The following is a 54,660-nucleotide window of genomic DNA, read 5'->3' as shown; positions in this document are numbered from 1 at the left end:
GCTACCCCACCCTTCAAACCGAAACGCATTACTGCTTCACGGCAGAAATAGGCGGGGTGGTGGTACCTACCCGTGCGGACTCACAAGAGCTCCTACCACCAGTAAAACAGTGGAAGTGGAACAGCGCCCCTAGCGGCAAACGTAAGCAAACGCTCCAACTGCATACAAATGCATACAAATTTGAGTTAACTTTTACGCTATCGAGAACGTTAAAAAACTCGCACTAAGCACAGATATTACGTTTTTTGTCGCAGATGAATAGAGAACTCAAGCCCTGAGAAGTCAGCAGTGCCCGTGTGATAAGTGAAAGTCGACATATTTTATATCTTGAGACGTCAAGTCGAAGACGCATCACGGATCGTGACATACTATAAATGCAATTATACGCGTGTTTGTAATAAAATAAGAAGTTTAAATAGCACTATATTATCCTTTTAAATGTCATTATTTTTCCGCTATAGACAGGTAGTGTGGACCATTGCGAATTCTTAACACGCTATCAACTTTTTGATATGTTTTGGAATTTACAATCTTCACATATTATTTCAAAATATTCTATAGCAGTTCACCTTTTAATACTATAACTATTACTATTATGTTACCTCTAAACGATACGTGTGATTGTGAACGATATTACGAAATATAATATAAATATAAACATTTGTAATAAATACACAAGCCTATTTCATATAACATTATAACATACTAAATCAACACGTCTAAAAACATTTTTATATTATATATTTAGGAAAAATATATATGTATGCAATTAATAATAAAAAAATACGCGATTATGTGCACCATCTTAATGAGCGGAAACAATCAATATTTATAAAACACTGCTGCTGTAATAAGCCTGATTTTCAAATCCTCGTAATAAGCTACTACGCGTAATGTTTAGTATCATATTCTTTTCAATTAGTATAGATGACAGATGCAGAGAATTTTACAGCTCAGCGTAGAGCAGTTACTAGAGCCCATGAAAACTTTAACGCGTATGCCATCGCCCAATTTGAATCATGAGGTCGATTTCTCAATTTTTCTCGAAAAAATGCTACCCTACTTTAGCACGTTCATTGCATTGCCCCGTATCAAAATAGACAAGACCATGATACCAACGTGACTTGTAACAAGCCCATCACAAGTTCCTAGGATAGTACCTAGTTTAATAGACAGAGTAAGCAGCCGTAGTGAGTCAGGAAAAGCGTTTTAGTCACTCTGTTCTCTTGCAAAGTCTTTGGTGTGAGTTTAGATTTTACTCGATCATCTTGACAGTTTAACATTTCGTATTCTCGTTGTTTTTTTAAATAACCAATATTTAAATGCATGTAGGTTTTTAATTTTCTTTTAATTTCATTCTTAAATTAATAACATATTTACAGTTATCTTAAATTCTACAGTATTACGCTATAACAGCCCGGGTGGTAGCGTTGAGGACATCGTTGTCGGCATGACAGTTGTAGAAGAAAAATTGTTGTCAGGACTACTCATTAAATATTTCGTAGTCCAATAAGCTCCAAACGCTAAAATACCGGTGATAAGTAGACTGAAATGAAAAGAAGATGTTAATTGTAGTTTAGAAAAAATAATAATAAGCACTTTAATAACATGTCCGAACTAATCAGTTCTTCAGAAGGGTCTTCAGCTAAAATATTGTCAAATTATTTGATGTGTATGCGTGTGCAATTTTTCGAGTTAATCGAACTTCTTGGAATTTATTAAAATAAAACTGAAACGAAAACAACGCGGCTCATCCACCCTTAAAACTAAGTCGATTTTTGTAATTAACATGACCGCATCCTGTATTTAATTATTATTTAATTCACAACAGATTAGTATGCTGAAGTGGCAATCGGAGAGCTGGTTACCGTTGGGGTAAACGTGTTCTTGAGTGGAAACCGCGAATTGGCAAACGTAGTGCAAGTCGCCCTCAGGCTCGGTGGAGAGACGATCTATGCAGGGCAGTTAGTAAGAGCTGGATGATAGAAGCCGAGAATTATGCTTAGTGGCATGCAATTGGAGAGGTATATGTCCGACGGTGAACTACTATAGGCTAATGATGATGATGAAATAATCGGGAACAAATTGCACACAGTCATCTAACTCCAAACTAAGATTTTCTATACAGTAGGCACGTAATTGTCAATTTTAAACAGTAGAGTTATCAAGTACGTAGAAACCCGTTTACATATGTATAATTAATTAAACACGTGCCTGGGATTTAGAGCAAACAAACCTGTTCGTCAAACAAATATTTGACCGAAACGGGAATCAAACCAATGACACTCGGCTCAACGTACTCTGTGGCACTGCGCTTCTTGGTCATACATTGAATACTTAGTAACCATTTTCGGTAAATGAACATACTCAAATCGAGACCAAGGTCCTACTTTTTATGGTACGATGCAATAATGCCTCCTGTTCTAAATAATACAACGGCTATTATTCCAATAGAATTTAAGCCTAATATTTCACGCTATGAAGCCTATCGACTCCAATAACCACACAGCTATAATGGGTCGTGAGTTGATCTGCCCATCTAAAGCAACAAAAACACCTGTAAACTCAAACCAATCCCACTACTGCACCATGAGCGTGCCAGCCAATTCAAATTAGAGTTATTTATTTGAAAAAAAATATTTTATACTCACAATCCTAACGCCATTTTACTTCCATATGCTACGTGCGTCTTTCTTGTAGTAGCAGTAATCAAAAAGGCTTAACTTTAATGAAGATAACAATATTTATACTTGAGTGCATAAGTGTTTTAAATTTGCATAAGTCTCTGTTCCACTGCACTGAAAATGCTTTAAAATATTTCTTCACAAATACTAATATTCAGAGTTTGTTTCACAAATCACAGTGGATTTGTTCTAATGCTTGGACACCGAATCTGTTTTGGTAAGAGAGAGAAAGATCTGAGCTGATATGAGCTGGCACATCATACTTTTATCTCTCTCTAGAGCTCTTAAGCCAATATGATGTTTTCCAAACAGCCTTGTGGTATCCACAAATTTTACTTCAAGTTTTGAATTAAAAGGTCGCCGTACACTTCTTTTGGTTAATTGTGAACTAGCCTCCGAACTTAGGCTGTACCCGGAGCCTATTAACATCACAACGTGAATGCTGCCAACGACTTTAAGAAACGAGTTTGAATTGTAATGATAATGTAAATGATATAAATTGTATTGTTCAACGACCTACTCAGCCTTCAAGCCGGAACGCATGACTACCACGCGGCAGAAATAGACTGAATGATTAGGCGGACTTACAATATGTTCTGATATGAGTATATGAGCAAATAAATCTTCTTCATCATCATCAGCCTTTATCTGCTCACTGCTGGACATAGGCCTTCCTCAATGCCTTCCACATAATGCGGTCCTCCGCTTTCCGCATCCAACGACTTCCCGCCGTGCGCACTAAGTCGTCGGTCCACCTGGTCGGAGGATGCTCTTGGAACCCATCCGTGGCCTCCATTCGAGGACTTTCCTCCCCCACCTGGGTCGCTGGCCCGATAGATGTGACCGGCCCAATGTGAATCAATCTTCGGCTCTTTTGAATACACTGGTTAATTAAGTAATTGGTTTTTCATGTCTTTGGTCTAGTAAACCAGGGTGACTCTCGGTCAGTGCAATTTCTTTTTATCTTAACACATTTCGCGTTTTGAAATATTCATAAGTCGTATGCGTGTATGAGGTATACATAACACAGGAGAAATCCTGACTTGAGGCATTTAATTATGAAAGGTTCAACTTTTATATTAAAAAAATTAGTTACGCCTTCAGTGTGAAACTTCTTTACTTTATTATAATACATTATTTGGTATTGTATAAACTCCAATTGAAGTTGTAAAACAACGATGGACGAACATGATCAATGTTGAAAATTTGTGCAAAATCATATAAATACACATACATACCGTTTCATACACTTCATATGTTTTTTTTTATTGCTTAGATGGGTGGACGAGCTCACAGCCCAACTGGTGTTAAACAGTCACTGGAGCCCATAGACATCTACAACGTAAATGCGCCACCCACCATAAGATATAAGTTTAAGGTCTCAGTATAGTTACAACGGCTGCCCCACCCTTCAAATCGAAACACATGACTGCTTCACGGCAGAAATAGGCAGGGTGGTGGTACCTTCATGTGCGGACTCACAAGAGGCACCAGTGACAAATATTATCAAGTAGGTTTCCGAACTTTTATCCACTTTAAATATATTTTTATGAATACGTACAAATAGCAGTACAACTCAATGTTCAGGCACTCAGCGGCCACAGCCTAAGATTTTATTATAGGTCAGTAATGACCTTCAGTTATTTTAATAGCCCGATTTCTGATAGAAACACATTGATTTCGACCGGGAAACGACTCGACAGTACGTATTACGTCATCATTTTTGCCACGTACCCTCTAGCTTTAATATAAAGCCTTCACCATAAATAAGCCTTGACGGTGTTCCCGGAGCACTATGATATGTACTTCACCAAATTAGCCTTGAAAACAGTCTTCACCAAATGTAGTGAGTGGTCTTGGTCGTGTCCTTGACCTTGCTAAATTGCATGAGCGACGCTAACCATTTACAACCTGGTGGCCCATTTGCTGCCAATTATGGAAATAAGAAACAGGTCTAGACCCAGCGTTACAGCAGTTAAATCTACAAACAAATAAGCAGATCTCACATCTATACTAATATTATAAAGAGGAAAGATTTGTTTGTTTGTTTGTTTTCTAATAGGCTCCGAAACTACTGGACCGATTTGAAAAATTCTTTTTCCATTAGAAGCCGACATTGTCCCTGATGAACATAGGCTACTTTTTTTTTTTTTTTGGTTTCATGTGTGTTTTAATGTTTCCGAAGCGAAGCGAGGGCGGGTCGCTAGTAATGAGTAAAATTCATTGTGTACAGTTCAAGGATTTTGGATTAGCGACATATTTTAAAATCTTGTACTGGAGAAATACTTAAGGAATGAGTAATTACCAGTTGATAACAGTTGCAACAAAAATATTTGCAATAGAAAGCGTGATAATTGCGTCAATTTAAACAAGGGAAATAACTAGAAAACTGAGCTGGAAAACTGTTTTGTATTAGATTAGAATAAACGTAAATATATCAGTTTTCCTTAATAGAACCATTTATTTACATTTTCCAAACTTTATGACTGGAAAGTGAATTTTTAAATATCAATTTTATTAATGTCAATTACGAGTATACTTAGAGGTCCCGCAGTAGTCGAAATTCGACTATAATTAATTGGAATTGTAAGTTTTTACACTGTTATGATTGTATTTTATACTTCTATAATCACAAATTTCACCAAGGCTACACTATAAAAAAATATTGATAAAGACAAACAATATTTAATCTATTCTTAATTTGACCACAGACGTCAAGAACAAACATTATTTTAAAAAAATATTAGCATGTGCACTTCTTCTTTATATTCTGTATAAGTGTGGAAAATTTCATACTCCTCCGTCCACGCAATTTTCGTAAAAAGGGATACAATGTTTTTGCTTCACGTATTAATATATAGATATCATAAGAGCTTACTGTTAATTATAAGCACAAGTATTTTTGTTCTTCATTTCGTGGTGACTCTATAGTATGGTAAACTGAATTGAGGGATAAATGAATGAATGATCGTCCTTTAGTTCAGTTGCAGATGTTCAGATGGGACAAACAGGATGTCGTTCTGGAAATGATATTCAATGGGCCTGGAATGTATTGACCCTAGGGGACATTATTGCAGTATTTTTCGTTGAAAGTTTTGCATTTTGCCAAATTCCCAGTTTGAAGGGTAAGATAGACATAATGCAAATTAGACTTCGTACTCATGAACTCAAAGTGTACTCAAGGCATTCACGTCTACAGACTCTCCGGTACACAAAGTATTATGAGTGGTCGAATTTCGCATATGTGACAAATATATTTGGGTGTATTGTTGTTTTATATTAAAAATATTTATTTATTTTCATAAATAGATATTTTTTATTTTAAGATTAGATTGAACTCCAACAGGGAATCAAAGTTGGAACCGTGGTGTATATAGCAGTAAAGCAGTCAGAGATACCAATTACCAGACCAGCCACGCGATCAAAGATAGGCAGCAGGTATAAAATTGTTTGTGGTGGTATTTAAATTTGAAATATTTATAGCTTTTTTTTTATTGCTTAGATGGGTGGACGAGCTCAGAGCCCACCTGATGTTAAGTGGTTACTGGAGCCCATGGACATCTACGACGTAAATGAGCCACCCACCTTGGATATAAGTTCTAAGATCTCAGTATAGTTACAACGGCTGCCCCGCCCTTCAAACCTAAACGCATTACTGCTTCACGGCAGAAATAGGCAGGCGGTAAGTACCTACCCGCGCGGACTCACAAGAGGTCCTACCACCAGTAATTATGCAAATTATAATTTTGCGGGTTTCACTTCTATTACACGATGTTATTCTTTCACGTTGGAAGTCAATCGTGAACATGTGTTGAGAACGTAATTCATTAGAAAAATTGGTACCCGCCTGAGATTCGAACACAGGTGCATCGCTCAACGCGAATGCACCGGACGTCTTATCTCTTAGGCCACGACGATTTCAATTGCATTGCTTCCTAGCAGCCTTGAAAGTAAGACAAATAAATTTGTTCATCTTTAATCCATAAAAATCACAATTAAAAATTCGGAAAACGTAAATAACGCTGCTATCAACACAATAATGCTAATCACGATATTAACTTTGTCTTTCTCTTTAATAATCAATTTCGGAGGAACTGGTGGTTCTTGTTGGAGATCTCTTCTTTGTCGTCTTTGTATAATCTTGTACTCGCCAACAATCTTACAAAAACACAGAAAATGTATTACTTTCGAATTACGCCTCTGCATTTTCATAAAAAATACTATGTTCAATTTGCTTTGCTACAAACGTGAAAAATTTTCGAAAAAAAATTGAGGTTCTCAAACTAACATTATTTAAACTCTACGTAAACAAATACTTCTTAATAAAAAAGTCCGTGTAAACAACTATAGCCTAAATCTTAAATTTTATCTCAGCTCCAAACTAACCAGAACCGCGCCGGTCCCACCCAAAAGAATAGCTCCGGAAATCAAAAAGTAGCCGTGTACAAAATTATCCAAGTTATCTTCGACAACTTTAGAAATAATCAATCCCAGAGGTATTACTATTTGGCTCCATATCGTCCCACCTATCAAAACTTGTTGGTCTTTGTAAATCGGTCTTGGATCAACTCCTGAACAAGCCCAAAGCCCACCTGCAGCAATCACCAGGCCTAAGCTAAATGATTTCAGAATTATTGGCACGACATGTTTAGTCATTTGTTTTGACATCTGTCATCTATATATCGTACGCGTCATATCTTTCCGTTCAGAAGTATTATAAATATCAACTTACATAAATATAATAAACACATAAAACATGCTATCTTAAAAATAAATCTTAAGGCGGTAATTGCAAAATAAATTGGATCAATCGAGACTTTAGTCAAAGTGTGCAATAGCATTCGAATTGTAGTTTTTGAGGCCTTCAGAGCTCGCTTAAACACAGATGGACCGTAAGCTTCTGACTATTTTATTTATGTATTTTTTTTCAAATTTCTACAAAGGAGAAGACCTAAACAGTTTTTTTTCTGCCTATTCTGATAGCCTTGAGAGGCTATTTCAGCTTCGCCCTAACATTTGTAGGTGAGCTCGCGGGGCTCAACCGGAGAGTTGCTAACACTGACCCTAGCAAGAGCAGTGCTTCGCAGAATCTACCACCGGATCGGAAACCCGACCCACTGAGAAGATCCGGCGAGAAACTCAGTGGGCTGTGTCTATGGGTTAGTTCTCTCGTCGAGCCCTTCGTCGCAAGCGACGGGTTCGACAAGGACGGTGACCGGTGCTTGTGGTGCCTAAAAGCACCGTTAATGGATCAGGAGGATCCGTAATGACGTGCTTTGGGCGACGTCGACGGTTTACCATTCGGTCTACTGGGTCGGGTATGTAATTTCCAGCGGCTACGATGAGAGGGTTCTCATGTCGTGCCGCCTTCTCAAAATGGCGCAGCGATGCCGACTGTAGATACTTACTAAGAGAGTCGAGCTCCAGGTCATCGTGGAGATCCACATTCCTAAGGAACCATGGCGCTCCGACGGCTATCCTGCAGAATCGTGATTGAATAACCTGAAGGGATTTCAAGTGGGTGCGGGCTGCGTGAGCGAACACTACGCTTGCATACGTCATGACGGGGCGTATGCAAGTTTTGTAGAGAGTTACCTTATTGCGGAGGGACAGTTTGCTTCGACTACAAAGCATTGGATAGAGTCGTCCTAGTATAAACGCGGCGCGGGCGCGTACCGTTTTTATATGGGGACGGAATGTCATCCCTCTGTCGAGGGTGACGCCTAGATATTTGACCTTCGAGACCCACGGTATGGGCTGGCCAAAGAGAGTGATGGGACTAACGGCGGAGGTGTTTGCACGCCTACTACGGAGTGGGATGCTCGAAGTGATGTTCAGAGGGCGACCCCTTTTGAAGAGCACCGCTGCGCTTTTCGTGGGGTTGATGTCAATTCGCCACTTCCGGAACCACTGTCCCATGGTGGCTACTGCGATCTGGAGTCGCCGATGAAGCAGCGACATCTTCCTACACGAGTAGTAGATAGCCGTGTCATCGGCGAAGAGCGCTAGATGGGTCTCCGGAGACCGGGGTATATCATTGATATACAAACTAAATAATAACGGGGACCTAAACAGTTACAGCCTATCACGATTAAATAAATTTAACTTGCGCAAATAATTCACGTGTATGAAATGTTTTGACTAAATTATGGTAGCTTTTATTGTTATTAGACTGTATCAGAGCGATTACCATGATTGGTCTTTTAATAATAACAATCAAATTGTAAATTGTTCCAAAATAGGAGGATGGGGGAAATCAGCGATGGGTAAATTTGACTCAGTAAGGAGCATAGAGTTAATAAGTACAAATACTAACTATATAGTAAGGAGTCATCAGACAAGCACTGCAATTTAAACAAAATAAAACACTGTTTCCCGCTTTTCACCTATGTCAAAATCTGAATTGCAGCGTAAAGTGATTTATATCAGCTCGTTCTTAGAGAATATAATTCACCAGCATTAGGGACTACATAGAATATTAGCAGTAAAATTGAAAACAGCAATTTTTGTTATTTCTCCAAATCTCACTCATGTCATGTTGTAATGTATCAATACTTTTACATCGGGCCAAGCTACGTAAATAAGCGACAGCTGTTACCGTTAAAAAAGCGTAGTAAATTCCACTAACTACACCTTTTCCCCGTTCCCAGTCTGAGCATTAAAAGGGCACTTCAAGTTCTTATCCGATTTTTCGTCTACTAAGCAGCCACAGCTCCAATCCCAACATGTATACAATAAAACCTATACCCGAATCCGTTTGTTGAGCATTTTTTTGAAAAAAGTATTCCGATTTTCTTATATATAACTTCAAATGAAATAAAACCATTTGAATTATACTCTGTTCCGACTCTATCGTAACGTTACGATAAATGGCTGATAAATAATCATCATTGTTCTTCTAAAAAAATCCTTATCATAGTTTGCCTTAAATAAATCAATTCAACTATTGGTCGGCACATGCCCGCGTCTCCTCAGCGTTTTGTGATCTTTAATGTTGTTTTTCAATAATTTTGCATGTACAATTTATTTCATTTATACATTTTCGTCAAAATGTTAAAAGTGTATCTTGTATTAATTTCTCTTTCAATTTACATGATTCACGCGAAGGAAGGAAATAGCTACGTAAGCCTTTTTTTAATATTAGTAAATTTAATTAGACGAGCATCAGAAAGGCTAATTATTCAATTTTAAGAAATAGTAGGAAAAATATTACGAGACTGCACGGATCGATCACATCTTTGCCTATTTCCACCGCGGAGCAGTCTTTTGTACCAGCTTAAAATATATAGGCATGAAGTACTTCTCGTACGTACTTTCAATAGCATATCAGATATTCAAATCATCGAATTGAAAATCAATGTTTGTGACTATTTGTTAGTTATTTGAAAAGGTGAGATACATGCCATTTCATTACGTAATGAAAAATAATCTAATTTTTTTTAAAATAAACCATAATAAGTGAAAGAAGTAAAATATATAAAATAAAAATAAAAATAATAAATGAAATAATAACTTATGTACTTTATCCAATATGCTATTATTATTAATAAAGTACCTGCTGAGAAATTAATGGTCTTCGTATCTTTGTTTTCAGGGTTCATTTAAGATAGCTCTAAGAAATTTGGAAATTTGTAAGGGACCGAAGAACAAAGACTGCACTTTGATCTCAGTAAAAATTGATGACAACAGTATATATTACAACATCACTATTCTCGAAAATGTTTCCCCTACAAAAGTATGGAGTTTTAAGCAACAATAATTAGAGACTCTTACATTATTTATTTATTTTTTTGTCATTTTATTCCTTGAATTTATTCGTTAAAAATTATAAAAATGTGAATGTCACTCACTTGCGTATTACAATCTTCCGTGATTTCTATTGAAGGGGTCGCAGATTTAGTAGATGCTGCTGACTTGACTGTTTATAATTACGATCAGAATAGGACATCACGCAGCACATGCATTCATTAACCGATGTCTCCGACAAATAGTTAGGGATTTCTCATGAACTCAAATGGGTACTTTTGGTAGCTTTTTCATTAGATATGATACGTATCTTCATCGTCAACCTTGATATAAAAGGTTGAAGTCTTAATTGCTTCATCATCATCAGCCTATAACGGTCCACTGCTGGACATGAGCAATTATGCTTCGTAAATTAAGCGTAAGCGGTAGGCAGCGGCTTGGCTCTGCTCCTGGCGTTACTAAAGTCCATGGGCGACGGTAACCACTCACCATCAGGTGGATCGTATGCTCGTCTGCCTACAAGGGCAATAAAAAAAACCGTATATTGGAATTTGAAGAGATTCTTGAGTACACTTCTAAGCGAGTAAAAATGCATAGAGATCTTGTAAGCTTGATATCAGCTTCGACGAGTAGCCCAATATAGAAAACCATACAAAGCAAATTACTATATATTTTGGTTTTTCAGGGGAAAATAGTGGCCACCTCAAACGGCAAGGAAGTGATGAGGCTGCAAATGAACAAGCCATGTGATCATTTATTCATTAGGCCTATCCTGAAAACAAAACTGAATGCAACCTCACAATGCGTTATTTTGAAAGTAAATTAAATTGTTTTTGTTTTATTAAGCTATTGCATAGATTTTATCACGGGCCTTGAGCGCAGCTTGAAAGCGGAATCGTGAAATTCCGTAACGAAAAAAACCTTCCACCCCTCACTACGCCTACTATGTAGTTAGCTCGCGTTCAATACATTCACACGTTGCGCTTGTGTAGTGTTTAAAGTAAGAAGTCTAAACACCGATTTATGTGCTATCAAAATATGTGATATAATTTCGTGGGTAACACAACGATAGCGCGATTCAGCTTTTGCGTCAAGCGCCATCCATCGACGACAAACGGAATTGTAAAATAGAAAATTATATCACATTACAATGCGTTGGGCGTGCCATTTTCTATCGCTTAGTCGAAGAATTTTATTACTACTCCTACTACTCATTCAGTGATTGGAGTGGCATTAAAAATAAACTAGCTAAACCGTTGATTCTGGGCGAATGAGAGTTAGAACTAGCATCCAAAGGCGTGTCTCTATCCCATGTAGCACCCTCTAGTGAGTGCGCGGTCAAAATGGAATACTCACAATGTAGCAGATTCATTGAAAGTTAGACCACTGAGTTTCTCGCCGGATCTTATTTTATTGTTGTTTTAATATTAAATTATTATTGTCGATTTATAATTGCATAAGTTGATAAAAAATGCAATGCAATAGCTTTACCGCGGCAGTCTCCGAGTGCCACACGTCTTTTTTTTCTCATTGAAGTAATAACATGCAAATTTATGGAATTAAACTGTAGATATTAAAAACAGTTTTTCCGTGTCAGGGTGAATTTACAAATAATTGTGACTACATAAAATTCCAGGGTCAATACACGTTCAAATTAGATTACGAAGACTTATTCGAGAGCTATTATGCCGGGTCCTTTGTTTATGGAAATTGGACGTTTAAGGCGACTGTCTACGGGAATCACTGTAACTTCGTGTGTTCCATTTGCGACATAGAATTTATGCCAAAAGATAAGAAACAATAAATGATTTTTATCTGCCTTAATTTTTTACTTACTTTACGGCGTGGGAGAGACCTCTTGTGAGTCCGCGCGGGTAGATACCACCACCCTGCCTATTACTGCCGTGAATTGAAATGCGTTTCGGCTTGAGGCAGCCCTTGTAACTATACTTGAGACCTTAGAACTTATATCTCAAGGTGGGTGGCGCATTTACGTTGTAGATGTCTATGGGCTGCAGTAACCACTTAACACCAGGTGGGCTGTGAGCTCGTCCACCCATTCTAGCAATTAAAAAAAATTATATCTTACCTACTTATTTCCATCACTTGTTCCATTCTACAAAGCGAAACGCATAACTATAATGTAATCGAAGCAAAAAGGATACCTAGTGGTAAATAACGTATACTGTCCCAAGAAGAGATATATTTGAGTAGTCCCCAAACAAAACTATGTCATGTTTTGTCACGAGCTCGTCGGCCAAATTGTACAAATTTTTAGAGTATTGCGAAATTAAAAGTAATAAATAGTTACTAAAACTAATAAAAAAAGAATAATAACAATTTTAAAACTGTGTAGTTAAAGTTGTACGGCGACATCTAAAAAAAGAAGAAATAAGCCACAGATTGAACTTTAGGTATTTTTTTTTATGGTTTCGAGATTAAGATCGCCCCGAAGGAAGACCACTACGTTGGCTACCTACCACGCCGCCTCGACGTCCAACCTAAAAAGCCATATTAATTATTTGACGAGAGAAGACAGCAAGACTGATATGGTTCGAGCGAAAGTGACATCAATTGTGAGAATGAATATCGATAAACTAAACGGGATTAAGTCAAATATACAAAACACAACAACTATTGTTATTAGGGATGAAAAAGATAGTAACGTTAATTTTGTTGACAGTACCTACAGATAGTGAAATAGAAAGAGCTTAGAACGTTAGAACTTAATTTTATGATTTATTGCATTACTATTTTCATATACACAATAATTAATTTATGTTTATAACAATTATTAATTACGTCTACTAAATATAAGTCAATATGCCCGTTTAGTTATTTTTTAAATATAGCGAGAATTAATGCTGGGATGTTTAGTGTTAAGTGCGACAGAATTGTGAATTATTTAGAGAGAGAAAGAGAGAGAGAGAGAGAGAGAGAGTATTCTTTATTGTACACCAAAAAAATAAACGATGCGAAACATTAAAAACAAAAGAATGTACAATTGGCGGTCTTATCGCTAAGAGCGATCTCTTTCAGACAACCATTAGGTAGAAAAGAATCGTTTGGAAACTAATTACACGCGGTGTACCAATCAATTGAAATGCTATGGACTAGGAAAAGCAGTTGGAAGCCGTCACCTAAATAATAAAATCCCGGTGTACTCGTATATATATACATACCCACATACATATATATACACACACAAATTCCTTATATACATTTATTTACATTTACTGTAGATTCAGTAGATACCTACCGATAGGAGCTTAAATACGTCCTATCACTACGTTGTATGATATATACCTATATATTATTATTTTCATTTTGAATGTTATTTTATTTGATATCCGCCTACAAAATTTGAGCCTCAGCATAGTCGCATCGGTTGATACGAGTACAAGGGGAATTTTATTATTTAGGCGACGACTTCCAACTGCTTTTCCTAGTCCATAGCTTTACAGAATACAGAGCATTTTCTATTAGTAAGCCTGTCATCTCGATGCCTCCAATGAACACTACGCTAACTCCAAATTCGTAGATTTACAGGAGGAGCATTTAAACGAAAAAAGTTGATAAAATCTTTATCTATCTTATTATTGCAGATATATTTATGGTTTTTTTGTGTAACTAGCTGATTTACTCTTGCTTCGAACCCCATCAATAATGATTAATTGTAATACTTTTAACACCGTGAAGCGATTTGTGTGGAAAACCAAAATTTCAAAATTTTGAGTTAGAGTAGTGTTCATTGGAGGCATCAATCTGAAGCGTGAACAAAAAAACCAGCTTAATCCCGCTTCGACTACCGCAAATGTTATCTGATCTTTCCTATTCATATTTGATACACTTTAACTATCCTCATTTTGTAAACAGCGAACCATTTTCGTTATCTATTGTGTTTCAAAATAATTTAAGGTGATTATATTTTAAAACGCACAAAAATTTTAGCTTTGTTATGGAAACTTTATACCTTAAACGAATCCACAGTTTTTGTATATTACTAAAGCGATTTACTGAAGATTTTTAGTAAAATAATTCTATTATTATGGTTTTGTTGTATTATGTTTTCTTAATTTTATTATTCTCGTCTTACACTCCATCGATTTGTGACTATGATTTTGTAAGTGAATAAATTATTTTTTACATTCAATTGACACTTTATTTATCACTGTTTTTTCGTTGACTCTATTTTTTTTATTGGCTAGGTTGGTGGACGAGCTTACAGCCCACCTGGTGTTAAGTGGTTTCTGGAGCCCATAGACATATTCGACGTAAATGCCACTGCCTACCTTGAGATATAAGTTCTAAAGTCTCAGTATAGTTACAACGGCTGCCCCACCCTTCAAACCGAAACGCATTACTGCTTCACGGTAGAAGTAGGCGGGGTGGTGGTACCTACCCGTGCGGACTCACAAGAAGTCCTACTACCAATAAAAGGTCAGACAGTAAAAGGACAGGCTCAAAAAAAACCAAGAAATATAGTAAAATTAAATAAATTTTATGTCGAATTGGATTCAATCACTTATTCCAGTTTGTATGTTTTGAAAGTCGAAAGTCAAAATAAACTCTACCACAACCAACAGAGCCACAGACAGACAGACAAACAGTCTTGAGAAGAAATTACGATACAAACACACTGATCCTTTTTTTTTAATAATAGATTTATTTTTCAAAAATAAATGATATCAAGTAAAACAATAACTAGTGTTCGCCCAATAAACGAAATTGTCAAAGCATTTTAGATATATTTTATAAATAACAATCTATCTTTTATTTTGCTATTGACAAACGTATGTAATCAGAACTGAAAATTTTAGCCAACTAGTGGGCTTTCTTATAAAGCTACTAGCTGACCCGGCAAACTTCGTAGTGCTTCAATCGATAAATAAAAGACCTAAACTTTTGTGTAAAATAAACTTAAAACAAACAAAAGGAATCGTCCGATGGGGGACCTATCAAAGGAAAAACAAAATTGTTATTTTTATTTAATTCTGAGCATTTTTATAAGTATTTATCTTCCTTTTAACTTCTCTGGACTTCCACAAATAATTCAAGACCAAAATTAGATAAATCGGTCCAGCCGTTCTCGAGTTTTAGCGAGACTAACGAACAGCAATACATTTATATATATAGATGAGAGAGATTAATGAATGTAAATTAAAATACTTCCCAAAGTATCAAGGATCTAGTGTCACTCTGCCCGCGGTTTTGCGCGCGTGAAATGTAACTTGCCTAAGATGACATTTTATCCAAATCCGTTCAAGGGATTATGCTTGATTGCGCAATTGATAAAGCCATTGCTTCCTTTTAATGTGAAAGAAGGATGAAATTAAGATTATTTCCTATGATAATAAAACGTTATTTCCCGTGGTATAAAAAGTGGCATTTATCACTCTCTTGACCTATGACTATGATTTTAAAAAATAATGTCAATCTGTCGTTTCGTTTTAATGTGACGTAATTGTCCCCTTCTTTTGAGGGAAGACAAAATGGAAACAAACAAACAATAACGTAAGCATAAAATATTACAACAAGCATTACAGCTTACTACAGAAACGTAGGAAAGGTATGCTGAAAATGTCATCGGAAATTGGTCATGCCTCACTTGTATAAGCAATATAATTTAGTATATTAGTACTAAATTATGTATGCAATATAATTTGTTTTATAATCAAAATATTGAAGCGCTAAAATTAGTTTTTTTTTTCTATTTTAAATTGTATTCTATCTCTCTCCAGGGCCCATTTACCCTCAAATTAGAGAAAGCAATCGAATGCAAAGGACCTAAACGTAAAAACTGCACCGACGTTCTTATTAAAATCGATAATCCGATTATAGAATATAACATTTTGGTCAAGGAAGATGTATCGCCGTCAAAGGTGGGTATAATAGCAGCCATCAGTTTTGCAGACAATATTTTGTATTGGTCATTAGGCTAAAGAACCAGCAGGTCATCTACTGAAAAGCGACCAACGACGGCTATGAACATCAGCAAGTTAGGAGCAAGTTTATTCCAGCATTTCAAAATACGTAGAGGGAAAGGTATGTAGATCCAGGCAAAAACGGTAGGCCTTACCCCAGTGGCGAAAGTAAAAAAGAGTTGAGAGCCGTCTTCGATAGCTGCTAGAAGTACTCACCGTGGTCTTCGCGGTAGAATATGCTAAGAGACCCAAAACACCTTATTAGATGAGGCAATTATCTTCTTCTTCTTACCCTTATCGCACATTACGTGGCGTCGATGATTAGCGACAAATAAATAATTTAATAGAGCGTTCTCTGAATTATGTAATAATGGGTTCATAAATGTTTTATTTAATATGATATGAAAACCAAATTTAATTATCTTCTATTTTTAGGTTACTACCATTGTTCCAATTATCGTTTCTTGTAATTACCTAGTCAGGTCATAAATTCTGTCACATGTTTAATGTAAAATAATTGAAACAAGTTTATTCATTATGTAACCATTCATATACCAAAATGAACTTAACAAAACATAGATTCTTATGACACTAAAGTTTATTCAAAATGACCTCCGTGATTTTGAATACAGGCCTTCAATCTGCGCGGCCAGTCGTCTATCGCAGCACGAACGAGGTCCATGTCAATATCGGCGGCTGCCTTAATCAAGGATGTCTTGAGTGACTCCAAATTGGGATGAGGCTTTGAGCACGCCTTTTCCTCCAAGTGTTGCCATATCTTGTAATCTAACGCATTCAAATCTGGACTGGAGGAGGGCCAGTCTTCGTGCCGGATGAAGTCGATTTCATGCGCCGCCAGCCAGTCTTGTGTGCTCTTCGCTCTATGAGCTGGCGCCGAATCTTGTTGGAATACCCAGTGCCTGTTACTGAACACGGTATGAGAAACAGGTTCCACAAGGTTCATCAGGACTGTATTTTGATACACAACTGCATTCGTTTTTACACCTTTCTCACAAAAATGTACCTCTGTTAAGCCCCAATAAGAAACTCCCAACCATACCATGAGCGAGGATGGAAAATGACCTCGTTGGACACGCGGAATACGGTTGCTCGCTTCTTCACTACTGTGTGCGTACACCTTATCATTTTGTTTGTTGTAGCTCTCTTCTACGGTAAAAATGTTTTCATCCGAAAAAAGAATTTCCCGATATTTTTTTCCCGCGTACCGCTTCAACAAAGCGCGGCATCTCTTCAGTCTCAGGTCCATTAGACGAGCATTCAAACGATGTCCTGTTTTTCTTCGATATGCCCGAAGCCCTAAGTCTTCATTTAACACCCTTTTCACTGTGGTTCTGGTTAACCCCATCTGAAGGGCCAACAGTTTCTGCTTACGTTTGGGATTTCTTTGAATTCGCGCCTTCACAGCTTTTATCACTGCTGGAGTCCTAACAGACCGAGGGCGACCACTTCTTGACCTGTCATCTACACTAGAGTCTTCATTGTATCGTTTGATGGTACGATAAACGAATCTTTTGGTTATATTCAATTTTTTCAGTATGATAAAAATTTGAATTGGCGCGTAACCGCAACGATGCAACGCAATAACTGCAACACGGTCTTCTTTAAGCGTCCACTCCATATTTAAAAATGAGTAAAATTCTAAAAGTATACATTTTTATTTTCATGAACAATTTGAAATTCGAATTCAATAAACTTTTTTGTGGCCAGCATTCTAAAAGAAAAGTTTTTACTGTGTGACAATACTTATGACCTGACTAGTTATATAACCATAATGTACCATGCACTTAAAGGGGTGATAAATGCCGCAATATGGTTCGACGACTTTTTTCGCCACGTTAGGTGTGCCACGTTAGGTAAGCGTGCTTTAAAACCGTGCTTTTATAAGAGGCAGAACCTCTTGTGAGTCCGCACGAGTAGGTGCAGGAGGAAGCAGTAATGCGTTTCGGTTTGAAGGGTGGGGCAGTCGTTGTAACTATACTGAGACTTAGTGCTTATATCTCAAGGTAGGCATTGGCATTTACGTTGTAGATGTCTATGGGCTCCAGTAACCACTTAACACCAGGTGGGCCGTGAGCGCATCCACCCAAATAAGTATTAAAAAAAAAATTACGAGTGTAAGAGAAAGAAAATAAGTGGTTTGTATCCAGATTCGAATACAACGTTTTGTCTGGACATAATTAACGATTTTGTCTAACAGCTTGTAAATTTTGTTACAGGGAAAAATAACTGCAATTGCAAATAACACAGAAATGTTCATTATACATTCTCAGAGTCCTTGCACAAATTTGTTCATTAAATATTTCTATCACAAATATTTAAATATGACCAACAGCTGCATTGTCAAAAAGGTAACATTAACTTTTATCATTATTAGCGAGGCCCGCTTGCGATTTGTTAATTATTCCTGGTACTGACAATTGTCAAAGATTTTGTATCAAAAAACTCAATACAAAGTTTTAAAACTATGTAGAGCCCAGAATGAGTCATATAACTTTTTAATTACACAAAGCATTAAAAAGTTATAGACAGACAGACAGAGACAGACAGAGTAGATAGACAAAATAGATTCTGATGGTTGGTAATCTGCGTCACTCAACTTTAAGTTACTTTCCGATTAAGTATATTACTTAATATATTGAACGAATCGAATATCATTGAACGGATAATCATTGAACTGCCTGGTGTGTGCGTAGCTTAAAGTTATTTTTTACGCGATAGAGAAGTTAAATAAATAACTAAAAACTAACAAAATACGCTTTTATAGAACTTTCAACTAAAGAATAGAAAATAAATTTGAATAATTGTAAATTAAAAATAGTGTAAGAAAAAATAATTTTATTGTAAAAAAGCGTGGGGTACTTTTTTACTTTTAAAATTTATTTTCTATTTTTTAAGTTGAATTTTCTATAAAAGCGTATTTTGTTATTTTTTAAAACTATTATTTATTTTTAATTTTTTAGTTAAATTTAAATTTTCTAATTTTTGTAAATGTTTTATTATCATCGGTCCTTAATAAGTATACCAGATTTCGAGTTAATCTGACGTTTTGAAAGGGTTCAAAATCGTGTTCAAAGATTCCGTTACAAACATACATACGTCTGAAGTTAATAAAAGCGTATTAAAAATTCGCACTAAGCACACAGACCCGTAATCTCAAACCTTCTGATTCGCATACTGCATTCGAGAATGGCGTTCTAATTTGACAGCTGTCAAAATGACATAAAAAGTGACATTTTGAAAATAAACAATCCATCTTTTCAGGGACGCTATGTATTCGAACTGAACATAAACGAAGTCTTCGCTTCATTTTACAAAGGCGTTCATGTTTTCGGCGTATGGACGTTTAAAGCGCTGTTCTATAACGAAAACTGTAACTTCGACTGTTCTTTAATGACAATGAATTTCTTGCCCAAGAGAAAGACATAAAAATGTTTTGGAAATGCGTTTTTATTCACTCTACAAAAATCCTATTTTAACAAATACATACCAAATTGCTTGACGTGGTTACAACTAAACTTTTTTTTTCTACATCTCTGCCTCTTATCGAATCACTTCCGTGACTTAAGGAAACTAAAATATATTTAAGTTAATCTCCACTAAGAACTCAGTTCTTGATATTACCTATTTTTAGTAATTAAGTTATATTTTCCACGAAAGAAACATGGTTTTGTTGTCTGTTTGTCCGTGTACATTACGTACCCTGAATTGAAATTATAAATGCGTGAAAGCGTATCAGACTTAGAATATAAATCGTTGTGACTCAAAAGACGACGACGAGATCAGACGCCCAATCTACTCGTATAGTATCTCCCTAATGATATACGTACTTAGCTCCTCTTTGCAAATGACTTCCACGACGAAGGAATGACATTGTGTGATAAAAATAATAAATATAAATAAATAATTTGCGTAATTACTATACAATTGAGCCATATACCAGATGGATGGTCGCATTCACGTTGTGATGTGTACGGGCTTCGGTGAACACTTAATAAAAGCTTCATCGTAAGCTCCTTTACCTATCAACGCACTTATAAAAAAAAGGAAATTCGTTATTTTTTAATATTTATATTATTAGTTATGTAAATATCTCTAGAGTATAAAAGTAAACTTTAGAGTTTACTTTTAAAATAAAGTGATTGACATTTAATTATTAGTAATTAAATGTCAATCACTTTATTTTAAGATCCAATTTTTATGAAACAGTGCTTATATTTTCCACAAAATAATCGGTTTACCAGTGAAATCTACATAAAAATCCGTTGTGTAGTTCCGGAGATGTACGCGAAACAAACAGACAGACAGAAAATAATCTTTGCTCGTTTATGTTTTATTGTTTATTGAACTACGTTATGTTCTTTACTTATACACTTTCTATTTTTTTCACTTTTCATCAATGGATAGATACACCAGATACATACATCATAGGTGCCACCAGAATCTACTATTTTATTATACGGATTGAGTCTCCGGAGTTGTTCACAACAAGTCAACACGGTTACTGAAACTTAAATTTTATATAAATATACCCATACTTAATGTTGTAAACCATTACTCCATTTTTGTCTTGGATATAAATTTGAACATGATTACATGTTAGATTTATTCAATACATGTTACATTCTATCTATAGAATTATAGCTAGCTAGCGACCAAGAGGCAGGAACCCGACCCGTTGGACGGACCAGATTCGTGCAGCCCTGGATACCACAGTGCACGATGCTCTGCACTCAGCTGCAGATAGGAACAGATGGCGGTGCATTATAAAAAACAAACTGTTTCAAGGCCATGACCACGACCCTCAGTAATGAGGAAACCGACACAAGGAGGAGGAGAGCGAGCCGCAAACAAAACCGGACTGAAAAATTGTTTTAACGCATCAAAGTTAATGATACTATGATGCTATGATATAATGATTATTAAATGCCATTCATATCATATATCATTCATATCGACGTATAATAATGATATTTTAATTCGTGCCTTCATCAGTAATTTTTCGATTCCTTTTCTGCCTATATTATTTTTCGATTATTATTTTTAAGTACCCATCGACAATGACAATTGTTTTGCATCGCTCGTGGAAATGTCAACAAACATATTTTATTTAATATATAGTTTATTCTATGTCTATTCGATTGCAAATGCGAAGGGATATGTAAGTTACCTTTAATTCAAAACAAACTACATGATTATATAATACACCAGAATTAAATCAAGTCCGCCGCGAATATTTCAATTAGATAGCAGTTTTGTGTTTTGAAAAACCGAATTCGGAAAAACCAAATCATATTGATGTAGATGAAAGTGGATCTGACTGGCCACCTGGAGTCAGATTCGTTCTTTATGTCATCCACTTGTGCTATAGATGGGATCTTTTAACCACTATTATCAGGGAGCCGGTAAAGTCATTTTCTTTTTTTTCCTTTTACAGTGAGTGGTTACCGTCGCTCACGGACCTCGGTAATGCTAGAGCCAAGCCGCTGTATACCGCTGAGCTCTCTTCATAAACCTCGTTTGAAGAAGAACATTCCATAGCGCTCGGGACTTGTATCTACAAGAGTTAATCCAATATTTGGTTAAACAAATTTCTTTTTTTTTCCTACCTAAGCTGATAGCCTTGAGAGGCTATTTCAGCGTAACCTTAACTAGTAGGTGAGGGACTCAAACCGAAGTGATGCTAACACTGACCCTAACAAGAGCAGTGCTTCGCACAATCTACCACCGGATCGGAAACGCGACCCACTGAGAAGATTCGGCGAGAAACTCAGTGGGCTGTGTCTATGGGTTAATTCGCTCGTCGAGCCCTCGTCGCAAGCGATGGGTTCGATGAAGACGGTGACCGGAACAAATTCCAATACTAAATATTATTTAAATAATTATCTTCCAAGTTAGACAATTTTTTTTTTAAAACCTTTCTATTTTACATAGGGCTCGACGGACATTGTGATCACGAAAGTCGAAATCTGTAAAGGACCAAAACGAGTCGACTGTGCTGGTGCATCGTTCATAATGAAAAACAATTTAAGTCTGACTTATGAGTTGGATCTCAAAAGGGACATCACGCTATCTGGTGTGAGTGCTATTTAATTTGGAAATATCTAGAATTCAAAGGAAACGCTCTCGTCAGAGCGGTCCATAGATAATGGCCATGACAAAAAATTAGGTGTTGATTTTGTTTTGCCTCACTGTAACTCAGGATCTGCTTCTGTTCCTGGTTCTTCCATAACAGACCTAGCCTGAACGACGCTTCATATTGATCTGGTTCCTTTAACCATACGCAATTCATTCCGCTTAATGGGGGACTACTCTCCTCTCTGTATATTACAAGCTTGTCGTAGTGCAATCTGTGACACCGAGTTCTCCGAATCTGGAGATAGTTGTGAGTTATATTATTATTATATTAGTACGTAAAGCAAAAACTTACCCCACCAAACGTACCCCTTTTTACGAAAATTTCGCGTACGGAGGAGTATGAAATTTCCCACACATAGAGAATACAGAGAAGGAGTGCAGAATGTTAATATTTTTTTTTATTATACATTAAAAATTACATTAAATCAATAAAAAAAACTTCACGCACACTACCATGTATTTGACACACACTCGCATGCAAACTATTTATTTCTTGTCAAACTTTTCTTATTGCTTATAGACAATGAAGTAGGAAACCTATGGAAATGAAACGTCAACCAAAATTTCGTGCCACTGTGACGTCATCTGGCCACAAAACATGGCGGCTTTAGTGCTGTACAAAAGATTTCAATGTTATCAGGTTTTATCGATAAACGTTCTTGGCTCATTTTATTTTAAATATTGTTGAGTATTATTTATTTGTAGAATTTATACTTTAATGGGAAGTAAGTAGGTATATTGTTATGTGCAAATATGATATGAATTAGATGGGTGAAATCTAAGACAAGTTCGTCCTTCGAATTTGCCAAGTAAACGATATGATGATTTTTAAAAGTTGCTACACTGATTTTATAAAGTTGTCGTTTGTCGCAAAACATAAAGATATGGCGTAGTTCAAAGCCATCAGCCCATTTCTAGCATGCTAAATGTTATCGTATTTTGAGTACGTGTTTTTCTTAGACTATTACAATCTATTTTAATTGTTTTGCTGACTCTAAAGTCCGTAACATACTACCGCAGCGCAGCCCAAGGAAGGTGCGCCACACCATTTGAATCACTTTCGCTTGAGAGTGATTAAAATTTTAAACTTATCAAGGGACCGCGTGAAAAAAAAAACACCTACAGAACATTTATTCATTAATTACAAACGTCATTCCTTGTGACTTCCTCTCTAAAATCACTTAATTATTAAATATTTAACAAATTTACAATAGTGTTTTACTCACTGCGGAATAAAACTATTTTATTTAAATAGTTCCGAAGAGATTTTGTCGGTAGCCTTTTTCCCGAAATATCTAAACAGAATGTCTAAATATGTTTTGATGACATATTTTAAAGTGGTATTTATGATTAGTGTCATGATCAATAGATTCCGACCGAAAAATGGATTTTTCGGATGAGGGCTCCATAATGAATTTAAATACATATAGATAATAGTTTTAGGATATCGACTTTCTTGAGATCCTATAAAATACGTTTTAATTATTATTTTTGTATGTTTTAAGCATGATAAATTATGAAATTTTATATAATCAATCATATTAAATCGATATCAAAGTCAATAAATAATGTACAACCCAAAACAGACGGCCGAACTGACGTGACAATGACATTTGGCGCGCTAAACATGGCGGATTTTCAGCCTCATTAGACGGAGACGGAGATATTTACGTATATTCATGTTTCATTTTATGTACGCACTGAAATACTGTTATATTGTTTTCCTGCGAGTTAAAGTGCTGAGTAAGAACGAGATAGATATATGTTTATGTATGTGCCTTCAAAATGGGTGCTATTTATATAAGCAATTGTACGTATAGAACAATATGTCGTGTCCCTACTATATAGGTCTATGCTTATAGACTGTGGTCAAATTGAAAATAGTTTAAATATTGTTTGTCTTTATTAATATTTGTCTATAGTGTCTATAGTCTTTGACAATAGAATCGTAATAGTCGTAATGTTCAAACTTATAATTTCAGTTAATTATAGTTGAATTTCGACTACTGGGGGACCACTAGTATTATTAAATAGTCCATGGTTATTGTTTCGTTTTCGTGACTCGGTGGAGCAGTAGTTAATGGTCGTGACCATTGCGCCGAGTTTCGTGAGTTCGATTCCACATTCGTGCGATGAACAGATTTGCTTGCTCCTTGTCTGTGTGATTATTATCTAAATATGTATGTCGGAGACGGTCATTAGTTTAGTAGTTCTCCTGGCTGAGCCTATGCTCGCCCACCTGTTCTGGTGAAACTAGAAAGGCCTCCGGGCCAATAGTAATCTTCCAATCATAAAAAAAAGTTTAATAGCTAAACGAAACGCAGCACGATTCCTGAGAGATGGCAGGACGATTGCGGTATCGTCGGAATATGCTAACTTCATGCTACGACAGAGCCTAGCCGATGGAGGCGCGTAGATTCCATCACATTTATCAACCAGCCTTCTTGAAGAGCGGTGCCTCCGTCCTAAGAACTGTCATACGTTTCGTCTGCTAATCTCGATCATCCTATTCGCCCCTGTGATGTCTGACGATGGTGTTAATAATTGTGGCTTCTCCGGCATGTATATATATATACTTCACTATATATCAGTATGTATATCAGTCTCTGGTTCTCACAGTACTGGAAATCCTAGTTTTGCAGCGAATGACCGTGTATGAATTGTTTCGTCTTATTAAAAAAAAAACACGGTTGTTAGAAATACTAATTTGTCCCACATCCCTCATAGCAGAATGTACCTGATGACGAAATCAACGTGAAATGCATCATCATAATCGTTAATGGTTAGCGCGTTATCTGTTTTGGTTACACGTGTGTGTCACATGGATTTAAGTAGATCTCTCAGGTGCGTTCTATATAAAAATATGCGACAAATTGAGAAAAATCAAAAAATACCTGTATTAATAATTAAAAATACCTGTATAAATATGAATACATAAAGTGTATTAAGTGAAAATTTCAGGGGAAAATAGAAGGATCGTGTGAAGGCAAACCCTTTGTTAAATATCAGATGAAGAACCCTTGCGATAATCTATTTATTAAATCTTTATTCAAGACCTTCGTTAATATATCGGACAGTTGTATGGTTGCGAAGGTAAGTTTCTAATATACGATCATTACGATAAATCACTAAGAAATGCTAAATAAGTGTTTCTCATGTATATTTTTACTACTGCAATTAGGGATGTCCATACCTCAGTTATTCGAAACATTGTTAATTATACAATGAATATTTAAAAAAAACGAGTTTGAACTAGAGATACGATTTTTAATTATTTCTATGACTCCTGAAAACCGAAGAAAACAAATTATCTTGAACTGTTCGAAACTAATAAAAGTCTTTCGTATAATAAATATTATACTCCGTATCTAGAAGTAGGGAGAAGAATTACATTTTCAATGAAATTTAGATTATTAAGAAAAATAAAGTTTTAAGGGACTTTCAATCAAATGTACAACTGTACTTTTATTTTATTTTATTGCCGTATAGGCAGACGAGCATACAGTCCACCTGATGGTGAGTGGTTACCGTCGCTCGTGGACGTCAGTAATGCCAGGAGCACGGCCAAGCCGCTGCCTACCGCTTAATACTCTTCAAAAGCCTCGTTTGAAGAAGGACATGTCATAGCGCTCGGGAAGCACCGTGGAGGGGAGCTCATTCCAACCCGGATAGTGCGTGGCAAAAAAGATTCCTGAAAACGCACTGTGGATGAACGCAGTGGCTCCAGGTAGTATGGATGAACTCTACTCCGATGTACAACTGACTTAAAACAAAAATTATGTCACATTTTCAAATATTATTTTTAAATTTTAAGGGCCAATACAAATTCCTTGTGGACGTCGAAAACATATCTCAAAAGTACTACAACGGGGTTTACTTTTTCGGGAATTGGACGTATAAGTCGGTATTTTATGGGAACAGTTGTAACGTTATATGCAACGTAATTGAATTGATTATAACACCGAAAAAGAAATATTAATGCAAGGTAAAGGTAAAAAGTAATTATTTATCTAAGCATAAATCGGTCCCTGGATGAATGTAAAGCAGCAGAAAACGCAAAATTTAAATGAAATAAAGCCTTAGACTGGGTCATTGCAAAAGTTAAAAAAAGACCAAAAGTCTCTAAGTACTGATCGCCTGAATTTCTACGTATTGTATTCGATACAATTTCGAATACCTTTCTAATCGATATACATAGAAATGTACGTAACTTTAAAGTCTAAAGAATATAAAAGTAACAATGCATCAGAGGAAATCGATAAATAATTTTTACTTGAAGAATTAAAAAGAAATGATGTAATCCTTTCAAAATTATAAATCTTCTCCTGGGCGAACAAATGGGATTATATAAACATTTAAGATACGCTACTGTATTATTAAATAAACACGGTAAAGTAAAATAAGCTCCATGTTTGACTACCACAAATTCCACAATGTTCCTTATAAATGATTTGAGATTATTTTTTGTTCACAGATAGCCGAATATCTACAAACAGCCAGCAAACCAATACAGAATCTTACTCAAAACAAACTATACATCTACTGTTTTCATAAACAAATAAAACTGAAGTGTGTGCCTTTGATTTTGCAATGACTATTCTATGCCCATAGGGTTATATATAAATATATACACTTATTACATAAATACACTTATTAAGTTCACAATCACAAATCGTAACGATGCGATCAGCTCCATTAGAATCGGATTCAAACTTGCTAAAGGGCCAACATAATACGGCAAGCTATTCAGACACTATTATCGTTACATGGATAAGCATTCCTTAATGCACCATTGTTGATGTCTGCTATGTATATTAAAATTAAAACTAAACCACACATATCAAAGTAACAATTTTAAACTTTTGTAAAAATTTCACTATTAATCGTTATTAAACAGTTATCGCTTCTCTGCCTTTTGGCTAAGATCAAAGTGTAGTATCTGTTCTTTTAATACCTGAAAGTTCCCGCTTTGCGGGACCAGTAGACACAGTCCACTGAGTTTCTCGCCGGATCTTCTCAGTGGGTCGGGTTTCCGATCCGGTGGTAGATTCTGCGAAGCACTGCTCTTGCTAGGGCCAGTGTTAACAACACTCCCAGCTCGAGCCCCGTGAGCTCACCTACTATTTCGGTGAATCTAGAGTAACCCCTCGAGGTTACTTGAATAGGTAGAAAAAAAAACATTAATTAAAATATGAGACAATGTGCATATGTTTTTTCTCTTTACTTCTAGTTATTTTTTCACTTTTCCAAGAAAGAGAAACAATTATCTGTAGGATAATAATCAATAGACCGTAATGATCCTCTATATAGAGAACATAAAATATACGTACATTAACGAAAAAATTACCTTCATATACTGTAGTTCAATAGCGCACTCAACATCTTCAATGATTTATGTTTTAAGGTTTAAGCGGTTTTTAAATGAATTGATAATACTATATAGTAAACCATAAAGCCTAACGAGCCGTGAAATGTGTTTGCCGTCTACTGATTGAGAGGATTGAAGGGTAAAAAGTACACAAAATAAATCTATTTTTACACTGGTGCACAAAAAAACTCATATCGTATTGTAATCAACTTTATTTTATGAGCAATATACAAGATTTTTTTAAAACATTTTTACTTAAATTAAAAAGAAATTATGATTATTTTTTATTGACACGAATCCTCATTTGGTAAGAATGAATTTCTTATCTGGCTTTGTTAACACATACCATACTTTTGTCCATGGATTGTATCCACTTTTAGCAGGCTTAGGGTACCCCGGTAACCGTACTCGTAGAACTCGACAAAGAGTTCGACGTGCAACCTAACCCATGCATGAGTTTCTCGCCGGATCTTCTCAGCGGGTTGCAATTTCGATCCGGTAGTAGATTTATTCGCAAAGCAGCTGCTCTTGAGCTGTTAGGTCTCCTTTGGAGGCATTCGGGGAACTGTTAGCAAATCCCACCCCTCCTGGCTGAGCATTTGCTCGCCCACCCATCCTGGTGAAACTAGAAAGGCCTCCGGTTCACCAGAAATCATTCATTCATAAAAAAAGTATCCAGTTTTTAATGGTAGATTAAAAAACCAAATTTCTCATTCCTCCAATAAAACCGTGTTCAGCTGTTTTCAGTTGTATATTTGAAAACCTTAAATCTAAATGATATTTATACCTGATATTATGAGCCATAAAGATAATGTTTTTAACTTTCGACTGAAATTTTGAAACGACTGAACCGTTTAGCAACCCCTTTTTATATTGCGGGATAGCTGATGCTGATGGATTGGAAAATATCTGATTCTAATAAGAATGTATTATTCATACCAAAAAAAGCCATATTACATTATTAAAAGGAGAACTTCTGTCTATCTCTATATATAAAAATGAATTGTTGTTCGTTAGTCTCGCTAAAACTCGAGAACGGCTGGACCGATTTGGCTAATTTTGGTCTTGAATTATTTGTGGAAGTCCAGAGAAGGTTTAAAAGGTAGATAAATATGAAAATGCTCGGAATTAAATAAAAATAACAATTTTGTTTTTCCTTTGATGTGTCCCCCGTCGATCTTTTATTTATCGATTGAGGCCCTACGAAGTCTGCCGGGTCAGCTAGTATAATATAAAAAATATATGTTTATTGCAGCTTCCTAACCGCAGAAAGAACCCTAGCATTACATTTTCGATGTTCCCTTTTACTACATTTTTAAAATCAAAATACCTGTGCTAAATTAATTTGTCTTTAGTGAGTACTTCTTTTTTGTCAAATTTTATAATTTAATTACTGTTTAGCACCCCCTTGACAAATATTGAAACCACATATTGACAAATTATAGATTTGAGTAGCCGTTTATTCTTCTTCTTCAGTGTGCTCCTTGACTCTGGCCGATGTGCATATTTTATTATTCTACTAGTACAAGAGACCGCAATCAATTGCTGAATAATTCTTGATAATAATCAATACCATAAATTCTCACACAGTAAAATTATAAACTACAATTTATTAAACTACAATTATAAATAAAATTATAAACTATACTCGCCTTTGTACATAGTATTTAGACATTCTTTAAATGTGTTTTTATTGTATTTTCCTTTTGTGTACAATAAGTATAAATAAACTACTAGCTGTACCCGTCCGCTTCGCTGGGGATTTAAAATTATTATAACATTATTATTTCTTACCCCCCGAAAGATTCTCATCATTAACGCCCCCGCAACTGGTTTAGGGAGTCCAACACTCATATAAATATTAGCCTATCCATTAAGTATATGTATTTTTTACATTAATACCACGTTTCAAGACAATCGGATGCATGGTTCAGTAGTTATAACGGAACATCCGTAAAAGCCACTGTAGATTTATATATTAGTTTATATAGATAATGATTTCATACAAATTTGAGTTGTTAATTATATTCTTTTTTTTTCAACAAAGCTATTTGTTATTTATAAGGTGAACCTAGTTAATAATAGTCCAAGCGACCCCGGCTCCTCACAAATTTAATATACAGAGAATATCATCGACACAAATATGATTAGCACCGTATAGGTAACAGTCCTTTTGTCATGTGCCCCAAAAAAATTTTATTGACTTTATTAGGCTTAGCGGACCTACAAATGACTTTATCGTCTCCGAATCTTAATTATGTAAGTATTAGTTGATAGAGTTGAACAATGAACAGTTAAACTACAAAAAACTAACAAAATACAAACAAAAAAGATTAGAACAAAGCAGTGAACGTGGTGAATCATCAAGAATGTGTTTATTAAAATATAATTCAAGGTATGTGAGATAGAAAAACTTATAGAATCACGAGGGGCACTAAGATGTGGATTAGGAATTGACGACGACGAGAATATAAAAAAGCTTTTGTTTAAAGCATTGAAGCTTTATTAAAATGAATAACTTCATCTAAAGCTCATGAACAATTAAGGAAATGGTGAAAATAAAAGTTTATCGTGGTAATGAATATATAGAAAAAGCTTTATTATATAAAAAGCAATTCATTCCAAAGAAAAAAGTAACACCGAATTCATTCTTACATCCAAAAGACAAAATGGGTATAGCGAAAAACCAGTGTAATATTTCATTTATTTTATGTAATTTACAATATCGTTTACTGTGCAATATAAAAAAGTTATAAACATCCTTTAATAAAAACTTGCAAAAGTTATAATTTGCTTAATTACTAGCGATAAGGCGTCTAAGGTCGGCTCTCACACGATTTTATGTATGTTGAAAAACTTGAAATGTTTATTATGGCTTAATATTATTTTTTCAGGGTTCTGTTTCATTCGTTACCGGCAAATTGGGGACTTGTAAAGGACCTAAACGGAGGGACTGCTGTAACGTAAAACTATTCTCAAATAATGGAGCAGATATTGTTTACGAATTTTCTGTCAAGGAAAACTTTGAGGTTACCTCTGTAAGCACAACTTCCTGTAATAATGACATCTCACATTTTGACATTGATTAATGTATGTCCAATTATATCTCTGGTAGGTATCTTCCATCTTGATAATTTTAGCTGATGTCATTTCTGTCACGAAGCAATCTATCGTCACAGTTTGGAGGCTACAGCCTCCATGACTCCAATGCTGTTTAGATCTCGAACTTTTGATTTAGATTAGCAATATCAATCGTACATGATCAATGTCCAACTGATTGTTTCAGAACTTCCAGGTACCATGATAATATTAGAACAACTAATTAATACATGGTGTAAATAATGGGTACATACGCTTACATTACCAATGGCTCGAGTACATGGAAAAATAAGCGGAGGTTGCGTATTTTTTTTTTATTGCTTAGATGGGTGGACGAGCTCACAGCCCACCTGGTGTTAAGTGGTTACTGGAGCCCATAGACATCCACTACGTAAATACGCCACCCACTTTGAGATATAAGTTCTAAGGTCTCACGTATAGTTACAACGGCTGCCCCACCCTTCAAACCGAAACGCATTACTGCTTCACGGCAGAAATAGGCAGGGTGGTGGTACCCACACGCGCGGACTCACAAGAGGTCCTACCACCAGTAATTACGCAAATTATAATTTTGCGGGTTTCATTTTTATTACACGATGTTATTATTCCCTCACCGTGGAAATCAATCGTGAACATTTGTTGAGTACGTATTTCATTAGAAAAATTGGTACCCGCCTGGGATTCGAACACTGGTGCATCGCTCAACACAAATGCACCGGACGTCTTATCCTTTAGGCCACGACGATGTATGCGTAAAATTTCACAAAACTTCAAATTGATATTAATAAATACTACTGCATCTCTGCCATAAAGCATGTACACACTAGAGAACAACTACAAAGGAAAGTCTTCCACCGAGCGGGTGATATTTCTCGGTACTACCGAGTCGGTAGACCGACGGTCCAAAAGATGTTGTTAGGAACTTGTATATATGAAGCTTATCTTGAAAATGTCGTTAGCAAGATTCAGGCATTTGTCAAATATCTTGTGTTCTGTAATGGCTACCGCCACAAACACTTTATAAAGTATGGAGTCGATCCCACATATTTGATTAAAACAGGACCAAGATAATGACACGATTTGATATGAATAATATTTCATCTTGATTTTTTTATGAAGGAAGGATTACTGGTGGCCCGAAGGCCTTTCCAATTTCATCAGGACAGATGGGCCAGTACGGGCTCAGTCAGGAGGGGTAGGATTTTCTAACAGTTCCCCGAGCGCCTCCGAAGGAGACCTAACACCTCAAGGGCAGCTACTTCGCGAATATACTTATATATTTTACTACCGGATCGGAATCGCGACCCGCTGAGAAGATCCGGCGAGAAACTCAGAGGGCTGATGTAGGGATTAGGTTGCACGTCAAACTCTTTACCGAGTTCGACGAGTACCGTTACCAGAGCCCCTGAGCCTGCTCTCCTAGTGTTAGAACTGAAGTGCTCATCTTATATTCGACGAACCTATGACATCTTCTAATTTAAACATTTTCACTTTTAGTGTACCTCATGCCTTCAAAATAAAAAGCTATCAGGTTTCGTCGTCCATTGGAACTTATATTCGTTCTTGCTCTGAAAGTGTATATTTTTTTTAGGGAAAGGTCGTTGCTTTATCTCAAGGCAGAGAAATGGTCAAATTTCAAATCAAGAAACCCTGTGATAACTTCTTGATCAAAACATTGTTCCAAATTTACCTTAACGTCACTGATAACTGTTTTGTACATAAAGTAAGTCTTTTATTAATTACATACCATTAATTATCTTACGGAAAAATATGAATATGTTCTTCAAACACATATCTTTTTCTTCTAGTCTCGTTTTCTTTTCGACTTACCACGTTTTTTATTTATAAACGAATGCAATTTGGCAATGGTGGAAGCATTTGTGTATTGAAGATAGAAGAGCATGTCGATTTCTTGGTATAGAGGTTGTATTTTTGGAGTGTTTGATGTAGTCTAGTTTTCCTCCTGTAAGGTCACTACTTTTAATACCAGGATGGAAGACTATGGAAACTTAAGTAATCTTAAGTGATCCATCCATATTTTTTGTAGTAACCTATACATTTTTTTGGAAACCTTCTATCTTTATATATAAAAATGAATTGCTGTTCGTTAGTCTCGCTAAAACTCGAGAACGGCTGGACCGATTTGGCTAATTTTGGTCTTGAATTATTTGTGGAAGTCCAGAGAAGGTTTAAAAGGTAGATAAATATGAAAATACTCGGAATTAAATAAAAATATCAATTTTGTTTTTGCTTTGACGGACGTGTGCCCGTCGGACGGATTCCTTTGGTTTGTTTTAAGTTTATTTTATACAAAAGTTTAGATCTTTTATTTATCGATTGAGCCACTGCAAAATCTGTCGGGTCAGCTAGTTATTTATAAAATAGTCTTAAATTTCAGGGTCACTACGTTTTCAAGGTAAACCTGCAAGAAACTTCAGAGAAATATTTCGATGGAAAATATTTTTACGGAAACTGGACCTTTAGATCAGTATTCACAAGCAAAGATTGCAATTTTTACTGTACTCTCGTTGAAGTTATCACGAGACCTAAGCGTGAAACATAAACATTAAAAATATTTTGTCTTTGTTTTTAATCTTTACAAGTATTTTACTTCTCATTCATTCATCGATTTATCCATATCTGTTAAAATTCGAACGAAGTAATTTTGGCGTAATATTTCGATTATTAACTAATAATAATAAAAAACGGCCTTCTTCACGACCAAATAAATATATAAACAAAACACTGAACTCTGTATTTTATTTATTTAGTTCGTTTCATTATTTTAATATTTTTAGTGCTAAGAATGTTGAATGAGCTCACGGCCTACGTGATATTAAATGGTTCCCGGAGCCCATAGAGATCAACAAAGTACATGCCGTCACTACCTCTCTTAAGACATGATTTTGAGTCTCCGTCATATACATAGTACAACGGCTGCCCTATCCCACAATTTGAACTGGAGCGCCTTACTGCTTCGCGGCAGAAATAGGTAGGGTGGTCGTACGTACCCGTGCATGCTCACAAGACACCCTAACACCACAGTAATTAGGGGAAAGTGGGGGTAATACGAACACCTAAAACTTAAATAAAACAATGGAATTTGATCACAGATTTTTTAAATTTTTTTATTATAAAGTTTACTTATCTGTCTAACTTATTCACTAATCAACATTTATATTTTTTTAATAAATTGCAACAATATGAAAGAAAAACAAAACCCTTAGCGTTCGGCTTTGCCCGACATTAGTCGGGTAAATACGAACACCAAGTGGGGTGATTATGAACCAACATTATTAACGACATAGATCACATTTAAAACCCAACAATGTTGACTGTCCTTCAGTACAACTCTCGTGAGGCCATTTTTTGCACCCATAGCACACAATCCAGTCTTCAACGGGAGGATCTATATATTTATTTCAACAAAAAATACAAAAGCAGTCTTTATTTTCTTTTTCGCCTTTTTTTTTCGTATTTTGACTAGAGTCAAGTCTTGTACATTTTTCAAATTCTTTAATAATCTTTCAATCTCCTTGTTTGAAGGTGTTTTCTTATTAGTCTTTTAACTTCTTCTTTAGTCTTTTAACTTGGGTTCCTTTTTTTGGCATACTTTCCGTTTTCTTCTTGATTTCTTGATCCTTTCTTGATCTGTTTCCTGATCGTCTGTAAATAAAGGTTTTCGTCCAGACCTTGGCTGTTTTAACAATTCTTTCGTTAGATGGTCAACATTTTTTTGGTCAAAAGTTTTTAGAACATTATATGTTTCTGCTGCTTTACCGAGGGAGATTTTTTTGTTTTAGCATCGTCTATAGCCTTTTTGAGATCTTCTAAACTATACTTCAGTTCGGACTTTCTTTTGCACGAGGCATCTGTAATAATATTTAAAAAAAGTTGAACGGGGAACCAACAAATGAGAGTGGGGTAATGGCGAATGTTCGAGATTGCCCGACATGGAGTGTTCGTCTTTAGCCCGCGGAATCGAAAATAATTAAAGGTCAAAAAACAAATTTGGATAAATTTATTTTGCCTACTACATCGTTGTCATTTAGCTGAGTAATATGTGATTATTCCACTATGTAAAAGCGGAATTATTATTGTAGATAGAAATAAAGCAACACCAACTTGAATTTACCAAAAAAATTACATCTAAAACATAAAAAATATTGAAAAATGCATACCTTTATAAGTACGTGCGTCTGCGTCTCCCGTGGTCTTGAATAGCACCAGTGGTGGTGGCGTTATCTTCGAAATGGCAGCAAATAAAATTAGGATATCTCTTTTTAAATCAAATCAAATAAAATCAAAAAAATTGTATTCAACATAAATGAAAGTACACACTTGTTGAACGTCAAAAGAACTACCGCCAATTCACAAGAACTAGCCTCCGTCCTGAGAAGAATTGGCAAGAAACTCAGCGGGCATGTCTTTTTTTTTTAAATATTAGATTATTTTTTAATATTAGATTTTTTTTAAATATTCATTTTTACATGAGTATTATAACATAATTATTACAATATTGAAATGCGGAGCGAGCAACTCATTCCCACTTTGTGCAATCTTCTAGATAATCATTGACTTTATAGTAAGCTTTATTGCACAGATGTTCTTTAATAGTTTTCTTAAACCTATGTATATGTAGGTTCTGAACACTTGTGGGATTTTGTTGTACAGGCGCACAGACAAACACCCGAATGAATTTCGTATCTTATGTAACCTACTCATCGGTACAACAAGCTTGTGTTTGTTCCTAGTATTTCTATTATGTATATCCGACATTTTAGGAAACTCCTCAATATGTTTACGAACATACATCAAATTTTCAAAGATGTAACTAACATATCAGAACCATTGAATTCGGCATCACCCCGCGCTCGCGTTTCTCCCACTTTCCCCTACGCAAATTATAATTTTTGTAGATTTTATTTTCATTACGCGATTTTATTCTTTCATTGTGAAGAATCTAAGACTAAATCGAATTCCTAGTCATTCGTAATTTAAGTACAAATTTCGTCGCGGAAAGCGGTACCGGCCTGCAAGATCCGAACTCCGGCGCATTCGCATCGCCCAATACAAACTCATCGGACGTCTTATCCTTTAGGTCACGACGACTTCAAGCCGTAAGTAAAAAGTTTAATAGTCATATAAGTAAAAAAATACTGGTCTTTGTGCCGTCTGTAATCTCTTATTTGTTTTGTTGTGTTCTCTTACTTAAGTTAATATCAAGATAACTTATGTTGTAGTGAACATAATGTCATAGAGCGACACAGTCGTGTTGCGAAAAGTCTCTTGACTAAAGAAACAATGAAAATCATGGGTTCCGAGTCGAACGATAAGCAGTTGGTGTATCGAAACTGTTTGAACTTCTTCAATCTTTTATTACTATCTGCAAGGGCATTCGGGTATAGTGGTCTCCTATAGCCGGTTAACATATAATTGTCCTTGTCTTCCCGTTTTATTCAAATAAAACAAAAAGAAAAATGATTTGTTCATTATAACTTCATTACCATTCTACCGATCAGAAGACAATTAGGCTTAATACTAAGTATATCTCTAATAAGCTTTTATGTCTCGCTGTTAACCACTTTCCTTCAAGCATTGTAGATCATTATTTATATTTCCGTTGAACCATTATTATGTACTTACTGAAGTAACTAGGCGTGACTTGTATATGGTAAATGGCCATGATGTTGTTTTGATCCGTTCAGAGGAGGCCTGGGTACACTGAACCTTCAAAACTAATTTGACGAAAAATATGAATTAAGACGTCATGGCCTAAAGGATAAGACGTCCGATGCATTCGTGTTGAAGCGATGCAACGGTGTTCGAATCCCGCAGGCGGGTAGCAATTTTTCTATTGAAATACGTACTCAACAAATGTTCACGATTGACTTCCACGGTGAAGGAATAACATTGTGTAATAAAAACCAAACCCGCAAAATTGTAATTTGCATAATCACTGGTGGTAGGACCTCTTGTGAGTCCGTACGGATAGGTACCACCGCCCTGCCTATTTCTGCCGTGAAGCAGTAATGCGTTTCGGTTTGAAGGGTGGGGCAGCCGTTGTAACTATACTGAGACTTTAGAACTTGTATCTCAAGGTGGGTGGCGTGTCTACGTTGTAGATGTCTATGAGCTCCACTTAGCACCAGGTGGGCTGTGAGCTCGTCCACGAAGCTAAGCAATAAAAAAAAAAGAATAGAAAGCAATAAAACATAAGAATATTTGGTCCTGGAAACTAAACTTCACACGCACAGGAGCTACGTAGATTAGAAAACGGGATTTACTATCTCAAGCCGGTCAGCTAATGCCAACATCAAACATAATATGTAATTTGAATTTCAGGTAAGAAAAGGAACTTATACTGATATGAAACCCTCATTGATCATGTTTATAGTTCATAGAGCGAATTGTGAAATCCGCACAAACTCGTAATAGCCACGGCCTATACAGCCCATGCTCATTAATGTTTGCCTGCATAAGATTGTCATAAATAGTTTCATTTCGAACAGAAGGGTAGCCTGAAACTCTTTATTAGTGGCTTTAAAAATTTGGAAATAATTAACAATGCGCAACTCCATTAACTTTTTCATTATTATGAGATTACGTTCACAACGTGATTTTTAGTGTACAATAAAGTATACTCTACTCTACTATAACGATAATGATCAAATTCAACGCTCAATATTGTATAGCGTTTTGAGCAAAACAAAGTGGTTGTAGTTTATAGGTTTAATTTCGATAGATAAATAAATCAACGATCAGAAAATTAGAAAAACGAGAACAATTAAGGCATATTTGATTGAGTGCATTGATTTTTGTTAAAGAACACAGATTAACTATAGTATGTCTATCATTTGAAATAGACACAAGCCTTTCAATATTGGAACTTTTAATCTTGATTTTAGTTTTAATGAACATTATGCAACATATTTGGAGTTTAACATTTATTATTATCTCCATCTTGTCATCGACATACCCAAAACTTGATTACGTGAGTTTGCTTTTTTTTCTACATATAAAATATCTTTACTTAATACGTTTTCAAATAAAACAATCAAACTTGAATATAATTATCCCACTTATTTTATTTAAATACTACATATTATATTACTTATTTTTCTCTACACAAAAATATAAATCTAATTTGAAAGCAAGAAATATGCTTTTAAAACGAACTAAAAGTAAATAATTTTCTTTATCGTCTGGATAATAATATGTTTTAATTGTCAAAGTTTAATTTAACCAATTATATTCAATAAGTTGGCCTTCTAATATCCAGATCTCTTGATCTGGTCGCTCTTGGTCAAATTTATAGAAATTATTGTATTATTATTATCGTCAGTAAAAGTGCATTTATAAATAAAAACTAAGTCAACTGTCTCTGTTTGTATTCGTTTGTCAATAGTCAGTTTAACCTAAGCAATGAGTGAAAATATCAAATGTACTTAATTTTCAATAAGGCTTTATGCAAAGCTATTGTTTAGAGTTTGTTACATTTTAATCTGTTCATTGTTTACGAGTACGCCTGCCGTCGGGCCCGGGCTTTATAAAACTCATAAGTCGAATTAGAGATATAATTTTATCCTGTGGCAGTAGTCATAACAGAACACAAAATATTTGACAAATTCGAATTCAAAATCATTTATTTCAACATAGATGGCAGTATAACACACTTGTTGAATGTCAAAATAAAAATAACAATGTTAACTCTACCACCGGTTCCAAAAAAGTCACAGTCCTGAGAAGAACCGGCGAAACAAACTCAGCGGTCTGTTTTTTTTTTGTTATTCTCAAAAAAAAAAACTCAGCGGTCTGTTTTTTTTTGTTATTCTCAAAAAAATTTTTTTTTTAAATTAGTAATCATATTTACAATAAACGAAAAAACAAGCCAAAAATTCAATTAAAATAATATTAATAATGAAAAATGAAAAGGCCAGGAGCGAACGCCTCATTCCCACGTAGTGCCATCTAGTAAATAATCCTTAACTTTATAATATGCCTTGTTGCACAAACATTCCTTGACAGTTTTCTTAAATCTATGAACAGGTAGTAATTGAACGTTTTGTGGGATCTTGTTGAAAAGTTGTACACCCAGCCCCCTAAAAGAGTTGCTTATTTTCTTAATTCGAGCCGCCGGCAACGCAAGCCTGTGTTTGTTCTTAGTGTTCACATTATGCAAATCGCAGACTCTGGGGAATTCTTCAATGTTTTTACGCCCGTACAATAAATTTTCAAAAATGTATTGGGACGCTAAAGTTAGAATTTTGATTTCCTTAAACTTGTCTCTCAAGGATTCCCTCGGATGCATATTATAAATAGCACGAATAGCCCTCTTCTGCAGGATGGAAATCGTTTCGACATCGGCAGCACTGCCCCATAGCAAAATGCCATAGGACATAACACTATGAAAATAACTGAAATAAACCAGACGTGATGTATCTTCATTAGTATACGTTCGTATTTTTTTTACCGCGAACGCCGCAAAATTAAGTCTACTCGCTAACTTGCATATGTGAGGACCCCACTGCAGCTTGGAATCAACTATTATACCAAGAAAAACTGTCGAATCCACAAGTTCCAGTGTCCAAGCTCCACTTACAGTAATATTAGTGTCTACTTGTCTAACATTAGGTGTTGTAAATTTTATACATTTTGTTTTTTTGTTATTTAATAACACATTATTAACACTAAACCAATGTACCACGCGCGAGATAGCATCATTCATATCGTCATAATCTTCCAATTGTCGTTTAATTTTAAACAATATGGATGTATCGTCAGCGAATAATACGACCGACCTCGTGACGGGTTTCAATAAACGTTGGTAAATCATGGAAACAAGAAATAGGAAGGGACCCAATATGAAACCCTGAGGAACACCCATATTAAGTAAGATACCGGAAGATCTCTTTCCTTTGACGTCTACCTTTTGGATTCTTCCGGATAAATAAGATTTAATAAGTTCTAATGAAACGCCCCTAATACCATAATGGTGTAATTTCCTCAACAATGTATTATGCTCCACACAATCAAAAGCTCTAGATAAGTCGCAGAATACCCCAAGGGCATTATGCGATTCCTCCCAAGCCTGACTAATATTTTTAATAAGATCTACACCTGCATCAATAGTTGAACGACCTCTAGTGAATCCATATTGTTTGTTATGAAGCAGGTTATTGGAATTGAAATGGATCAAAAGATGTACCAAAAAAAAATTTTTTCAAAAATTTTTCTCTATGTTCTTGGTACTGAAACGGGCCTAAAGTTAGAGGGGTCAAAAGTACTACCAGATTTAAACAAAGGTATTATTTTACTATATTTCATTAGATCAGGAAACACACCATAATCAATACAGTCATTAAATATTGTAGCAAGGTAAGGTGCGATTATATCAATAATGGATTTTATAACCTTAATTGAAATTCCCCATAAATCACCAGTTTTCTTGATATTAATGAGCTTGAAATTATCAATTCTGTCCTTTATATCAATATTTGTGAACTTAAAGTTAACACTGCTTTATTAACATGATCTTGCAGTAATGATTCGGCGACGGTAGGAGATGAAATTAAAGATTTTGTAGTAGAAGCTGGGATATCAGCAAAGTAGCGCTCAAAGTCACTGGCCACTTCTTGATGAGAAGTTATTATTCTATCATTGATTTTCAAAGTTAATTCAGCGTTGCTGTTTCTGACATTCCCAGTCTCCCTATTAATGCTATTCCAAGTCATTTTAATTTTGTCAGGTGCATTTTTTATAAGATTGCCTAAGTGCAATGACTTGGCCAATGTACAGACTTTTTTAAACAGCTTGGAATATTTACAAATATACTCATGAAATGACTTATTATGATTATATGATTTTTCATGATAAAGATCATATAATCTCTGCCAATTTTTGTGAATTCCAACAGTCGCCCATTCCAGATGTCTGAATCTCGCTTACAAAATTTTCAATATAAGCTTGCATATATACAAGTTCCGAACAACAACATCAGGACCGTCGGTCTACCGAGCAATATCACCCGCTCGGTGAAAGATCTTCCTTTCGTCGTTATATCTCCACAATCCTAAAACACATAATGATATTTGTTTCAGGGACCCATTTCAATAGCCGTAAGCCGTTTCGAGAAATGTAAAGGACCAAGAAGAAGAGATTGCTCCGACGTGAATCTTGATTTGAACAACGGTATCTTCATCACGTACGATCTCTTGGTCAAATCATACATCAAACTCACAACTGTGAGTAAATTCTTTTGGATAAATAGTCGATTAATGTGAACTCTTTTAAAAGTAATAAGGTGTTTTTGACTTTGACTATTTTAACCCCTGTGTTTTTGTGATACTACATTTATAGATAAGCAAAAGAAAAAAAAAACTGTATGCTACCATCCACTATGAAAGATTTGGTCAAAGGCTCAATCGTGTTGTGGATGTCTTAGTCTTGAAACAAAAACATCTGACTTTTTTATTGCTTAGATGGGTGGACGAGCTTACAGTCCACCAGGTGTTAAGTGGTTACTGGAACCCATAAACATCTACAACGTAAATGCGCCACCCACCTTGAGATATAAGTTCTAAGGTCTCAAGTATAGTTATAACGGCTGCCCCACCCTTCAAACCGGAACGCACTACTGTTTCACGGCAGAAATAGGTAGGGCGGTGGTACCTACCCGCGCGGACTTACAAGAGGTCCTACCACAAGTAACAATTAGGAGCGATGTCGGGAGGGTGACCCCTTTTGAAGAGCGCAGCTGTGCTTTTCGTGGGGTCGATTTCGTTGTGCGACTGCCGAAACCACTGGACGACGATAGTAAATCATGAACGAGGAGTGCAAACGGCAGAGATGCAAATGTGGAGATGGATGTGTGGAGTGACAAAAATGGATTAGATAAGGATTGAGTATATCAGAGGAAGTGTGAAAGTAGCCCATTGATTGATAAATTAAAGAGCGGATAGTTATCGTGGTATGGATATGTGATATGTAGAGAGGAGACGCATGTGACTAGGAGATGTATGAAAATGGTAGTGCAAGGTAAAGGGGGAAGAGACCGACCGAAGAAGACATAGATAGAATGTCTAAATTACGATATGAGAGAAAGAGGAGTGAGTGTTAAGATGACGGCTGATAGAAGAAAATGGAATAGAAAAATTCGCTGTGCCGACCCCATCTAGTGGGATAAGGTGGAAACAAAGAAGAAGACTGCCGGAATCACTGACCTAAATTAGTGTCTGCGATCTGGAGTTTATTCCTGCTCGAATAGGAAGTAGTAGAAGAAGTAGAAGAGTAAGAACTCGGAGCTCGTGCATTGCATGGGCCAGTAGCTCTGCCTTGTCATCGTCATCGTAAGCTGGGGGTGGACTTGAAGGGCCTACGAGGGTTGTATATTGGCATTGGTTTCCGATTTGAGAATTTTGTTAGAGACCAGTACACTCGGTGAGAGGACGAGAGTCCTTGTGTTATGGGCTTCGTCTAGGTGAGATTTGACGTCCCGCTGTAAACGACGCAGTCGGATCCGGTTTGATTGAATGAGACAATGATCGTTAGTCCGGATCGACGCTAACTCTTAGAAGTTTCTTGAGCTCGGGGAGAGGCTGATGGAAGAAGTCCTCCATATTGACTTAGTGTGACTAATTGCTTATCTCTGTGGACAACTGATTTGTCAGGATTTCTGTGGATTCGACGATGTCTTTCGTGGATGAAGAGGAATCCGGCTTTAAGAAAGGATTGTTGGGGAGGCTTCTGTCAAGCTGGTGCTCAGTTTCTGCCAATCCACCATGGTTCTCGTAAATGGGTCTGGTATGTAAGGACGACCGAACTACATGACGACAGGTCGGTGGTCGGAATTGACGTCTAAAATTACTTATATGGAACGCAAGCACAGAGTTGTGAACCTAAACAGTGCCAGATCGATCGTGCTCAGAAAACAAGCAATATGTTAGAGGAAGTGAGTCGGGGTCGGACGGCCAACGATTTAGAAGGCGGGATCATCAATAAGCGCGTCGAGGTGTAAGCGCCTTAACTTAGGATTTAAGATCGTTTTTAGGCAGTTCTACCTAGTGTGGTGACAATTTAAGTGTCGAGGGGTAGGCGCCTTAATTTAGGATTTAAGATCGTTTTTAGGCAGCTCTACCTAGTGTGGTGACAATTTAAGTGTCGAGGGGTAGGCGCCTTAACTTAGGATTTAAAATCGTTTTTAGGCAGTTCTACCTAGTGTGGTGACAATTTAAGTCACCTGGCAGAAGCACGGCGCTCCCTATGCCGAGCACTGCCTCGATGTTGCTAATCGAGAGGGATTTTCCGGGGGTATACACCGATCCGATAACTGAATGGTGTTCCGTCAGTGAAATATAGTAGACTAATGTCTCGATTTGAGAGAGCGAGGGGGGATGGAAAGGAACACAGTACAAGGCACGTCTATAGTAAATAAACACCTGATTGCTTCGCAGTAGAAATAGGTAAGATTTTAGTACCGATCCGTGTGGGTCCCAACAGGCTCTACCACGAGTAATTAACTGCCAATTACAACAACAATGTCCGTTGCTGTCGTAAGCAAATATACGCTACTGATTTTAATCGAAACTCTACACCTAATGTCTGTAGGTAACTGGTGATATTCGTTTACAATTTAAAAATCAGATTTCTGTGAATCTGGTCATTTTAAAATGGTTATTATTAACTTAACTGTCTTGGCGGGTACAAGAAAGATCTTAATTTGAGAAATTACTATATTCTAGGAAATTTATTTGGTTGAAAAAGTATTATTTTTCCTACAATAAATAAATAAACTATATTCTAGGGTCGGATTGTTGCAACTTCAAACGGCAAAGAAATGGTGAGATTTCAGATGAAGACGCCATGCGATCACTTTCTAGTTCAATCTTTATTCAAAATTTATTTAAATTTATCAAAAGAATGTGCCGTTAAAAAGGTTTGTATCTCTCTTATTTGGGCTTGGTATTAATTTAAATTCTTAAGACTTTTGACTTTATTTTGGAAATGATAAGCGGGGTATGTCGATGTTTCTCAACAATCGACGTACGGGCCTTAGAAAAGTCGGAACTGAACAGACAGGCTTGGGTAAGGTGAGAGTATCGCAACTATCCCCAGGATACCCGACTCGATCGGAGAATTGGGTCCTCCGTTACCGGATTGCTTTTTTTCCCGGCGCCTGTAGAGTAGCTAAAACACATTCCTCACAAATCTCTAAACCAGCATACGGAAGGGCCTGGAACACTTAGTGGCCGAGGAATTGGGTGAAATCCCTATGGGTCACGGTTTGGCGGCAACTGGTTAGTGCGAAAAAAAACAATGCTCCCGGTCATGGTCCGCTACCTGCCTCTGCGAGAAAATGCATTCACAGAAGATGTACATAGATTGGCCGCCACGATTGGTCACTGGTGAGCGTCGCAGTCATGACGCTCGGCAGTCATCCTCACATCGTCGATCCGAAAAATACAGTAAAACCCTTGTATCGTTCAAGGCAAGACGTCCTAAAGGTGTTGGGACGTCTTGTGAGTCCGCAGGGGTTGGAACCACCTCACTGCCTAATTCTGCCGAAATACGTTTCAGTTCCAAAGGTAGGGCTACAGTTGTACTATAATAAATAACCTTGAAGACCTTAGAACTGATGTATCGAGGTCGGTGGCGGCATTTACCTTTTATTTTAATAAATAACACTCTAGTTTGCCTAGACCTTGTTCTGCCTTTCTCCCTTATTCCACTGAGTAGGATCGACGCAAAGTATACGTATTATAATACTTTTGTTGTTTCCATTAATGGGGAAATATATAATATTATGCTTGGATTACCCGAATCGTACAAGCACAATTTTCAGGAATAGGCACTAAGATATAGAATTATAGATAGATATAAATTATTATAGTTTTCAAATCCAATTTAGTGATAATCAAATATATCATTTCCTTTTAAGAAAAATAATAAATTACAGTTCTGTTAATGGTTGAATTATTAAAGACAAAGTAATGTGGATTTTTCTCTACTTTCTTTTAGGGACATTATGTTTTCAAAGTAAACCTTCAAGACCTATCGCAGAAGTACTTCGACGGAAAATATTTTTACGGGAACTGGACTTTTCGTTCAGTCTTCGCCGGCAGTGAATGCAATTTTATGTGTACAATTCTGGAAGTTTTAATGTCACCGAAAAAGGTCTAGTCTAAGTATATAAAAAAAATGTTTGATTAAAAATATTTTCAATGAGATGAAATGTTGTCACCATTCAATAAATGATTCGTTAAGCCACAAATATTTTTTTAAAAGAATTATTAATGATTTTCTGAAATAAAATAGCTAAAATTTACAGTACATACTTCAAACTGTTTAAGATTAATTTTATAACTACCACAAACATTATATAAGTTTTGTTCCAGTCATTATTTGGAATGCAACTTTTAAAACACTTCTAAAAATACTATAACATATAATACATACATTATTATACTCTTTTCGTCGTTGATTGTTCTTCTTAATGAATCCTAATAAATTACATTTTAAAGAAATCGTATTATTTTTATCATTTGTTTTTTGTTTTGCTTCATTGATAGAATTATTAAAATCGTCATAATTGTATCACAGTTGTCATTATATATCGACACAATCCGCCCATTATTATTGTTGTGTATTACAAATGAAAGTCGGAATTCCAAAGCAGACTGATTTATTTTTGCAACTACCTGCCCTTTTATAATGTGACTTAATATCTATACATAACATTGTCCTCCTCTTAAATTAATGGAATACAAATTCCCGAATGCTGAATAAATGAGAGAACATGGTTGAAACAACGCGTTACATGATATTGCTTACACATGACAGTAAAAACAGGCAATTTCAAAAGTGAGTGTTCACAGGAAACAAATATCGTATGATTATAACTAACATAAAAATACATATACACAAATGATGTTTATACCGCTATTTCCTAACCAAATAATATGCGAACAATAACCCTATAAGGCTCTAAACACAATTTTCATGTTATTCTTATTCTCGACATTTAGATTACTAGTATACCTGTCATAAATAAAGTATATAATCTTATACACACATATGTAAATATATTTAGTAATTTTGGTCCTTAATTCTCTGAATACACGTTAAAGCAGCTTTACGGCGCTGACGCGATGGTTGCAAGACATTCGGCGCCGGCGAGTGACTAGGAGTCACAGGTTGTGGACTTTCCGGTCCCGTGTCATAGCTGGAGTTGAGCTCCTTTTCTCCGGTCATACACGGACTTTCCCGAACTTCACCCACACTATCATTTACTGATTTTGTCTCGAAATCAGTGTTTAATTTGGACAAAGAATAACGTGATTTTCGACTATTATTACTTATTAAAATCTGGTCGATGTGACGTTTGTGTACCCGCCCGTCATCTGCTGTTACCCTGTATGTCACCGGACCTGAGCGGTTTTTTATTGTTCCTGTGGTCCATTTCTTTTTTCCCTGTGTGAAATCTTGCAATAGGACCGAGTCTCCTTCTGCCGCCTCCCTATATCCGGCTGTGCCTGCATTATAGCTTTCGCTTGCCAGCTGTGCTTCTCGTACTATGGAGCTAGTATTTGGACGCAACAGATCCAGTCTTCCACGCAGGCGACGTCCGAACAAAGCAACTGCTGGTTCGCGCCCTGTAGTGCTGTGCTCAGAATTTCTGTACATAAAGAGAAATTTTGTCAAGGCGGTATTGTCGTCTTCCTTTTCAATTAAAGCCTTTTTCAACACTCTTTTTATGGTTTTTACGGCGTTTTCCGCTGCACCATTGCTAGATGGATGATACGGAGCCACCGGTAAATGTTTTATACCGCTTTTACTTAAATATGTTCTAAATTCGATCGACGAGAAAGGTGGTCCGTTATCAGTTACTACCTTTTTTGCTAAGCCAAATCGAGCAAACAATCGTCTGAGACATGCGATTACTGCCGTGGCTGATGTACAGCTCAATTTTTCCACCTCGATCCATTTTGAATGAGCGTCCACTATAATTAAGTAATATTTGTTATTAAACGGTCCCAAGAAATCAATATTAAGGCGCGCCCACGGCTCTTCCGGCCATGGCCACGAGTGCAGCGGCACCGATGGTGGTGCAGCGCGCTGAGATCGACAGGCCTGGCACTGAGCACATACACGTTCAATGTCCGCATCGACTGTCTCCCACCATACGTAGTTCCGGCTTAATTGTTTCATCTTAACAATACCCGGATGTCCCTCATGTAACTCCTGTAACACAGTCTCTCGCAATGAAGTTGGAATTATTATTCTGTAACCCCATACAAGACAACCGTGATCAATATGTATGGATTCTCTTCTGTTAAAATAGGGTTTTTCTGCTTGTTCTTTACTGACAGAGGGCCAGCCAAACATGACGTAACCGTAAATTTTGTTTAGTAAAGGATCTTTCGTAACTTCCTTTTTAATTTCTTTAAAACTGAGTGGAAAGCTTTCTTGAACGAAGTTTAGGTAATTATACTCCTTAATATTATTCTTAAAATTAGTATCCAGTGGAAGTCGTGATAGCGCGTCAGCCTGGCAATTATCTGTAGAACTAATAAATTCGATCTCAAAATCATACGCAGCTAGCTTTACAGCAAATCGTTGCAGACGACTCGCGGCGGTTAGAGGTATACCTTTATTCTTTCCAAGAATATAACTCAAAGCCTTATGATCACTTCGTAAAACAAAACGTCTCCCGTACAAATACTGATGGTGTTTAGTAACCCCAAACATTATAGCCAAAGCTTCTTTGTCCAGCTGAGAATAGTTAAGTTCGGCTGGCGCGAGAGTCCGTGAGGCACAGCTGACGAGCCGCTCAGTGCCGTCGATGTGCTTCTGAGTGAGGACGGCGCCCAGTCCGTACTGGCTGCTGTCAACGGACAGCACTAATGGCGAATTTGGGTTATAATGTGCCAGTACCGGAGAGCTGCTTAACACTTTTTTAATTCGTATAAATGCTTGTTGACATTTATCTGTCCAACACCATTCTACATTTTTTTTTAACAAATTATATAAAGGTTTCAAAATATCACTCATATTAACAACAAAGTTCGAATAAAAATTAACAAGACCCATAAAACTTCTCAATTGAGTTAAATTCGTAGGTGCGGGGGCGGCCACTATGGCATCAACTTTCTTTTTGTCAGTGTGTAAGCCCTGTTTGTCTATTTTATAGCCTAAATACGTAACAGAACTTTGAAAGAATTTACATTTGTCATAATTAATTCTTAATCCGTTTTCTTTGAGTCTCCTCAACACTGCTCGTAGATTTGATAAATGTTCAAACCTGTTTTTTCCGGTTACACATATATCGTCCGCAAAAATAACGGTTGACGGCAGACCACTTAGAATCTCTTCCATAATCTTCTGAAAGTTTTCCGGAATGCATTTAATTCCAAACGGAACGCGCTTATAGACAAAAGTACCAATGTGTGTCGTGATCGCTGTCATCGGCTGGGATTCTTCGTCTAAGAGGCATTGCTGGAATGCATTAGATAAATCCAATTTTGTGTAATATTCACCACCACCTAAAGTGGCAAACAAATCTTTAATGTGCGGCAAAGGATAGTGATAATCCTTCAGACGTGGGTTTATTGTGATTTTATAGTCGCCGCAAATACGAATATCGCCATTTGCCTTAACGACTGGTACGATAGGCGTGCCGTAATCAGACCTATCTACTTTGTAAATAACTCCCTCACTTTGTAAACGATCAAGTTCTCGCTCAACGCGTTCGCGCAACGCCAGTGGCAGCGCCCGCGCCTTTACAAATATTGGCGTCTTTTCTTTTATATGTAATTTTATGCGTGATTTACATGTTCCTAAACCTCCAGCAAACACTTCTGGAAATTCGTTTCGTAAAGCCTCCACCGTCGAGGTCGTCTCAGAAATCGAATGACATTTTAGAAAACTTAATTTTAATATTTTAATCCAAATTCGGCCTAGCAGTGGCGGGCCGCCGTTTTTAATTACATATAGTTTTAATTTGGCGGACTCACGACCACAAGATACGTCTACCATTATATAACCGATAGTCTCAATTACATCGCCTGTATATGAACTAAAATTCAAGATTTCGCTTTGTATAGGAATACACATAAAATGCTTTTCATAAAAAGCTTTAGATATGGCCGAAATTTTACAACCCGTATCAATCTCAAATTTACATGGAACATTTTGAACAAAAATTTTCACGTAATATGGTCCTTCACCCTCGCTACTGATCATGTCCTTTAAGTTATAAAAACTATTATCACTAGAATCACAGTCACTATGGTTTAAATAGTACTGACCTCGGTTTTTTTCAATCTTTTGGTTACCTTTACGGTTCCGACACATTGATTTTAGGTGTCCCTTCTCGCCACATGAGTCACAGGTGTAGTGCTTGTACCGACACCGACCCTCCGCATGGCCCAGCTTGCCGCAGCGTCTGCAGGCGCAGCGAGCCTCCGCGCGCGCTCCGCCGACCCGATGCATGCCTTCGCTCTCGGACGCAGCCTGTGAGCTGCCCCCAGTGCCCCCAGCCGCCATCGCATGTCGATCCGCTGCTTCCAGTGCTGATGCCAACTCAACAGCGCGCTTGTAATCTATATCTTTTTCAGCAAACAGCCTTGATCGCATCTCCTCACTATATAATCCTGATACGAATTGATCGCGTAGATTAATTTCTAATGTGATGCCGAAATTGCAAGTTTTAGCCAAATGTTTCAAACTTTGTAGGTAGGAACGAATGCTTTCGTTATTTTGCTGCTTTCTTTGCCTGAAGATATGACGTTCTGCTATTTCCGATCTTTCAGGTTCTAGATGATCTTTGACTAATTTTACGAGTATGTCGAAATCCTTTTCTTCTGGTAAGTCCGGAGCACACAAGTCACACATTAAGTCATAGCACTCAGACCCAACTAAGGTTACGAGCGTTGCAACGTGAAGTCTCTGTTCAATGTCGTTGAGTTCCATGAATTGTTTTACACGACGAATGTATGTGTCCCAATTTTGAGATCCCATATCAAAACTTTCAACTTTCCCAATCGGCATTATTACAATTTAAGAGAAAACACGCGTCGAAAATGTTTTTAAATGATTATCCTCGTCGCCAGTTGTTGTGTATTACAAATGAAAGTCGGAATTCCAAAGCAGACTGATTTATTTTTGCAACTACCTGCCCTTTTATAATGTGACTTAATATCTATACATAACAATTATAATATATGTGCGCTGTGTACTATAGGTCTATGGCACTATATAGGTCTATGGCGCTGTGTGAAAGCACTGTGCGGGTGACAGTTTCAGTAACGTTTCGTTTCACTCTTGAAAGTTGCCTTAAAAAGTTGTATTAAAAAATTAAGCAAAGTGTTTAACGTAACGCCATAGATGTATTTAGTGATGGGATTTACTGCTACGATGGATAGTCGATGTTTTTTATAATAAAAAACGTATAGGTATTGTACGTAGTACAATTGTTAATGTTAAAAGGTCTATAATTATATTTATATAGCACATAGGGTGCAATAACGTCACTTAAGCAAATTATGTAATTTTTCATGAGAAACGTTGGAAAATTCAACATCTTTTATATAATTCTCACATAGTTCTCCTAGAGCTGCTAGACTATAGAAATAAAAAAAACAAACGTGTGGCCCTCGGGAATTGCCGCGGTAAAGCTATTGCATAGCATTTTTTATCAACTTATGCAATTATAATTAGACAATGATAATTTAATATTAAAACAATAATAAAACAAGACCACGCTATATTAAACATTAATAAAAGCAACACATTAACTGTCCCCTTCGCACTCATAAGCTAGACCGCGCGAGAGAGAGATGGGCAGACTTTTCATGATGCGCATGCAGTGTGACGTCACGCCACGCGCTTATCACAAACACTACACAAGGGTAACGTGTGAATGTGTTGAACGCGAGCTACATGGTAGGCGGAGTGAGGGGTGTTAGGTTTTTTTCGTTACGGAATTTCATGATTCGGTCGCCACGCCGAAGGCCCGCGATAAAAGCTATGCAATAGCTTAATAATATTTAAACTACAACTTTGAACTACATCAGTAGAAGCAAACATCTCTCTCGTCTCTCGTCTCACTAATAACTATTAAAAATGTATTTTCTCATACTCAGTCCAGTGTTAACAAAAATTGCATAAGTGACTTTATAGCACCGTATGTGCGATATATAGGATAAGGTTACTTAAAAGGTTGCTAAGAATAAATATATTTTATCCGTCTAAAGTTATATCAGAGTCAGGAGCATTTGAATTGTCACTAAATTCATCATCCGAATCTGTGACGGATAATATTAACGATGAATTCATTATGTTGTCAATACGGATGTCACGATCCCAATCTGACACAATGTCCTTTTTTGTTTTATTCACGTCCTTCGACCAGTCTTCAGGCTGATCATTGTTGATGGCTTCGTAAATACCACTGAAACAATAATTTGCTTTTTAAACTATTTTTCAAAACAACATGAAAGAAAACTAGAGAACAACCCACGTCCGAACCTCGCATGAGACAGAACTGATGAAAAGTCAAAGGGGGGAAAGTGAAGTGCTTAGTGCGGAGCACATCTCTCCCATCACCCTCCCCCTCGGGACGCTGGACCGACGGTCGTCGGCGCCACGACCACCAGCCCTCTCGGTCGGCAGGCTATGCGAAGCCCGCTTAGATGGCGCCGCTTAGAATGGGTTATCCTACGGAATACCCCGCTGAGTCAGAACCAGCGTGGGTTGAGGATAGCCGGCCTTCCATCACCCGGATGCTCTTGCGTAAAACCCGTGCAGAGTAGCTTGCACGTCGTCTTTTTAAGCCCCCTTCGCCGGTCCCGAGACCGACATGTGAGGGGGACCCGAAACACTTAGAGGGCCAGGGCTTGGGCGAGGTCCCCTTCCCTGGCCCCCGCTCGACGGTGGCAGGCTTGTGCGTCTTTCACGCGCCCCGCCGCCTCTTTCTGCGAGATGGTGCACTCGCAGAAGCCTCAACAAGGATCGCCTTCCACGACTCGTCGTCGCCGAGCATCGATGCCACAACACTCGGCAACGACAAGTCGTTTCCTATTTTTGCGACGAGGTTGTTTTTGCTTTGAGGTGTGCAAGTGTGGTTCATTATTGTTATATTTTTTAATGCTTAAAATGTTGAATGAGCTCACGACCTACGTGATATGGTTATCGGAGCCCACGGAGATCAACAAAGTAAATGCCGTCATCCCCTGCCTTTTGACATGATCTTTAAGTCTCCGTCATATACAAAGTACAGCAGCTGCCCTAACCCACAATTTGAACCGGAGCGCCTTACTGCTTCACGGCAGGAATAGGTAGGATGGTGATACCTAGCCGTGCATACTCACAAGACAACCTATCACCACAATAATTACGCAAATTATAATTTTTGTAGATTTTATTTTCATTACACTATTTTATTCTTTCATTCTAAAGAATCTGAGAATAAAATCGACTTCAAAGTCATTCGTAATTTAAGTACAAATTTGATCGGGAAAAGCGGTACGGGCCTGCAAAATTCGAACACCGGCGAAGTCGCATTTCTCGATACAAATTCATCGAGCTAAGTCACGACGACTTCAAATCGTTTTATACATATATATCAGGAAAAAAAAATACTCGTCTTTTTGCCGTCTGTCTTCTCTTGTTTTTGTTTTATGATTTTTGTTATCTTAAATAATTACATTTTAAATCAATCAATTACACAAAGCAGTTAGTTAACATGTTCTTAATCATTCGTTTGTATTTTTTCACGAAATGGAGAATGACGTTAGATTTTCTTTAGATGAAGATTCGTATCTTGTAGGATACAAGATACGCTTAAGGTTTTCAAAATATGTCGTATGCACGATTTAGCTTTAATCCAAGTTTTCAATTTTTTAATTATGGAAGTCACTGTAATCATAATAGCAATACCATTAAGATCACTTTTATTTTTTGTAAAAATTGAATCGTAGGTATGGTATTCTGTTGAAAAATAATTTTAACACGGTATATATGTAATAACCCCAACTACGAGTATTTACGGTATATACTTAGTCTGGCCATAAATACTGTTACAATTAAAAATAAACAAAATATTACATTTGAATTTGGAATCTGTCATTTTTATATGATTGCTCATTGAGTTTTCTCATTTTGGCGCCAATACATTGTACAATATTTTACGATATTAAAATGGAGTGGGGTGATAAAGAGAACCGAATCGCTGTGATTGCATTACACAAAGTAGGTATGGAGCCAGATGCAATTTTTAAAACTCTCCATACGCTTGGTATTAGTAAAATGTTTGTGTACTGGGCTATTAATAGGTGCAATGAGACATCCTCTTTTTGTGACAGAAAAAGATCTGGCCGTCCACGTAGTGTTCGTACGAAAAAGGTGGTCAAAGCAGTAAGGGAAAGAATTCGAAGAAATCCTATCCGAAAGCAAAAGATTTTATCTCGGGAGATGAAGATAGCACCTAGAACCATGTCGCGTATTTTAAAAGATGACTTAGGACTTGCAGCCTATAAGAGACGAACTGGTCGTTTCTTAACTGATAATTTAAAAGAGAATAGGGTGGTAAAATCGAAACAACTACTGAAGCGGTACGCAAAGGGAGGTCATAGAAAAATTTTGTTTACGGATGAGAAAAATTTTACAACTGAGCAACATTTTAACAAACAAAATGACCGTTTTTATGATCAAAGCTCTAAGCAAGCTTCCCAATTAGTCGACAGAGTGCAACGTGGGCACTATACGACTTCAGTGATGGTTTGGTGGGGTATTAGCTATGAAGGAGTGACTGGGCCATACTTTTGTGAAAAAGGTATCAAAACGTCGGCACAAGTGTATCAAGATACCATTATTGAGAAGGTAGTGAAGCCCCTTAACAACACCATGTTCAATAATCAAGAATGGTTCTTCCAGCAAGACTTGGCGCCAGGTCATAAAGCTCGGTCTACGCATTCTTGGTTGGAAACGAACGTTTCGGACTTCATCAGAGCTGAAGACTGGTCGTCGTCTAGTCCCGATCTTAATCCGCTGGATTATGATTTATGGTCAGTGTTAGAGAGTACGGCTTGCTCTAAACGCCATGATAATTTGGAATCCCTAAAACAATCCGTACGATTGGCAGTGAAAAAATTTCCCATGGAAAGAGTGCGTGCTTCTATTGATAACTGGCCTCAACGTTTAAAGGACTGTATTGCAGCCAATGGAGACCACTTCGAATGAGCTTTTTATACTTTAAATTGTTTTATATTTATGTATTAAACTAACACACTGTAAAAGTAATAAATGTTATTTGCAATAGATTTTTTTTTGTTTTCCTTTGTAACAGTATTTATGGTCAGACTAAGTATATGTCGGTGCAAATATCACGATTCAGCTACTCGTTCGTGTTAGCAACTTCGTCAGGTTTGAGCCCCGTGAGCTCACCTACTAGTTAAGGTTACGCTGATATAGCCTCTCAAGGCTATTAGCTTAGATAGGAAAAAAAAATATTTTAATGATACCAAAATCAGCCAGATACATATATAGGTAGTATAGCCAAAGAGATTTTGTTAAAAGTTCATACATACTATAATACCAAAATACTTTTTCCGATTAAGGTTCAAACACCCGACGAACACGGCTACAACTCTCTCCCCCGCGATACGCCCCTCCCCCGCGACTCGTC

The 54,660-nt window shown here is 36.6% G+C and overlaps 2 protein-coding genes, 3 long non-coding RNA genes and 1 other non-coding gene across 6 annotated transcripts; 4 read left to right on the top strand and 2 right to left on the bottom strand.

Moving 5' to 3' along the window:
• Positions 1–1,331: 1,331 nt before the first annotated feature.
• Positions 1,332–3,276, bottom strand: LOC105842111 (uncharacterized). The gene is made up of 2 exons (XR_001139885.4): positions 2,652–3,276; positions 1,332–1,546 (listed from the first exon to the last, which is right to left on the bottom strand). It is a non-coding gene; the product is annotated as an uncharacterized LOC105842111 (long non-coding RNA).
• Positions 3,277–6,644: 3,368 nt separating this feature from the next.
• On the bottom strand, positions 6,645–7,345 carry LOC101740239 (uncharacterized). The gene is made up of 2 exons (XM_004929414.4): positions 7,071–7,345; positions 6,645–6,842 (listed from the first exon to the last, which is right to left on the bottom strand). Exons 1-2 carry the CDS (start codon positions 7,338–7,340, stop codon positions 6,660–6,662), a joined length of 453 nt encoding a protein of 150 aa, XP_004929471.3. The 5' UTR covers positions 7,341–7,345; the 3' UTR covers positions 6,645–6,659.
• A 3,674-nt stretch (positions 7,346–11,019) lies between these two features.
• On the top strand, positions 11,020–19,815 carry LOC134199900 (uncharacterized). The gene is made up of 6 exons (XM_062671605.1): positions 11,020–11,034; positions 11,116–11,247; positions 12,067–12,183; positions 16,172–16,312; positions 18,592–18,723; positions 19,637–19,815. Exons 1-6 carry the CDS (start codon positions 11,020–11,022, stop codon positions 19,799–19,801), a joined length of 702 nt encoding a protein of 233 aa, XP_062527589.1. The 3' UTR covers positions 19,802–19,815.
• A 740-nt stretch (positions 19,816–20,555) lies between these two features.
• Positions 20,556–27,079, top strand: LOC110385750 (uncharacterized). The gene is made up of 5 exons (XR_009974564.1): positions 20,556–20,872; positions 22,307–22,450; positions 25,472–25,603; positions 26,325–26,495; positions 26,985–27,079. It is a non-coding gene; the product is annotated as an uncharacterized LOC110385750 (long non-coding RNA).
• A 330-nt stretch (positions 27,080–27,409) lies between these two features.
• On the top strand, positions 27,410–27,599 carry LOC119629331 (U2 spliceosomal RNA). The gene has a single exon (XR_005245349.1). It is a non-coding gene; the product is annotated as a U2 spliceosomal RNA (small nuclear RNA).
• A 5,014-nt stretch (positions 27,600–32,613) lies between these two features.
• On the top strand, positions 32,614–33,727 carry LOC110385761 (uncharacterized). Its single transcript, XR_002431016.3, has 3 exons — positions 32,614–32,700; positions 32,786–32,900; positions 33,376–33,727. It is a non-coding gene; the product is annotated as an uncharacterized LOC110385761 (long non-coding RNA).
• The last annotated feature ends 20,933 nt before the right edge of the window (positions 33,728–54,660 follow it).

Source organism: Bombyx mori, chromosome 12, assembly GCF_030269925.1.
Source record: "Bombyx mori chromosome 12, ASM3026992v2".
In the NCBI taxonomy this organism is placed as follows: Eukaryota; Metazoa; Arthropoda; class Insecta; order Lepidoptera; family Bombycidae; genus Bombyx; species Bombyx mori.
Note: the sequence above shows the minus strand (reverse complement) of the source record. Positions and strands in the feature narration are given on the sequence as shown.

Bases quoted from the DNA above. Each gene is read 5' to 3' on its own strand.
- LOC101740239 (XM_004929414.4), bottom strand. From the start codon at position 7,340: ATGACTAAACATGTCGTGCCAATAATTCTGAAATCATTTAGCTTAGGC. The intron at 6,843-7,070 runs GTTAGTTTGGAG...TGTTTTTGTAAG, and splicing joins GTGGGACCGGCGCGGTTCTG to ATTGTTGGCGAGTACAAGAT.
- LOC134199900 (XM_062671605.1), top strand. The intron at 11,248-12,066 runs GTAAATTAAATT...ATAAAATTCCAG, and splicing joins CACAATGCGTTATTTTGAAA to GGTCAATACACGTTCAAATT. The intron at 16,313-18,591 runs GTGGGTATAATA...ATTTTGTTACAG, and splicing joins AAGATGTATCGCCGTCAAAG to GGAAAAATAACTGCAATTGC.